We start from the raw sequence: 72,089 nt of genomic DNA, 5'->3' as shown, positions 1-72,089 counted from the left end.
GGTGAGATTAATGTGGTCCGTTGGATCAATGAAGATTGACGGCCTGGATTAATTCCCTTAATGGGAACGGCGTTGTTTGGTGGTAACGGGGTCGGGGCGGGTATAGGAACAGGTAAGGGAAATGTTTTTGGACCGTTGATCAATTTAAATCAACAGCCCTGATCAGGGCTTCCCCAAAACGATGTCGTTTGGGGTGTCTTTGAGATGGACTGGACCGGGGTCATTTGGGCCTGTTTGAACGGGCAAAACGGGGTGGGTCTAGGCCCAATCCGACTTTTTTTTTCTTTTTCTTGTTTTATTTGTTTCTTTTTCTTCTTAAACTAATTTTCTAAATTAAAAACCAAAATCCTACATTGATTTATAAATCAAATTAACTTATAAAAATGCTAATTAATTATCACACATAATTGACTAACAAATGGGAAAACAAAATAGCACAATCGGACATCAAATGCTAAAAATGCACAGTACATCATTTTTGTGATTTTCGTTCTCGCAAAGCCAAAATTGCTTTAATTAATTCCTAATTGTAACATTAAATCCTAAATGCACAGGCAACACATATTTTTGTATTTTTCATTAATTAAAATAGAATAAACATTGACACACAAAAATGCGAATAATTATCAAAAAATGTCACGCAAATCCTCAAAATTGCACACAGAGGAAAATTATTTTATCTTGAATTTTTGGGAGTAATTCTCATAGGGCAAAAATCGCGTGCTCACACAAACGACATCGTTCCTCTTTAGTGAAGTGATCAAGGTCGTTGATCGTGAATGATCCAACGGCCAAGATCAAATCCCCACCCCACTATATATTCCTAAAAACCTCACCCCACACCCCCTAAGCCATACCCCCCGGTCCCCTTCACCTTCGTCTTCAACCTAGAGACAGGCCCAACACCCTCCGCCTTCAACCACCGCCCTCCGCCCACTGGAAATCGCCTCACGACGGTTTTGGTGGTCCAAACAGGCCCAAAATTACACCACAACCTCCCCACGACTCCTCTTTCCAAATCCCGAATCAGTTTTCTTCGAATCAGTACCAGACGTTTCGAATCTTAGATCGAAGAATCGAACCAAACCCTAATCCGTTCAATAGCCACCAAGTTCACACCCCAGCTTCCCCTCGACCTCCCCAACCTAACCCCTCTAACCATCACCCTCGAATCGTGGCCGATTGCTTCGAATATCAGATCGAAGGCAAGACTTCAAACCTCAAACCTACCCAATCAGTCCCAAAGTTACACCATTGAACCACATAGCTACCCTCATCCCAAATCCTACCCCGGTTTTGTCCAAATCTTGTTAGAGCCTTTCAAATTTCAAATCGAAGGCAAACCCTAGAGGAACCAACTTCAGACTGTGTACGAAGTTAAAGGTTTGAGGTCTTAACCGACTTTAGTCGAGTGTTCTCAGGCGAGTACACTCGATTAAGGTCCGTTTTGGCTTCAAAATTTCAAGACGAAGTGTCAATGAGAACGGAGTTCATTTGGGTTTCTGATTTTTGAGGTATTTCTCCTCTTTTCCTTTTTATTTTTTGATTGTTGTTTGTTGTTTGCCTAATTAGGTTTCATCGCTATGTTTGTCAATTAATCCTCCTCCTCTTTCAGACCTTTTTTTGGTCCAGTTTTCTCATCTTGGTCGATTGGCATATGTTGAATCAATTAAATGGTCTCGTCGATTGACTCGTTCATGTACATAGTTCAGTTGTTCTCCTCAAGTTATTGGTTGTTGTTTTATCTTCCGACCTTGGTATTTTCAGCCTCATGGCTCATAGCCAGTATACTTGTTGTTCCAGCATTTTGTTCGAGGTTAATTTAGAGTTGTATTTGTTCCCAATATAGATAGCTTACTCTCATGCATCTGTATGAATCAATTTCTTGACCTTAATAGTCCAGTCTGACTATTGTCCTGAATCATTAGATCCCCATCTTGGTTGAAATGTTGTTGTTTTTTATTTAAGTTCAATTGTAAGTTTAATGATTCGAATCTACTTGTTTGTTCTATTAAGCTTGTTCTGATATGAATCTAACCTTGTTGAAATTGTCCTAATGTTGTTGATTGGGAGTTAGTTTCATGTATCTAATTAGTCAATTAATAGGCTTAAATTGGCTATAGCTAAGGTTTCATACAGGTTTGAAGTGATCGGGGTAGGACAGTAATCACAGAGGTTTAAGGGGATAATTTGGGACTTAAAAGTTTAAAAGTGGTTGGTTTAAGTGTTCTGTCCAGTAAATGCTAAGGTAACATTAAATTAATGCATTTGTTTAGTGCTAATGGGGAACAAAACATAATGGTACGGGGAGGCTTAAAAGGGATTGATAAAAATATGTTGCCCATACTTGTTTGAACTTTAAATAAAGAAAAGGGTTAATGGGGAATAAAACATACTTTAGTGGAGTGCTAAAGGTATCATGGGCAGAATTAGTTTCTTAAATCTGCCTAGTGCTCTTACGGGCTGGCAGGGTGAGTGTTTGGGTATAAAGGGAGGAGTCCGGGATCAGTCTAAGGGGGGAAGAAAAACAAAAAAAAGCAACCTGAAGGGAGGGAGGAGAGAGAGTTTTACTGTTTGATTACCTTAATTAACTTGTCAAAATCTCAGCCAATAATCCAGCTCCCTGAGAATCATAAACAGTTTTAAAATTCTCTGCTTCAAGTTTCAGAGATCACTTTTGAGAGTCTTTAATCAGTTAGAGAGGGTCCTGAAAATCAGTTTCTAAGGCTTAAAGATTGGAGAGCTTGTTTCCAGTTTCAAGCCTGTTTACTGGAGTGTTTGAGATTCACTGATTGGTTTTCTTGTTGAGTTTGAGGTCCAATTAGTTGCCCGGAGTTATTTGTTGTTGCTGTTTGGTTTTGTAACTGGTTAGGAGCTGTGGTCAAGTGTTTTTCTGATTTGAAACTGGGTTTGGAGCTGTTTCTGAATTCCAATTTGTGGTCTGCTAGTGTTATTTGCTGCTGTTGTTGTTTGCTGTGTTATCTGCTGCTGCTAATTATTCCTTCTCCTCTTCTTATATTGTCATTTCCAGGTACACAGCTTGATCCTGGTTAATTGTAAACTGAAAATGTGAAGAATGACATAGAAACTGAAGCACGAGATCATGCGATTTAGTCATTTGATTTATGTGTCAGAATGTTTGATTTCTTAATATATTAAGACCTTTGCTTGAAGTTGTACTAGTAAGACTAAAATTAGTTATGTAACAATAAACTGAAAAACTGTTGGTATTAGCACGGACTGTTAATCGTTTTGCCCCGAAATGTATGTAAGTTTTCTGCTTTAGTTTGAGTGTTAGTTGTAATTAGGTTCAATATAAGTTGGTATAATAAGTTAGGTTAGCTTCAGCCAGTTTCCTATCATGTGCTTCCTTTGTAAATATGTTTGAAAAGCCAAACCAACAATAAGATAAACTTTCAGTAGTTATCTTTCCTTTCATTTGTAATTAAAAGGAATTTAGGGTGTCTCATTTCACATCTACTCTAATAACTGGAAGCCGGAAAAAGAAAGTATAACTTACAAAGCGAAATGAGTCCATTGCTTAATTATGTCTGATTAAATGACGAACACATCGGTGAGCCATTTCGTGGCTTGCCCAGCTACAAGGGTTCGACTCCTTAACCTCGCCTGGGCGGTTCCGCCCCATCCAACTTGGGTCCCGTCCCAAGCCCGATATCATGCCTATTAATGAGACTAAGTTCAAACATCTTCTTAAACGAGACCTTAACCTTTGAGCGTTTTAATTAATTAGGTTTTTTTTCTTTTAGAGACAAAAGTAGAAAATCATAGTCACTTTAGGATCAACCTTTGAATAAAAATGAGACGAGCCTCGCCAATTAAAAATGCAACTTTGCGGGGCCCTCAATAAATGGTTTAAATAAAATATTTAGAATTCGGGACGGGCCGTTTAGTGAATTTTACGGCCTTCTCCAAAATAATAATGTGTTAGTCTCTTTAGGCGCGTATTTTAATAACATTATCTCCCTAAACTCGGGTGCACATTTATGTGACCCAAATCCAAATCTCAACGGAGTCGAGATGTGTCAATAACCACGGGTACATTGATGTGACGTGGTTCGAGACGCGTTTTTACGACATTGTAATTCTCTTTTTAAATAATAATAATAAAGCGGTAAAATGTTAGAATTTGCACATAGGTTCAACATGTATTAAAATAAGATAAATAAGCCGAATATGACAGTTGAGCGACCGTGCTAGAACCACGGAACTCGGGAATGCCTAACACCTTCTCCCGGGTTAACATAATTCCTTATCCGTATTTCTGGTTCGCAGACTGTAATATAGGGTTAATTTTTTCCTCGATTCGGGATTCAACCGGTGACTTGGGACACCATAAACCTCCCAAGTGGCGACTCTGAATTAAATAATAAATCCCGTTTCGATTGTCCTTTAATTGGAAAAACTCCCTTACGCCCTTTGCGGGCGCAGGTGAAAAAGGAGGTGTGATAGCTCCTACGCGTTGGGTCGGTACAGCCTCTTAATATAGGCTGGCAACAATGTATTTTATGCGTTGGGTCGGTACGACCTCTTAATATAGGCTGGCGACAGTGGCTCTTATGTGTTGGGTAGGTACAACCTCTAATATAGGCTTTATTTTTCCCTTGCTAAAGACTTTTTAAAGTTTTTGTGTTCGCCGAATCTTCGACGGCGTGATAAGAGCCTCGATTGTGAGTCATTATGTAGCGATAAATGAGCATCTCAGGAGGTTTCACTCGATGGCTGACTTGTTTCAAAGCCTATTGTTTGGAGCTGATATAATCGAAGCTCTTTTGCTTATGCCGAGGATAGCCTGATTAACCGATTCTTTTCGAAGTTTTTTCGAAGTAATTGAAGGCCTGTGATTTTATAGCGACGGTCGGGCATCCCCGAGTCGCGTGAGATTGGCCGGATCCTTGTGACCGGGGCATTTGGCTGGAGCCTTTCAGTCCCCGAGTGAAGTAGTTTCGGCATTTACATCGAGGGTATGCCTTTTTAGGGGTCTTACAAGTTCGAATAAATAGCCTTAACTTTAAGATCGAGATTTATGGCTTTTGTAAGGTCTTATAATTTTTAACATGCCTTACTTGAGGTCTTACAGATTTGGTTACTTAGTACAAGTATAATTCACTCCTTGTTTGAGGTCTTACAGATTTGGTTACTTGGTACAACTATAATTCAAGCCTTGTTTGAGGTCTTTCAGATTTGGTATTGCCTTATGAAGTCCTTACGAGCTCGAGGTTGCCCACATGGGGTCTTATATTATTGATAATGCCTCATGGAGGTCTTACATTTTCTAGTATTGCCACATGGAGGGCTTTCAGGCTCGAGGTTGCCCACTTGAGGTCTTACGGCCTTGAGTTTCTGATAGCTCGATGGGGTGATAATCGACGACAGTCCCTAAAACGTCGAAAGTTTTTTGGCTTCTGGAGTCGTTCGTTGTAAACTTGGTGTTGCCTCATTGAGGGCTTATGAGTTCAAAGTTTCCGACCTGGAGGTCATGTGGTCTCGAGTTTTTGGCGTCAGTCCCCGAGTGTTTGGGAATTTTCTGGCTCTGGAGCTGTTTCTTGTAAAAAGTGGCATACTTATTTGAAGCGCAAAGCGTTTTGACGGAGGGGAAATATTCTTTGATTACTTGGTACAAGTATACATGTTTTTGCCTTCAAGGGCTCAATTATTCTATGCGGACACGGTTCATTCGACCGATTGACGCGATACATCATTTTCCTATTGAGACTCTTTTTGGCCCATCTTGACTTCTTTGGGAAGGTGATCTTCTGGGGGGATGCCCCCAGTGTTCGAGGTTGATTCAATAGAAGCCTTGAACACTTGTGAAATTCTCCTTAGGTAGCATATAGATGTTGCCTCGTTAAAAACCTTGTCGATAAAACCCCGATCGAAGGAAAAGAGTGCAACATGTGCTTTGAAACCTTAAGGTCTTCGAGCTGGACAGCGCTTCGACTGTTCTGATCGGACATCTGCACAAAGGTTAGTGTAAGATGTAAATAAAAAGGGAGATGGTTTTACCTTAGTGGTGATGGCACTTTGAGCCTCGATATGCTTCAAACATTTGCTTCAGGGACACGACACGGTCCTTTGCTTATTTTATTTGGGTATAGCCGAGAATGTGTCTCGTGATTGCTACTTCACTGTTTGCTTATCCTTTGACTCCTTCGATTTTGGAGGTGTTGATGTTGGTGCCATATTGTGCATTGCGAACATTTCCCTTGCTGCATATTGTCCCCCATACATATTTTTATTCTGTCCTTCATTGGGAACTTCATCATTTGATGAAAGGTTTATGGTACTTCTCTCATGCAGTGTATCCATGGCCTTCCGAGCAAGGCGTTGTACCTCATGTCTCCTTAGATGACATGGAATTTGACATTTTAGATCGTGCTGGCCACGTTGACTGGGAGGGTGATTTCCCCTTTCATTGTTTCGCTTGCCATGTTGAATCAATTGAGGGCTCGAGAGGCGGGCACGATCTGGTCGAGCAGTCTGAGCTGCTCCACCACCCTCGACCTAATAATGTTGGCCGAGCTACCTGGATCCACAAGCACACGTTTAATTTGAAATGTATTCACAAGAAAAGAAATTACCAAGGCATTGTTTTGAGGTTGAGACAGGGTCTCGATGTCCTCGTCGCTGAATGTGAGAGCATCTTCGGGTATGTAACCCCGAGTTCGCTTCCCCCTGGTGATGGATGTTTTTGTTCTTTTGACAATGGGTTACTGCGGGATGTCGATTCCTCCAACGATCATATAGATGACATGTTGCGGCTCATCTATTTCATTATTCCTGTTCGCCTCTCTTTCCCGGAACTGGTGTTGGATCGGTCGCTAAGGAACTCTCGGAGGTGCCCTTTGCTGAGTAGCCGGGCTACTTCTTCTCGGAGCTATCTGCAATCTTCGATCCTATGACCGTGTGCGCCATGGAATTCACACACTAAGTTGGGGTTCTTCTGCGATGGGTCTGATAGTACAGGTCTTGGCCACTTGGTGTCTCTGATTTTACTAATGGCAGATACGATGTCTGAAACGTCAACGTTGAAGTTGTATTCTGACAGGTAGGGTGCCTTTGTCGGTCCTCTATGTCTGTCGAATTCGGCTCTGCTCACGAGTCCCCGAGGATTCTGACCTCGATCTGTCCTTCGATTATTTCGGGGTATGTTACGCCTCAGGGCATTTCTCCTTTCTTCGGTTTATGGTTGGTACCTTTCCTTGTTTGGCTTTGGCTCCTTTTCCAGGAGTCTTCTTGGATATACCGAGCTCGAGAGGGCTCCCAATTGGTCATCCTCGACCCTAATCTTCGACTGATATCGGTTGTGGACATCCGACCAAGTCACGGCGGGGTATTCAACGAAATTATGCTTCAGCTGCTTCGAAGCCACCGAGCTTCGTTCGTTCAAGCCTTGGGTGAAGGCCTGTACTGCCCAGTCATCGAAGACCGGTGGTAATTCCATTTGCTCTATTTGAAAGCGGGATACGAACTCCTGCGGCATCTCATTTTCTCTCTGTTTGATTTTGAAGACGTTGGATTTCCTTGTAACCACCTTGATGGCACCGGCATGCGCCTTTATGAAAGAGTCTGCCAGTATGGCAAATGATTCTATCAAATTTGGAGCTAGGTTGTGATACCATATCATGGCCCCTTTCAAAAGTGTTTCTCCGAACTTTTTTAGCGGGACCTATTCGATCTCGTCGTCCCTCAGGTCGTTGCCCTTCACCGCACGAGTGTAAGCAGTGATGTGCTCGTTGGGATCCGAGGTTCTGTTAAACTTCAGAAGGTCGGGCATTCTGAATTTCTTAGTGATGGGATTTGGAGCGGCATTTGACGGGAATGGCTTTTGTATTTTCTTTGAATCAACACCATTCAGGATCGGGGGTGCGCCCGGGATCTGGCCAACCCTTGAATTATAGGTCTCCACCTTTTTGTCATTATCTTTTATCATTTTTTCGCCCGATTCAATCCTCTTTGTGAGGTCCTCGAGCATCATCATAATAGAGGGGTCGGCTGCTGACCTGCTATTACTCGATCTTTCCAGTACCTGTTCGACTCGAGGAGTCATTTCCGGTGTCATTGTGCTTGGAGTTTTTTGGTGGCTTTGCATTTGAGAAATCGCCAGCTATTGTGCCTGTAACATCTCAAAAATAACGTGAAGGCTAACCTCTTGTTCGCCTCACGCTGGGATTTCCTGAGCTTCTTGTTGGTTTTCTTGGCGTATACTTTTGCCGGTATGGGAGTTGATGTCGATGTGTTGAGCATTGAGCGAGACCACGTCTACGGGAATTGGTTCTGGTGCATCCTCAAAGTTTCGCAGTGGTACACCAACACCTGAAATAGCTACATCATTCTCTCCATGGTCCTCAAGACTGTTGTTTTCATGTACGTTTACTGAGTTAGACATTTTGACCTGAAATCAAAGATTCTTGGACAAGAAAAAGCATGAAAGATAGCTTGTGTTATGTAGTAAACTAGCAAGAAAAAAACCACTATTATTTTTAGCCCCACGGTGGGCGCCAATCTGTTTACCTTGAAAATGGTAATTATAATTAGATTTGATTTTGTGGTTCTAAAAATATGTGATTTATTTTTATGCTAGTTGTTAAGCAGTAGATGCTAAGTGTGAGACTAGAAAATAAGATAAAAACTTGAAAGCAGTATGTTTAAGCAAATCGAGCGGTTGAGAATCGGGGCCTCGAGCCAGATTTAATAGGGCCTCGAGGTCGAGCTAGATACTAAGTTGCGGACAGCCGATGAAGGACTAACAGTTTTGAGAGCTTTGATGAAGGCTCTTCAAGATCAATAGTGAGTAATAAATGAAGAACAATTAAAGAAATACAATAAATGTAAGCAATAAATGTAAGTAATAGAATCAAGGGGGAATGTGTTTAAGTTAGAGAGCAGAGAATGTACTTGTTCTTGTATTAAATGTTGTATATATTTACAAAATGACAAGGGCTCCCTTTATATATGAGGGGGAATCCCAACCTAGTACTAATTAATTTATTACAAAGATATATGGCTGGTACAACCATTTAATGCAACGGTACGGGCTCATACTAGCCTAATAGACTTGGTCAGCCTAAATCACGTGCCTTGGGAACTTCCCATTTTTCCATCATAACTACCGATCTGCACTGCCCTGAGGTCAAACGTCAATAACCCCTCGGGGTTGAACCTCGACCATTATCTCGAGCCTTTGGAGACGTGCCTACAAAGCGTCATAATGACTATAAAATTAGACCCTCTGATTTTTACCGCATACATATACAATGTCATTTTCCCAATAAAATATGACAATCCTATTCTTAGGAACATTGAGCTTGTCTTAGGGCTTGATAGGGCGTCAACGCCAAGACTAGTGAAGAAGCCTTTCGTTATCCGATTAGAGAAAAATGTAGGAAATTTTACCTCTATAGCAAAGATATACACCATAATTATTATAAAACAATATGGCCTCCCGGCCACCTAAACTTGCATCGGATTTTAAAGTCGATATATGAACTTTTGATTCTCCCATTTTAGCACCTTAACTCAACTAATTGCTTATAAGTAAGCACATTTGACATTTGACATGCTTATGTGGAAATGGTACAGCTGGCGTAGTCAAAGTGCGTGCTAATCACGCAAAAAAAAGGGCGTGGTTCGAATTACCCTATGTAAAAAAAAATTAATCTGAATAAAAAAAGTTAAAGTAAATAAAAGATAAAAAAATAATAATAAATAAAAATCCTAAATCCCTCTGGTAAGCCCTGATCTTCTTCTTTACCTATCCCCCTCTCCTCCCTCTCCCTGTTAGATCACAGAGATTCAAGGTAGAGGTTGAAATTTGGAGGGAAACCCATAAGACTGAACAAAGAGGGAAATGAGCAAAGAGAGAAAAAGATATTTTCTATTTCTTGTAAAATGAATTGTCCTGTACAAAAATGTAATTAGTTGTTCTTTTATTTTCTACCATACAATGAATAATGAAATGTTCTTAAAACTAATTAGACTGGGTCAACACTTATTGTTGGGCTTGAATATTCTTTTGAGTCACATTCATGTTTACACCCCCTCTCCCAGCTTGGACAGAATATCCCGATGAACAACACCACACAAAGACTTAGTGAAGAGATCAACTAGCTGCCTGTCAGAAAGAACAAAGGTCAAAGAAATGAAGCCAGACTGAAGACAATCACGAACAAAATGGCGGTCAATATCGAAGTATTTTGCCCTCTCGTGAAAAACATGATTCTTTGCAATGTGGAGAGAAGCTTGACTGTCATAGTGAACAGAAACCGGAGATGAAATGAAGAAGCCAAGATCACCAAGTAGTCTACAAAGCCAAGACAGTTCAGCCACGACCATCTTCAAAGCCCTGTATTCTGTTTCAGCAGAGGAAAGAGAGATGATAGGTTGTTTCTTACTCTTCCAAGAAATAGGACTACCCCCAAGAGTGATGAAGAAACCGGTGACTAACTTTCTCGAGTTAGCACAGGCAACCCAATCAGAAACAAAATATGCCTTGAGAGAAAAATTTGCAGACTTGGAGAGAAGAATACCCTTATCAGGGTTAGACAATAATTACCTTAGGACATGAATCCCAGCCATCATATGAGGAACTTGAGGCTGTTGCACTTAAAATGAAATATCAAGCCTAGTATTCTGGAGGAAATTCAGCTTACCAACAAGCCACTTATAGGTGCTGACATCATCCAAAGGCTCACCCATGTCAACCAAAAACTTGGTAGAAGGGTCAAGAGGAGTGACAACGGGAGTAAAATGGTCACAATGGAATTCAGAAAACAAATCAGCAGTGTATTTTTGTTGGCTCATGAGTTACTCATCAGGATGTTGAGTAATCTCTAGCCCTAGAAAATAGTGAATAGTCCCCAAATCCTTTATTTTAAACTGGGCATCCAGAAACTCTTTTAAACCATTCATCGCAGAAAGATCATTACCAGCAAGTAGGATATCATTAACATACATATCCAAAACCACCAAAGAGCCATTAGAAGGCTTACTAAACAGGGTGTAATCATTTTTGTTGGATATGTAACCCCTAGCAAGTGCTTCAAAAAGTTTGGAGAACCACTGTCTAGAGGCCTGCCTAAAGCCATAAAAAGATTTTCTGAGTTTGCTAAGAGCAGGAAGAAATAACAAGGCCAGGAGGAACTTTTATGTAAACCTTTTCACGAAGATCCCCATGAAGGAATGCATTACTAACGTCAAGTTGAAAAAATGTCCAGTTTCCTTAACAGTCAAGGGAAAGTAAACATTTGATAGTGGCTAGTTTAACTACAGGGGAAAAAGTCTCGGTGTAGTCAATCCCTTCCTTTTGTGTGTCCCCTCTAATAACCGATTTAGCCTTGTATCTTTCAATAGTACCATCAGATCTTTGTTTGATCTGTAAACCCACTTACAAGGGATGGCCTTCTTGTGGAAAGGGATGAGAACCATATCCCAAGTATGATTTGCATCAAGATCTTCAAATTCTTTTAGCATGGCAGCCTTCCAAGCAGGTTGAGAAGCTGCCTACTGATAAAACTGAGGTTCAAGCATGTGTATTTCAACAGTAGATACCTTGGCACTGGGAAAAACAGGGGTAGACTGAATAGAAGAACAGACATAGTCAGAGATGTAAGAAGGAGTGGTAGTAGGCCTAAATGACTTCCTAAGAATGAGAGGAGCAGGCTATTGAGGAGGTGAAGGTGAAGGAACAGGTGGAGAGGAAAAGGAAGGAGGTTGAGGTGCGGGAAAAATAATCTGTGAGGGTGTAGATTGAGAAGGAGAAAGAGAAGATAGAAAGGAAGAAGAAGCATGTGTAAGGGTAGGAATAAGAGGTATATCAAGAGGAGGAGAAGGGGAAGAAGAATGGGCAGAAATAGGTTGGGATGTAGCAGAAGGAGGTGAAATGTCAACAAAGGGAGATGAAGATGGATTAGAGGCAGGAGGTTGATAAGGGAAGACATGGTCATGGAATATGACATCCCTAGAGTAAAATATTGAATGATTTTGTAAGTTCAAAAGTTTGTACCCATTTTTACCACAAGGGTAACCAATAAAAACTGCAAATATGAACCTAGATTGGAATTTATCTCTACTATGTATTGGGGAAGAAGCATGGCATAAGCACTCAAAACATCTCAAGTGACTAAGAGAAGGGGAATGGCCATGAAATTTCTCAAAGGGTGAGGAATTGTGCAGAATAGTAGAAGGAAGTCGATTAATAAGATAAGTTGTAGTCAATACACAATCCCCCCAATACTTTAGGAGAAGGTTAGACTGAAACAACAAAGCTCTGAAAACTTCAAGGAGAAACTTATGCTTCCTCTCAACCACCCCATTTTGTTGAGGGGTATGGGGTATAGAAGTCTGGTGTAAAATACCATTGGCAGAAAAAAACTGTTGGCATTCAGAACTCCCCCCTAATTCAAAAGCATTATCAGATCTAAAAGCTTTAACGTGTGATTGAAAATGAACCTTGACCATAGAGACAAAGTCTTGTAGTACAGAAAGAGCATTGCTTTTGCAAGATAATAAGTGAGTCCAAGTAACTCTAGAGTAGTCATCAACCAGAGTAAGAAAATACCTAAAATCATTATAGGTTTTGATGTGATAAGGACCCCTTATATCAATATGAACAAGTTGAAAGGGAACACTGGTATGGATAGAACTTTCAGAAAAGATAATCTCTGTTTCCTAGCCATGAGGCAAACAAACAAAGGAAAGCCTATTTAGAGGGAAGCTTATCAGACAAACAGGAGTACCTTTCATCTTGTGAAAAGGCATGTGTCCCAATCTTTGATGCCAAAACACATCAATTTTATTATCAACAGAAAGTGGATTACAAGGTACATAATGAGTCACAGAAGGAACTACAGATAAGCATGTCATTGCATCTCTCCCAAGCGAAGAAATAAGAAGAATCGGGACTTGGTTGGGGATTCCTTCCAATTACAATCCCTAGCTTGTTTTTCGCAAATAGAGCAACAAACATGTTTCGCCTCCAAGCAACAAAACCTCGACCATCGAAAGGAGGTGAAACTAAAGGATTATTTGGGTTATCGGACGGATGAATGTAGAAAGGGTGTGAAGGATTAACAGAAAACGGAGTAAAGCCCTCAGACCCATAAGATGACGAAGACTGTGTAGTATCCGAAGTAGTAGCAGAAATAGTACTCATTGTGCAGTAAATCGACAAAAACCACTAGTAACAATCAAAAATACCACTGAACTATCACAATAAACCACAAAGTATGTAATAAAAACAGAAATTGTATTGTACTTCCTCTACAACCCGAAGAATCAAATGTCTTGTGAGAAAATTAGAGAAATATGAAGAAAACCCTAATTTTCGTGAATCAGAATTGATGTCGCCGGAAAGTACCACCAGAACACCAGCGAGGGTAGGATCGATCGAATACGGAAGATGAGCACTGCCGAATTCACCGCTCTGATACCATGTTAGATCATAGAAATTCGAGGTAGAGGATGAAATTTGGGAAAAACACATAAAACTGAACAAAAGAGGAAAATGAGCGAAAAGAGAGAAAGATATTTTCTATTTCTTGTAAAATGAATTGTCCTGTACAAAAATGTAATCATTTGTTCTTTTATTTTCTACCATACAATGAATAATGAAATGTTCTTAAAGCTAACTGGACTGAGTCAACACTTATTGTTGCGCTTGAATATTTTTTTGGGCCACATTCATGGTTACACTCCCCCACTTCCTTTCTTTCTCCCCACGTGTTCTCGTTCCTCCACCTCTACCTTCTTTCTCTTCATTGGACGACCCCTTGGCTAGTATTCGTTTCGACACAAAGTAATCATTTTGACGTTGGTCTATCTCATTTTTTCAATGGTTGGCAGAGCTATGGTGGTACAGTAATTTTGGTGATCTTCTTTTCTGGGAAGGCGAAATTGTTTGACACTTTTAGAGTGGAAATCAATAGGTATAAAAAGGTCTGTTAGTTTGATTTGATGATTGTCGCCGAGGTGCTATCTTTTTCAAGGGAAACCTTGTTGGAACGATTCTGAATTTTTATGAGAATGGAATGAATTTGAGTTGTTAGAAGGTGAAATTGATGTCTGTTTGCATCTTTTGCACACCTTCTCTATGCTTTGATTCCCTTTTGCTTCTACTATTTCCTCTTTCTTTTCTTGCTTTTTTTGCCATGCCCAAATTTGTACAATCAATTGGATTTTTACCATTGAAAATGGTGGTTGGTCGGGGCAAGGTTATGGTAGAGATATAGCGAAGAATAAAGGAAAGAGGTGAAACATTAAACAATTGGTAAATTGGTCTTAAAAAAAGATGGGACCCACAAATTACAAATGGCCGACAATAAATGGTCTTAGCATCTGACGTGGTATTTATGTCAGGCAATTGAGATACACGCTCTGAGGGAGGAGTTTATAATAAGTATTTTTATTGAGTTGAAGTGCTAAAATAAAAAAATCAAAAGTTCATATACCGGCTTTAAAATCTGGTGCAAGTTTAGGTAGTCTGAGGCCATTTTGCCTTATTATAAATCAAAATTATTTTAAAATATTATTTTATGTAGCTAGCTTTTATATTTTATAGCAAAATGAGTATTTATGGTATATACTACCATTGAGGCATGAACAAGGCCGACTCCATAATAATGAGGGGTAAGGCTTGTGCCTTAGGCCCCAAAATATTTTTTAAAAATAATAAGTTTATAAGTATTTAAAAAATAATATTTAGTACTTTTAATACAGAAAAATAGAGTTTTTAATATAAAAGGAAAGAAAGCTTTTTAGATATATAAATGAGGTAATAATTTGACTTACTTAAAAATGGGTAGATGAATAGTTTTTCCAATGTTTCAGTTTTTCACTTTTTACTCCTTCATTAAAAATTTTGCTCTATCTTCCTTAATTTGTCCAAGTCAATCTTTCTTTTTTCTAATCTCTTCATATCTCAGAAAATCCTATATATTCTTACTCACTTTCTTTCTCCAAGATTTCATTACTCACTTTTTTTCTCAAAGATTTCATTAGTTCAAGTGTTCAACAATACTTTTAAGTTTTCAATAGTTTTATACTTCTATTGCTTTGTAAATTTTATCTAAGATCAACAATATCTCAAGAAAGATTAAATGAGTTGGTTATCTGATCAATTGAACATGAACTATTAGAGAAAATCGATTATAAAAAAATTATTAACAACTTTGTATCTCAAAAAGTTAGAAGAATAGACTTCAAATAAAAAATATCTTATAACTTTTGAAAAAAAATTTAGGCCTCATATTAAACCATGGCTTTAGGCCCCGTATATGTTGAGCCGCCTCTAGGCATAAAATATGCTATTTATGTTTTTTTCTCTCTTAGACAGTTGTTTAAGGTGATTGTTGTTATTGTATTCATGAATACATGGCGTGAATACATGTGAATACATGCGCGTACAGCTGGACTACCCTGATTTTAGGTGCTTTTACAGCTGTATTCATGAATACAGCAGCGCGAATACATGTGAATACATGCGCATACAACTGGACTGTCCTGATTTTAGGTGCTTTTTACGGCTGTATTCATGAATACAACAGCGCGAATACATATGAATACATGCGCATACAGCTAGACTGCCCTGATTTTAGGCGCTTTTTGAATACAGCAGCGCGAATACATGTGAATACATGTGCGTACAGCTGGACTGCCTTGATTTTAGGCGCTTTATACATTCATGAATACATGACGCGAATACATGTGAATACATGCGCGTGCAACGGGACTACTCTAATTTTTAGGCACTTTTTGTTGTTGTATTTGAATACAGCGAATACATTACCATAACAACTGAATAGTAGCTATAAGAAGTAATTATGTATATGGTAACTATAGGAAGTTAACAGCCACTAAACAATAGTGGTTTCTGAAAATTCCTCAAAAATGTAACCAAGGGGAGAAACTGACCAGTTACATAGGCCTGAGTCCATGTTCGTGGCTAGTATTACATAGATTATACAATAATTATACGATTGGATGATCGGCTATTTAGGATAATTCTTCATGTTATACTTTCTACCAAAAAAGGGGGCATTTGCATCTATACCCGCTTTTTGTGTCACGTTTTAACTTATGCCTGCTTTGCAAAAAAAATTGCAAACGTACCCGCTTTTTCGCATAACTTCAGCATACGGGGCTGAAGTAGCAAAGACAATCACGCAAAACTTCAGCATTCTAGTAGTCGGGCCTGAAGTTCAGCTCTAGAGCTGAAGTTTTTATTTTGTAACTGTCGAACTTCAGCTCTAGAGCTGAAGTTTTTGTTTGTAAGCTTCAGCTCTAGAGCTGAAGTTTTTGTGTTGTAACTGGGAAACTTGAGCTCTAGAGCTGAAGTTTGAGGCAATCACTACTGTTTTCGGTGTTTCGCGGTTGATCAACTAGAAAGAAAAGAGAACTAAATAACTTCAGCTCTAGAGCTGAAGTTTTTGTTTTGTAACTGTCGAACTTCAACTCTAGAGCTGAAGTTATTTAGTTCTCTTTTCTTTCTAGTGCTTGTATGTTCCAGTTCTTTTCTTTCTTTTTCAGCTTCTGCTTTTTTGTCTTTCGCTTTGTAATTTTAAACTCCAGTTATTTCTTGCTTACTGAATTATTAATACTCTTAAATTCAAATTTTATTTTAAACAAGTTCTCTTCTAAACCTACCTGATAAAGATAAAGAACTATCAATATACAAGCGTATTCAGCATAAATTCTTATTATGAGTAGAACAACAACTTTAAAGGTATTATATTACAGAATACAGATGTACATTTAAAGCAAACATAAATTATTTCAATATGTGCTGAGCACCAAAAATAAATACATACTACATAAAAGGTAAAAGTTAGAAGGAGGAGAAGAAAGGGGAATGAGGAGGAGAAAGGGGCTGAAGTTATTTAAAAAATAGGTACAAGTTAAAAGTTTTTAAAAAAATAGGTATAGGTTAAATGGGGCGATCAAATAGGGCGTCCCGTGCAATTTTTACCCAAAAAAGGGTAAAAATAGCGTGTAGTAGCCACTAATTAAGGGTGTCTTTAATTTTTATCCACTAATTATAATGCTCAGCAAAAATAGCCACTACTAATAGAAAAAAGACAATTTTACCCTTTCTTCCTCTCTTTCGCGTTGCATTTTCATCTGGAATACCCAAGGTGATTTCATGGTCAGCATCCTCCATGCTTGGTCAACAGCATCAATCCCTCAATCCCTTATCTGTGCACATCAATCCCTCAATCCCTTGTCTCTCTCTCTCTCCAAAAGAAAATGTCGGAACCCCTCTTCATTTCACACACTGTTGTTGTTTCTCTCAAGCACAAACTTCAACTTCCAAAACCCAGAAACTTTATAATAAACCCATGGATGAATTGCAGTTCAGTTCGACTCACAACTACTGCCGCTGCCACTAAGTGTAGTGGAAAAGTGAATAGATGGTCCCTTTATGGCATGAATGCTCTTGTAACTGGTGGCACTCGAGGCATTGGGTACTTTTTCATTTGCTAGTTCATGATTTATGTTCTGTTTCAAGATATTTATAGTCTTCAGTTCATCTACCATTAAAAGCAACTATTATGCATATTGTTTCCATCCTACAAGTCAAGAGAATAGGAAACAAAGGACATACGTTATAAAGCAATCCTTGTAGAATTAAGAACAAGTGTACTGTAAGTGCATGACCAAGATAAGGACTGTCTGTCCTTAACATTTAAACATAGAATTAAAAGTTAAGGACTTCCAGTCCTTAACTTTTGAACAAGAAATTAAAACTTAAGGATTGCATGTCCTTAACTTTTGAACCAGAAATTAAAACTTAAGGACTGCATGTCCTTAACTTTTGAACCAGAAATTAAAAGCTAAGGACTGTCTGTCCTTTAACATTTAAACATATAATTAAAGTTAAGGACTATCAGTCCTTAACATTTAAATATGGAATTAAAAGTTAAGGACTGTCAGTCCTTAACTTCTGAACCAGAAATTAAAAGCTAAGGATTGTCTGTCCTTTAACATTTAAACATGTAATTAAAGTTAAGGACTGCCAGTCCTTAACATTTAAATATGGAATTAAAAGTTAAGGACTGTCAGTCCTTAACTTTTGAACAAGAAATTAAAAGCTAAGGACTGTCTGTCCTTTAACATTTAAACATGGAATTAATAGTTAAGGACTGCTAGTCCTTAACATTTAAACATGTATTTAAAAATTAAGGACTGTCAGTCCTTAACATTTGAACCAGAAATTAAAACATACAATTTGAAACTCAAGCTACAGGACTTTGTATACAGAGAACAACAACAAAGTGAAGGACATTTTGTCCTTAAGTTTTTTTATTCAATTTGCAAAATGAGGCCAGTAGAATCAAAGTTAAGGATATAGTGTTCTTATTTTTTTGAATTCAATTTCTAAAATGAAGACATTAACTGATGTTGCTGCTCGCTTCTTCTCTTTGTGTAACTGCTGCTTGTGTTGATAGCGTAGGTATAAGTTATACCAGAAGGGTATTTTCGTCCAGTCAGGTATAAATTTTTTAAAGGAGTGGCTAAAGTCTAAATACATTGAAAACAGTTGCTTTAAAATAAAAGCCACTGCTTTTAGTGGCTATTTGTGCCGTTCGCCCCAAAAAAGGGACACAAGGCTAATTTCAGGCAATGGATCCAATTCATGCAAGCCCAATTTCACGTTATGGGTAGAGTCCATTGAGGCCTAACCATATAAGCTTCTGGTTTATGAATAACTGGTCTTCAAAAGTATCAACATACAACCACAAGAGTTTTATAACTGCCAACTCTAAAATAACTATAAACCAAGCCAAAAAGAATAGAAGAAATTTGTGGATTAAGAAAACTTTAGTATGCCAAGAAATTGCCAAGGTACATCTGCAGCACCAACTAGAGTAAAGCTTCTGCCAACTTTCAGCGTAATGAAGCATGCTCTCACTCTCTAAAGCAGGAAGTCGGTAGGCCAAGAAACCATCTTCATTCAGCGATGATCTGATTAACTACTCCCAAGTGCCACATTCGTGAATATCGGCCTCCTCACTTTTATCCCTTGTTAGGAGTAAACCCTTGAGGGGAATCAAAGTTCCAAAAGAAAACATGATGTCTTCTCTCAGAAGAAGTAATAATATAACCATATATTCTCCAGTCAGTATCCTCGCTCCAGTTCTGTAGTGCTCATCAGTAGAAGCCAATCCATTCTGAGATAAATCAAGAACTCAAGCAGTCCCAACTTTTTTGCATGTGGGAGGGCAAAGGAGCAACCAGCTTGATACTTTCAACATGTACGAGATCAGCACCTGAAACTACTCGAGCTTGTTGCAAAGCCAGAGAAAAATTGGGCAAAACCATCTCCTTACAGTGAAGATGAAGATGAGGCTGCTTGTCTGAAATACTTCCATTCCCTAAACGAAGGCTGAATGGATCTGCTTCTTGCTCGAGAATACGTGCACCTAGGTTCACAATTGAAGTGGACGAAGACAGATGTTTCAACTTTCTATGAGCTTGCCAACCATACTTGTAATCCCCTACAATTGGCGTCCCTAATACCTCAGCACAATGAACGCGTAACTTCAATACAAAGATAGTGAAATAATCAGTTTCACATTTACTAGCTAGCAAAAGTTGAAGCTAGCATCATAGAAAAGCTGTTCTGCGTACCTGGTGCTTTCTGCCGGTAAGTGGAGATAACTCTAGCCATGTGTAACCTGCAGTTTCAGCAACAGAAAATATATCCATAAACAAAGATGTTTGAGAAGATATGAGAATATATTTATTAAAACTGAAGGAAGAACTTTCTGTCCACCAATACAAGCAACCAGTTCTCTAGAATTGATCCTGTAAATAATGCAAACCAGTAACTATCTTTTAGCATTGGCACAATAACTCTTGTTTAAGCAACAGAAAAATGAAGAATGACCAGGACAATATGTGCCTACGTACATTGTGCAATAAGAAATCTATCCCCCAACAAGTATCTTATGGAGACCCTTTACCATTTCCCAATACAGAATATTCATGCAGTGTGAACAAGCAATGCAAAAATCACATAGGGCCCTACAAGTTTCAACTATCCAACCTATATGTGTTGCCTCCATACTGAATTACTCAAAATTGAATGTCAGTGCTTTTTCCTTGAAATGATTTACAAAGAGAAGTTTCTCTCCTACAGATTACAGGTCTAGGTCACGGGACTTGCACATTTCACATGAATCATTTTAGATCTTCAATAATTGACGACAAAAAAATTAAGTTGAATTCCATCTAAAACCCTTGTGCTTTAAGTAACTGTGCCAAATGTTGTACTGGAATAAAAGTAAGATATCGCAGCCCCCACCCCCCAACCCCACCCCAAACCCTTAGCAAAAGAGGAATTACAACAAGAGCTCTTGCAGAAACTTCTCCGAGTAGCCCAAAGAAAATGGTTAGCATTCAGAAGCAACCTTTTTCAGAGGATCCAATGATCCTATACTCTGTTACGGCAAACTGTGCTGATGGCTCTCTGACATCAGACATAATTGTGATGCGCTCAGATTTTCCATTGTCCAACACCACCTGAAAGATGGAAACAATATGAAATCAAGTTTACAGAAAACTTATTCTGTAGCAAAAATGTTTAACAATGCATTAAACAATTGATGAAGGAGAAAGAAGATAGCAGGTTTGAATTTCAGTTATGAAACACCCCCTCCCTGGTCCAAATAAACCTTGACCCCTTGAGCATTTAAATATCGTTGAAGAGAAAATGTAACAAAGCTAAAATTACGGAAAATATAAACTGATGGACGAATTGTGGCATCACAAGATGTAGTTGATAAAGTCAATCTTGACCAGAGTTCTATAAAGTGTTGGATGCCCTGCATACCAGCATGCCATTTACACAGCAAAAAGGAATCGTGATCAGAGCTCTTTAATGTGTCGTTCTTGTTAAGAAAGTTCTTGTGCATTATGACCTCTCAACTTTCTCTTTCTGCCAGTTTTTCTGCTTGAAAGGGAGAATTTTGACTTAAGCTGAGTTATTGAGGTCCAATGAAATCAGTTGCTCCTGACTCTCATAAAATGGTCTGACATGATAACCTTTTTTCCTACATCTGCCCATGAAACAATATTCCCACTTGCGTTACCACTCAGCCTTGCACCATTCCGTGAAAATTGGGATAATTGATACTATCTAATAAATCCAGGATAATGTAAAAGCTTCCATAGAGACCGTCAAGATTTGTGAAACGTGATGCTACCTCCAATACCCAAGACTCCACCGACACTTTCAAAATGTTAAGGGGCTTCCCCCTTCTTTCCCTATTTGTTATAGAGGGAGCTCCCCTAATTTGTCATAAAAGATGAACTATTTGGTATTGGAATGAAACATATTCAAGGAGACCACCTCTTTTTTGTAAGTAAATAATGCTCAAACAGACTGGACTAATAGAGAATTTTCCAACTATTTCAGGATTGGTGCAGAGTTGATTGATAAGATTGCTTTTTGATAAGATTAATAGATAGATCGTTATACAGGGAGGTGGACAAATACGCTAACAAGATTAGATTGCCGAACCTTTCCCAGTGGTACTGATATTAACCCTTTGGAGCGTCTGGGACATCCTATGACAAGTGCCCAGTACCTCTTCTGCAACACTCTTTTCTTGCTTTCAAGATCCTTTAGAAGTGAAAGGTAATAAATCAGGTTTGGAAAAGCAAATAGACTTCAACCGTGCGGTCATTAGTAAGTTCTCCATAAAGATTGCAAAGAACAACAGTATACCTCAGTTTGTGTGCCAAATGTTTTCTCACGGAAGACAGAATGCAGAACTGAAGCACTTAACTGTGTTCTTCCCATCACCAATATTCCGCTACAATCTCTATCAAGTCGGTGTACCTAATAAACAATAAGCTTGTCCACAGCAGGGCAGACAGACAGATAAGATTCGCTAAAAGGGTATTCAGCACATAAAGATAAACAAGAGGACATTAAGAGTGTCTCCAACATAAGTAGCTGAAGAGAGGGAGGAGCAATTAAACTTGACAAATGGAAGAGCAATTTCCTTATCTTACGCTATAACATCCATGAAACTCATAAAAAATATGAAAGTTTCAAACAACATATATGACATCATGTGCATATTTTCTAGATTTCAGTGACAGATTGAGAAGTTCTTCCTCTAACATCCAACAACAAAGACATGTCTCCAAAGCTGATCATTGCAAGATGCACATACCTGCAACATAGCTTAAATACTAGTAGACTTTCCTAATTTACATCCATTCTACATACATATTTCTTTTCACAGCAATGATTAGAAAATGCTGTGGTGGAATAAAATATAGACAGCTACCACTTGTTAAATATAAATTTTTCATACTACAGCCTAGACACAAGCAAGAGATATTGGTTTGAGCTTTTACTAAAGAAAGAATAACAGGCAATTGAATGAAAAATGTAAATGCTAAACCATGAAACTTACCAGGCGAGGGGCCTCCGAGTACTCATATTTCATATACTTAGCAGCTAGTTCATCTAAACTTCTTTTTATGCCAATTCCACCCTGTCCAAAGTTCCAGTTGCTGTAGCAGGAATATTAAGTTTCACAATCCCACAAAGAGAACTTGGATGTTCACAACTAACCTGAACTGGTAGTCCTGGAGGTTTATTGAGAACAATAATTTCTGGATCCTGAAAATTTTCAGCAAACAGAAGCTGAAGTCAGACTTAAAAAGCACATAGGTTGAGTTTGTCCCCCTCCATATGCTATTGGCCTAGATTGGGGAATGTAGCAGGAAGGGGAAGAGTTGGGAAGTTCAAAAATCAGCTACTAAATTTCAGACCTTATACAATTCAAGGCTATGAAGAAACTTCATTTCTTCTTCACTAGAAGGGTAATCCTCTACTTTGTCGGAGGGAAACTTCTGAACAGTTATTGGAAGAAATATTCGATCCCCAATGTTCATCGACTCCTTGGCAGCAACCTTCAAGAAACATGAGATATCAGATTAAGACTTTGTAAATCCATAAACTGGTCATATAGCAGCAGAAGTCATCTTATGTCAAGAGATGAGTCACATGATATCTTAATTGAGAATCAACAAATAAATCCCGAAAGAGAAATAAATTGTACCCTCTTAGGCCGTTGTTCTTCAACATCAGAAGATTCTCTGCGAACCTGAAACGAGGATATTGCTAAATCAACCATGTGATGTAGAAGACTTGTATAAGGTTTTTTTTTTTTATAAGACAAGTAATACATAAATTCTAGTCAATCTCTTTTCGTGAAAGCTCATCCCAGACATTAGCTTTATACATGTCAAAAGAACAAGAGTTCTCTAACTTGATACTAGTAAGTGTTGAACAACAAATTCCATGTACATATATCCTTATTATCTTACAGCAATTAGCTTTGTCTTAATTTTGGTTTAAAGAAACAACTGCAGAAAAGGAGTTACTAATATCTTAAATAGCTGCACATTAGTGGAACTTATTATGCCTACTAATGGTGACTGACTGTGTGAGGAAATAATCTGCAGAATCAGAAATCTAGAATGAGATCATATACTTGCTTATTATTTGGTCAAATCCGCACGACAACATCTAGCACTTCAATGTTAAAAGACAACGATTCTCTTTTACCTATTAGTTCAATTATAATTCTTAATGACATAAATTATAAAATAAAACAAAATTCCTACAGTATAATTTTTGACAAAATAATCCTAATTAAAGATTATTACTTTGTTGTTCAATTAATAAAAAAATCTTAGAATCTGCATAATGATGATGCAAAAGCAACTTATGGGAGAATGAATGAAATTTTAAGCAAAAAAAGATTGTACCTTCAATATCTTTTCTGATTTAATCCCTAGTAGGAGAATATGTAAATAAACAAACATTAAGAAAATGTAATGATTGTAACATGTTTGGGACCTGTCTTAAGCGAAAAAGCTTCTGTACTAATGACTGCGGCAACTCAGGGCAGCAACGCTGAACCCATTTGAGTGCTGTCATAGTGTTAGTGGATTTGTCCATTTTAACTCCGGCGAGTTCCTTCCCTAAAGCAGCGCCGTTAACGGTAGCAGTAAAAGGTGGTAGAGTGAACCACTTGCCTTTCTTGCTTTCATTCCCATTATTATTATTATTAAAGCCTTGAGCATCCGCTGCTATGCTGGCGTAATTGTATCGACACTGATAAAGGGCTGAATACTGCGTCTTGGCTTCGTCGGAGAACCGCGGAGCGCGGTGGAGGAGTCGCCGCAGTAGGCAAGACTCTGCCATAGCGGTGGTTCTGGGTCGGGTTTTCGGTTTTAGATTCGTAATTGGAGAGGGTTTTGTATGACGAGGGTAAAATTTGCTGAAATAAGCCCTCATCTTTGCGATGTTACAGTTTCATCCATGAACTAATTTTCACTTTTATTGTTTCCTCCGGTCATTAACTGAGGCTTCCTCAAATCAAAAACAGTACAGTAGTACTTTCTGTTTCTCTTTTGAGTTGTTACTTAGTGAGATAGTGTTTACCCTCAAAATCGGATAACAATTTAATTTATACGTGGTTTTAAGGATACGTGATATATTTTGATACAAATTGAGAAAAAAGATTAATATTGAAATCAATGACAGAAAAATAAACGCAAACCACACAAGGTGAACAGTGTTAGCCTTGAAGGTTGGCCACCCTCGAGCCAGAATTTGCCTCAATCGATGTCAGAACAGTGTAGCAAAGTAACAAGAACTAGAAAATAATAATGTATTGCCTTTTGATGCGTGTTACAATTGTATTACAAATAATCAGACATCCTTTATATAGTAGGAGAGTCCTACTTTAGATACAATTCTACAAAAGATAAGAAATCTCATGATTTGCTAATTAGTGGGTCTCTCGTTGATACGTGTCGAGATTCCCTCCATGATACCCGACCAGTTACGGATATTACAGCCTTCAGTTTTTTGGTCTGATAATATTTCCTTGAGCTCGATCAGAGTCGAGGTCGGTTCCGGAGTCACGGGCTCGATTATCTAATCGTACATTGGTTCGCTATAATCTGAGGTCGAGCTTCAACCCATCATGTTTCAATCTCGACCTATCATGCAGTGGACGAGCCCGATTTTGATCGTATGCAGATAGTCCCCTCGTTTTTCGGAGAGTAAACGACGAGAAACGATATGAGCCCTCGATCGTCATCTCGATTCTTCGCGCCAGAAACAACAAAACTAACGAAACGTCTCGTCAGTAACATCTTAAATGGCATTAAATGCTCTTCAGTTACTGGTCGGCCATTTCGGATTTTGAACTGTCGTTTGCAAACTATAAATACCTCCACATTATATCATTCAAATTTTACTTTCAAAACCTCTGCCTTCGTACACTAGAAATTTCTATTTCCCCAAATAACAATTTTCTGATTATTTTGAAATCTCCCTATAAGAACTTCTATTCTTCATCTCAAAATTATTTAGCACATCATTTTAACTTCCTCTCTTTCCTTTAACTTTTCATAAAAAATGGCGAAGACCTCTAAGTCTATTCCCCAAAAAGAAGCTCCTTCTACTTCGCGACCGGCTGAAGAGAAAAAAAGTTCCATCTATTGCTACCGAAGAGAAGACACTAGAGCCTGCTTTGATTATGTTTGTTCCTTTGAGTTGCCCAACCGATGCTGGCTTTAAAGTCGAGAAAACCTCTTCTGTACCGGGTCGATGCGAGCCGGTCTCGAGATACATACGTTCGATCAATGACAATCTCCTCTCCAAGGTCAAGGAAGACCGCAATTAGGCCGGTAAGCACATGGTGGTGCCTGCGCCCGAGGAATCGATTACTATCCACGTGGAGATTTTTTTAAGTGTTTACACTTATCCCTTCCCGTTGGACCCTTTGGATCCGGTCATCGTCGCCTTCTGTAAGAAGATGAGGTGACCCTTGGACAAATTCACCCCTCCTTCTTGAGGATAGTAATTCTTATCCGCTTCTTCGTAAGTAAGATCAACAAGTCTACTTTCATTACCGACCACCTTATGCATCTGTATAGTCTCCGACTCTATCAAAGGGGATTAATAAAGTTTGCCCGTCGGGCCTCTAAGACCCATACTCGAGCATAGACGAGGATCAAGACCGAGGCTGGTTGAGTCGATTCGTTTGAGTGAGGACCTCAGATTTAATCCCGGCTGAAGATATGCCATTTCCCGAGAAATGGAACATGAAACGTAAGTATAATTTTGTGTTTAAAATTTCATTTACTGCCTTTCCCTTTTCCTTCCTTCTTATCGATGTTTCATGGTGCAGCTGTTGCTCAGATGCCAGATGCAATTCCCTGACTCAAGGAGTGGGTCGAGGGCATTGTATCATAGAAGTGCTACTCTGAGCGCTCGTGGCGTAAACTTTTAAAGGGCCATAGGCGGCCCATTCTCATGATGAGATTCTTTCCAAGAACAGACATCGCTTGGGCTTCTTTTCGAGCTTACTCATCTTTTTTCCTTTGTAGGACTTGGGAAGGATGTTGCAATGAGGTCCCCATCCGGTGATGAAGATGTCTTTCCCAAATCACCTGCTCCGAAGCAGGATAAAGAGGAGAAGAGAAAATGGGCTCCGAGTTCCCCGAATTCGGAGAAGCAGAAACCAAAAAAAGAGGCAGGCGGGCAAATAAGGAAGAAGAAAATTCCGAGCTGGTGGCTCGGGTGCGATTCTACGCATTATCGCCTTAAGCCAGGGAGGCTGCTGATGGGCGATGATCGGGGTCCTTGAACCGAAGAGGGGTGAGGACGCCTTGCCCCAAACTGAGAAAGAGGCCACGGCCGGCACTATTTGGGTAGAGGAAAGTGCCCGAAAAGATGCGTTTGGGGTGATTGATATCACCGGGTCCCCTTTATTCTTTGATTGCATGATTAACGAGGCAGACATGCTAAAACAGCGTCCACACGAGAAGCCTCAGGGGGTGGCAGATATCAATCATTTCTTTGAATGTTTAGATTCTACCGCTTCGGAGGATGTCACCAAGTTTGGGGACTTACCGATGCCAAAGAAAGCACTATCTTCTGATGCCAGTGGATCTTCTTCGAGTTCAAAGTTAGTGAATCGGTTCCCGACTCCGAGTGATGATCCTGACCGAAAGCGGTTAATAATTATCTCTATCTCAGAGGACGCCCGGTTCTCTCTGCCCCCCTAGGGTTGCTAGCTATCTTTGGTGCTTGGTGAACGAAGAGGACCAAGCCAAGATGGACGTAGTGGAAGCATCCTACATGTTCAATGAAGCTCAACAGGCATTGAATCGGGTAGCTTCGAGTGCCTCTTTACTATGTACTTTAGATTTTAAGTTGCAAATGATCGTAACACTTTTCTTTATGCTTGTTGGCCTCAGTACTTCATAATGAAACTTTCCTCCTATATATGGAGGAGTTAACCCAACACAAGGTCGAGGTTTGGGAGCTTACTGAGAAGAGGGATACCTACAAGCTTCTCAGTGAGAAACTCCAGGCCGAGCTAGACGTGGCTCAGAAGGAGCATGCCAAATAGGTCAGCAAGTAAGACGAGTACTTGAAGATAGTGATGATGATTTGGACACAGTGGATAATGGTCTGAACCTGCAGGTCAAAAAGAGGCTTGAACAGATTGGGTAGCTCCATGCGGTGGTGGACTCAGTAAAAGCTGAGGTCTGAAAGAAAAACATATACCTCCTAGCCTCAGAAAAAGAGACTGTCCAAGCTCAACTGGCGTCGACGGAGGCCGAGTTACGGGCTGCAGAGAAGAAGGCCTCGACCCGGGCTAAAACAATCGAGGAGATCAGGTCTCAACTGAGCTCGGGGTCTCGAGCCAAAAAAATTTGGCCAATGAACTTGAGGTGGCCAGGTTAGAGATGATGAGGTCAAGGCCGAAGCTGATGAGAAGGTGGCCAGCATAAGGTCGATGCCGAGGCAGCTTAGGATCAAGCGAAATATTTGGTGGAGCACATGAAGTGGCAATCCCGAAGGGAGGCCCTCGAAGAAGTTCAAGCTCAGGGTTTCGACCTGATGGCTGAGATCGAGAATGCTAAGATATCTGAGGCCAAGGCCAGGAAGTTGGCTTATCCCGAGGAGAAGGATTCTGAGGGGTCTGAAAACTCGGATGAGCTCGAAGGTGGTGAATACCCCGAGGGTGAAGATGCTGCCCCCGATGAGGACCAGGACCCTTAGGCCTTTAGATGTTTTTGTTTCTTGTTTGTTGCAATTTTGTTGAGGGCGTTCGGCCCTTGTCAAAATTTTATTGGGTTGTTTGGCCCTTGTAAAAAGAATTGTGTCATGAATATATAAGGCTTTATTTCCCTTTCTCGGCTTTTGAGTTTTTCTCTTTAATTTCTCATTTATATTCACAAAGATCAAAAAGCCTTAGCACGAAATAATCAGTTTATGTTCAAAGGTTCAAACAAACTTTACCTTTACATTAATCTGTTTCTAGGCATTTTGGGGGTTCGGTGTTATCGGAAACTTCCTCCCAAAGTAAGTAGCTGAGATTGTAGTTTGCCGAGGGTAACCTTTAGAACCGGTTATGAAAATTTTTCTTTTTTGAAGGCCTAGTTTTTGAACGGGTCTCGGACGTCTCTGAGCCGTGTTAATATGATTGTAGCCTTTTAGTTCGGGAGTCGCCCAGTGGACCTGCTTTCCCGAGTTATCTAGGCTTGCCTAAGATAACACTCCCCGAGTGGAGATGGTTGTGGCCTTTAAAATTTGAGGGTTGCCTAATAGGTCTTATGCCCTCGATGTCTAATAGCTTGAACTGTCCGAGTTTGTTTTCGGACGGCAGTCCTCGAGTGAGAGAGTGATTGTTCGATCTCAAGTTAAAGTGACCCTTGGGTTCATTACCTTTAGGGGTCGGAAGCAGGAGAAAATCCTTAAGAAATGTAAATAAGAAAAATAATTGCAAGGAAGATACTTCTCTTTATATTTGTGTAAAATAGTCATACATGCGTGCATGCTTTACTCTAGTGTTCAAGCAATCTATGCGGGTACGGTCCGTTTAACCGTTTGTCCCTTACAATAAATCCTACATATCGAGGCCCTTCCATCACGAAGTAATTTCTTTGCTAAAGTCGATATTCGAGGGTAATGCCCCCTAGTATTTGAGGTTGATTATAGAAAGAAGCCTCGAATACTGTTGATGCGATCCTTAACACCGATTCATGATCGGTATTTCATTCTAAGTTAGCACGATCCACTGTTGCCTCGTTAAAAACCTTGCCGGAAAATCCATTTTGGACAAAACCGGTTCAAGGGAAAAGGAGTGCAACGCGTGCTTTCATACCTAAGACTTTGTACGGGTCCTTATCGGTCACCTACAAGTGTTAGTTCAAAATATAAATAAAAGAAAAATGAATAGGGTAGTACCTTAGCGGTAGTATCGTTTTAGGTGAGTTACATTCCAATTGCTCGGTAGTTGTTCTCCGTTCATCGTTCCGAGCTTATAGGATCCTTTCCCGGTGACCTCGAGAATTTGGTACGATCCTTCCTAGTTCGGACCCAACTCCCCTTCTTTCGGATTTTGGGTGTCTAGTGTGACCTTCCTTAGTACTAAGTACCCGACGTTAAAGTGTCAAAGTTTGGCCCTTCTATTGTAATATCTCTCTATCGTTGCTTTTGGGCAGCTAACCGAACAAGGGTGGCTTCGCGTCTTTCATCCAATAGTCCCAAGCTCATCTTCATGGCCTCGTCATTTAATTACTTTGGTGCATATTGCAATCCGATACTTAGCTCTTCAACTTTGATCTATATTAGAGTTTTGGCGCCGTAAACCAACGAGAACGGAGTGGCCCCGGTACTGGACTTCGAGGTAGTACGATATTCCCATAGGACTTCGGGTAGGATTTCCTTCCATTTTCCTTTGGCATCGGTCAACCTTTTCTTAAGGTTTTGGAGTATGGTTTTGTTGGCCGATTCGGCTTGTCCGTTCCCACTAGGGTGATAAGGTATCGATAGGATTCTTTTAATCTTATGATATTCGAGAAACTTGGTCACTTTGATACCAATAAATTATTTTCCGTTATCACACACGATTTCGAATGGCATTCCGAACCAACATATGATATGGTCCCAAATGAAGTTGATGACTTCCTTCTCCCTGACCTTTTGGTACGCCTGTGCTTCGACCCACTTAGAAAAATAATCAGTCATAAATAAGATAAATTGAGCCTTACCCGGTGCCTATGGATGAGGGCAGACGGTGTCCATTCCCCACTTCATGAATGTCCATGGCGATCGTACCGAGTGCAGCAATTTCCCGGGTTGGTGAATCATCGGAGCATGTCTTTGGCATTCGTCAAATTTTCGTATGAATTCCTTCGCATCTTTTTCCATGTCGATCCAGTAATAGCCGTCTCTGATTATCTTTTGAACCAATGATTCGGCGCCTGAATGATTTCCGCAGGTGCCCTAGTGGACTTCCCTCAAAACATACTCGGTATCTCCTAGTCCTAGATATATTTCTATTGGGCTATCGAACATCCTTTTGAACAAGGTTTCGTCCTCGAACAAGTTGAATCGAGTTGCCTTTGTGCGCATGACCATCAATTCTTTTGGATCTGAGGGAAGTTTCCTGGTCTTCAAATACTATGCGTATTTATTTCTCCAATCCCAAGGTAAGCTTGTGGAGTTTATTTCGGCGTGACGTTCTTCCACTACCGTTCTCATGAGTTGTATGACTGGCCCCGAGTTGAGCTCGTCATCTTCAATAGACAACCCTAAGTTTGCAAGTTCATCGGCCTCACTATTTTGATCTTGGGGTAAGTGCTAGGGCAGTGCATGAATCGGATCGGATTTAGCACATTTCGGATTCGAATTTCGGATTTCGGATTCTAGAAAATGCAATCTGATTCCGATCTGAATTATATCGGATCGGATTTCGGATCGTATTATTATGCCTCAAAGTTAAACTAATATGTATATTTTCTTTATAAAAGAGGCAACACATTAAGAAAAATTCATGTTTATGCAATTATGAGAGTACTATGGTGCTAATATAGCTAAATCTAGCAATTGTAAAGGTAATAACTTGAAGGTTGATGTAAAGGAAGTATTGACTATCCAAAATTAAAGTGTAGTATTTATACATGCCGTAATAATTTTGAATTTCGGATCGGATTAAAATATACCAATCCGAATTCGATCCGAAATCCAAAATTTTAATAAACACAATCCGAAATCCAATCCAATCCAAAATTCGAAATTCGAAATTGGATGGATCAGTTTGGATTTTGGATATCCGATCCGAATGAACAGCCTTAGTAAGTGCTGCAAAGTCCACTCTTTGAGTCGATGTAACGTTACATGCAACTTATCTAGGTACCTTTGCATTTGTTTTTCTCTGACTTCGAACATTCCATTAACTTGGTTCTTCAAAATGAGGGAGTCACACTTAGCTTCGATCACCTTTGCCCCCAAGCTTTTGGCCAGTTCGAGACCTGCAATCATGGCCTCATATTCGACCCCGTTGTTATTCAATTTCACAGTTCTAATGGATTGTCTAACTATATTTCCTGCGGGTGGCTTCAGTACGATGCCAAGTCAGGATCCCTTTGCGTTCGATGCACCATCCGTAAAGAGAGTCCAGATTCCTGAAGATGTCCCCGAGTTTACCAACAACTCTCTTTTGACTTCGGATATTAGGGCCCTCGTAAAGTCGGATACAAAAGCTGCCAAACTCTGAGACTTAATGGTTGTACGAGGTTGATATTCAATATCGTATCCGCTGATTTCTATGGCCCATTTGGCCAATCGTCCAGAGGTTTATGCATTATATTTCGTAATGGGTAAGTTGTCACAACACATATAGGATGGCACTGAAAATATGGTTTCAGTTTCCTAGAGGCACTTAGCAAAGCAAGCGCCAATTTTTCTAGGTAAGGATATCTAGTTTTGGCCTCACCTAAGGTCCTGCTAACATAATAAATTGGAAATTGTGTACCTTGTTCTTCCAGAACTAGGACTCCACTTACTACTATTTTCGATACTTCCAAATACAAGTATAGTTATTCGTCTGCCCTCGACGTGTGAAGAAGTGGCGGGCTCAATAGATATCGCTTAAGTTCTTCCAAGGTATTGGCATTCTGTAGTCCATGTGAAGTTGTTTTTCTTCTTCGGTAACGAGAAAAATCAGTGGCTATTATCGGAGGACCTCGAGATGAATCTCCCCAAGGCAGCAATACGCCTGGTTAGCCTTTGCACGACTTTTACGTTGTACACTACCGTGATATCCTCGATAGCTTTGATCTTGTCAAGGTTGATCTCGATTCCTCGGTTAGATACCATGAACCCAAGAAATTCACCTGATCTGACTCTAAACGCATATTTTTCCGGATTCAGCTTCATATTGTACTTCTTCAATATACTGAAGGTTTTTTGCAAATGCTTTAAATGGTCCTTTGCTCGCAGGGACATAACTAACATAGCGTCAATGTAAACTTTCATGGATTTCCCTATTTGTTCTTCAAACATCCAGTTTACTAGGCGCTGGTAAGTGGCACCGGCATTATTTAATCTAAAGGGTATTACGTTATAGCAGTATGTACTATACTTAGTGATGAGGGGGGTCTTTTCCTGATCATCCGGGTTCATTCATATTTAGTTGTACCTGGAGTAGGCATCGATAAAACTGAGGATCTTGTGACCGGTTGTGGCATCAATCATGCGATCGATGTTAGGCAAAAGGAAAGAATCCTTGGGACATGCCTTATTTAAATCTTTATAATCCACACACATTCTCAGTTTGTTCCCTTTTTAGGGACTACTACTATGTTTGCTAACCATTCTGGTATTTGACTTCCTAAATAGACCCTATTTTAAGGAGTTTAGTTACCTCGTCCTTGATGAAAGCATGTTTGATCTGGGACTGGAGTCTCCTTTTCTGCTTAACCGGATGGAATTTCAGATCCAAGCTTAGCTTGTGAGTAGTGATCTCCGGTGGGATCCCTGTCATGTCGATATGGGACCAAGCAAAACAATCTAGGTTAGCTATGAGAAATTGAATGAGTTCCTGAGCTCGGAGGTTAACCTCGTGCTCGGATATACCTTCCGATCGAGTAGATGCTCGATCAAAATGACTTGTTTCAACTCTTCGACCGTTGATTTTGTAGCATCGAAATCATCAGGTATAATAAAAGATCTGGGAACCCCGTAATCATCATCTTCGTCGGTCCCATGTTTATCCAATTGGGTCGTGGATGGTGTCGATAATTGAAATTTAGTTTCCCGCTTTGTGTTCGAACCCGGTTCATTTGACGTTGTCAGTGTTGATATTGGAATCACTTCTTCCACTGCAAACATTTTCTTTGTGGCCATTTGTTCCCCGTAGATTATTTTAATCTCTCCCGGTGTCGAGAATTTTAGCACCTGGTGAAGGGTGTCGAGGGTACTGCCCTCATATTGTGAATCCATGGTCTCCCGAACAGGGCGTTATAGCTCATGTCCCCTTTGATCATATAAAACTTGGTTTCATGGATGGTCCGACAGCATTCACTGGTAACGTTATTTCTCCCTTATTAGTTTCCCAAGCCATATTGAACCCGTTTAGCACCCGAGCTGCAGGCACGATTTGGTCCTGTAGGCCGAGTTGTTCTACGACCCTCAATCGAATGATGTTGGCCAAGCTACCTGGATCTATTAACACATGTTTAACTCGAGATTTATTCATGAGTACAGATATTACTAGTGCATCATTGTGGGACTACATGATTCCTTCTACATCTTCATCGCTAAAAGACAAAGTTCTTCTAGTATGTAATCTCGAGTTTGCTTCTCCCTCGTGATGGATACTTTGGTGCTCTTTAACATCGAACCCTCATATGATCATGTGGATGACGTGTTGAGGTTCTTCTTGCTCGGTTTGTTTATTGGAGTCCCTATTTCTGAAATGATTCTTGGATCGGTCACTCAAGAATTCTCGAAGATGCCCGTTGTTGAATAATTGGGCTAACCCCTCCCTCAATCATCTGTAGTCTGTTGTTCTATGGCCGTGAGTGCCATGGTATTTGAACATTTGGTTCGGGTCCCTTTGGGCTGGGTCAGATTGTAGAGGTCGAGGCTATTTGGTATCTTTGATGTGTCCGATAGTCGATACTATAGCAGTACCATCTACGTTAAAGTTATATTCTATCAACCTCGGTGCTTCTTTGGTTCTGATAGGCCTGTCGAAACCATTCTTTCTCATGAGTCCTGATTGTTTTGGCCTCGATCGTTTCTCCTCTCATTTCGTATTAGAACTCCGTCCGGACCCATTGCTTATTCGATCCTCATTGTATGATTGGTACCAATCCCTGTTCGACCTTAGTTCACGATCAATATCTCTCTTGACTCTGTCGATGGCTCTAATAGGATAAACGGACCCAGAAGGAGCTCCTAGTTGATCATCTTCGATATATATCGGTTATGCACATCAGCCCAAGTGACAGTCGGATATTCTATCAGATTTTGCTCAATTGTTGTGAAGCCACTAAACTTCGAACATTGAGTCCTTGGGTAAATGCTTGGATGGCCTAATCATCAGCGACCGATGGCAGGTCCATCCGTTCCATTTGAAATCGAGATACGAACTCTCTAAGAATCTCGTTATCCTTTTGACTTACCTTGAAAAGGTCTGATTTCCTAGTTTCGACCTTGATAGCCCCAGATTGTCCTTTCATAAAAGGGTCTGCAAGTATAGATTGCACATATCATGGCTCCCTTCGACAGGGTTTTTCTGAATTTCTTCAACAAGACAGACTCGATCTCGTCATCCTCCAAGTTGTTTCCTTTGATGGCACATGTGTATGAAATGACATGCTTGTTTGGGTATGTCGTTCCATAGGAATCTCGGGCATGCAAAACTTTTTGGGGATCGGCTTTGGAGCCGCACTCGGAGAAAAGGTTTTTGTACAAACTTCTTGGAATCCAAGCCTTTCAATATCGGAGGTCTCTCGGGATCTGGCCGACCCTAGAATTGTAGGTCTCCACCTTTTTGCCATTTACTTCGATTTGCTTTTCCATTGACTCTATTCGTTTTGTCAGCTCTTCGAGCATCTTAATGATTTCGGGGTTGTTTCCCGACTTGCTCCCATTCGACCTTTCCACGACCGGCTCCTCCCTACGTGTGATTTCACGAGATGGATCGGGCTCAATCATGCTCGGTACGCGACTCTAGTTTTGTAGCTGGGATATTGCCGCATGTTAAGCCTATAACATTTCGAATATCATCCGTAGATTGAACCCGTCTCCTTCATTGTTTTGAGTATTCTGTCCCGTTCATCGAGCTCCACCACGAATGCTATTCTCGGGGTCAGTAGGGAGGCTAGTGTTGATAGCCACATGCAAATTAGCATCCAATGGGTCCGCAATTGGAATTCTAACGGGATCAACGGGTGGTATCTCGTTATCGGGCGCTATGTTATTGTTTTCACCGCGGTGACCAAACTCACCGTTAGTAGGTAGAGGTGCTAATTATGAGTTTGACATTTTTAGCTTAATCGTGGAATGAAAGACACTTCAAAGAACAAGTGAAAAATAGTGTGTGTTATGAAAATTCGTATCAAATAACCACTATTATCCTTAGTCCCACCATGGACGCCAAACTGTTTACTCTCAAAATCAGATAACAATTGAATTTATACGCACTTTTAAGGATACATGATATATTTGGCACAAGTTGAGAAAACAGATTAATATTGAAATCAATGACAGAAAAATGAACGCAAACCATGTAAGTTGAACAATGTTAGCCTTAAAGGTTGGCCACTCTCGAGCCAGAAATTTCCTCAATCTATGTTAGAATAGTGTAGCAAAGTAATAAGAACTAGAAAATAATAGTGTATTACCTTTTGATGCGTGTTACAATGTATATTACAAATAATCAGACCCCTTTTATATAGTAGGGGAGTCCTACTTCAGATACAATTCTACAAAAGGTAAGAAATCTCATAAATTTGCTAATTAGTCGATCTCTCGTTGATACGTGCCGAGATTTTTTCCGTGATATCCGATCCGTTACGAATATTTCGACTTTTTGTTATTTGGTCCGATAATATTTCCTTGAGCTCGATCCGAGTCGAGGTCGGTTCCGGAGTCGCAGGCTCGATGATCTAACTTTGTACCTTGGTTCGATATAATCTGAGGTCGAGCTTCAACCCATCATATTTCATTCCCGATCTATCATGTAGTAGACGGGCCCGATTTTGACCGTATACAGATAGCTTGCAATTCCCATCTCATATTTGTTTTTTGAGGTAAAGCTGAGTATAATTTGAGAATATTTTTCCAAAACTGTGAGGGGTCGTTTGGTAGGATGTATAAGAATAGTGTGGAATAAGGTGTATTAGTAATACATGGATTAGTAATGCATAGATTAGTAATGCATGTGTTAGTAATGCAAGCATTAGTTATGCAAATATTATTTCTTATCTATTGTTTGGTATGGTGTATTAAAATTATAATGCATTGCATAATTTTTAAGAAAAATAGTTGCTTACAAAAATGCTCTCCATATTCTCTAGCTTTAAGGGACTTTAAGGATAATTTTGTCTTTAACCATGGTAATGCATGCACTAAAGCCTTGGTATTACTATTGCCATAGTTTTCTATGCATTACTTATGCATAAGATAATGCCAAATATGATGTATAACTAATATACAAGTTGAAAAAATATACCAAACAAGGTATTAGTAATGCATAGAGCTAATACTTGCATTATTTTTTCTAATATCTCCTGCCAAACGACCCCTGAGAGTTCAAACTGTATGTAAAACCCATACAAGAATGAGACTTGAGCAGATTTCTACTATATTAGAAGTGCGAGTAAGTAGTGAAACTGACAGCACTTCATCGACTTCCCTGCTTGCCGACAAAAAATATTTTTGAATTTTCCGGTTTAAAATATCAATTATGCCCTTCTAATATTGGATTTTTGCACCTACGAAAAGGATTTTATGGTAATTTGTATGTAAGCTGAAATTGTCGCCGCTTCAAGTTTGCATTTATCCTTTCCTTTGCGTTTTTTCTTCCGCAGTTTTCTCTGGTTTTCCTATATAGATAGCTTCTTCCTACTGATTTTCACACTCTCACCAAAAAAATTAAATTCAACTTGGATTTGTTAACCTCAAGTTGCATAATCGAGGTTTGCAGTGATTATTTACTTTCAGTCGTTGATTTCTCTGAAGAACAAAGTTCTAATACTCAGATAGTTACAGAATCTTTTGGGCGTTTTCTTCTCGAAAAATATTCAGCTACTTATATATCGTTATCCATTTCATTGTAAGTTCTTCAACTTCTTCGTGATTATGTTTTCTAATCAAAGTTTGATTGTTCAACTCCGTGAGAAGTTGTTTTTTTATTTAAACATTGTGAAAAGTTTCTTTGTTGGTATTGAAACACAATGCTTTTTAATCCTTTTGTTTTAGTTGGGGTTGATGATAACACCAACTGATCTACAAGCCTTTCTTGGTTTATACTTGCTACCTGTTTTAAATGTTCGTAGTTTGACTTTGAGATATAATTGATTTGCTCCATTGTTTTGTCTCTTCAATCTTAGAATTTGCTTAGCTTTGGTGTTTCGTCGCATATAAAGTTGGTGTAGTATAATATAATGGAGAGTAGAGGTAGCAAATGCTTCGATTTATAGAAACATAATTTTCAGTTCTAGACAACCAAATACAAAGTATTTCAAAGAAAAATTATTTTATATCATCCTAAATAGGGCTAAGTGTTTTATGTTTTATAATCAGATTTGTTCTTGTATCACTGTGCATTTCACTATAGTAGTCTATTTGTCATATGGAATGTTATTTGTATTAAAAATGTCCATAAAAAATGGATTGAAGGATCCATGTTTTAGCTTTTGATGGCTAAAATTACTTTGGGATTAATTCCAGTTGCAAAAATAGCAGCAAAAGATTACTTCGTTAGTATTGTGTAATTCATCAGTTCAATTTTCCCAGTTTGATTGATTAAGATATTTAAGAAGAGTCAAATGAGCTAACCCATTAGGCAAAACTCGACAACGTCCATTAACATATAAAATTGCTTCCTTTGACTTATCTTTTATCCTTTCCATTTTACTCTCATCTATCAATGAACCCATTTTTAAAGATTTAATTTTTTATGAAAAATTATTTTGTCTTTGATGATTGAAAGAGACAAAAGAAAGAAAAGTATAGTTTATATTACTGAAAAAAAAATTAAAAAGAGTCATATGTTATATGTAAGTTACATAGGATTTTATTTGAATCATAGTCAGTTGGTCTAGTAGATAGAAATGAGCTATCCAATTATGCTATATGATACTACAATTAATTAACACGGAGGATCATGATGGGAGGATTATGAATTTTTACTCTCAAGTCTTAATTAAATATTACGAGTTCGAGTCATAAATATGGTTTCTTCACTCTTAGTCAAATATCCCGGGTTCAAGCTATGAGGCAAAAATAAATTTGCTCAGCTATGCTTCTATTTAAGATATCCATGTTTTAACTTTTGATGCCTACTACATTACTTTATTTTACCACGTTTTATCCAAAGTTTTTATCTATTTTAGTATGTTCTGTTTAATATCACCATAACGAGTGATGATATTCTTTGGTTTGTAGTGCATATATTTTACTTCTAAGTTTTCATTTGGTATATGTGAAACTTATGCAGACCAAAGATGCCAAATTTTAAAAAACTTGTGGATTCAACATGCTGGAAACAAAAAGGGAAACTTCAATGCTCTGAAGAAGAGGCATCCAAATTAAACAAAGAGGTCGCGAAATGTATAAGGCGAGGTCGGCTGATAAAGAGAACTAAATTTACTGGAGCGCGAATGACATACCTTCATTCTAGAATGCAGAATCCAACTACTGATTCCACTTAAGTATCAGCTTGCTACCAATTTAATAGAGAGTTAGCGAGGCAGAGAGCTGCTCTAATATGAGCCTCATCTTCTACCTTGAGAACATGTTTGTGCGTTAAGATTTTGTTACCCTTAAATAAACTGTGTGATACAGATATTTTTTATGCTTATAACTTGCTCTTATGTTTTAGTAAATGTGTTCACAGTTAATGATTTCACTGTTTCTGATAATGGAAAAGATCTACATGGTCGCTCTTCCGTTTTTGAAGTTGGTAAGTGCGAAAGTATAATGTTGAAAGTTGTACAATCTTTCAAGACCCAGATTTATATGATAATTCGTTTTATCTTAGGGTCTACATCAGGAACGTGTAGTGAACAATATAATATTACCATGCGTAACGCTACAAGAAAAGGTTCGTTTCCATTTAGCTTTAATGTCATTTCAGTCATTTCTTTTTCAGGACTGGCCTTTTTTCATTCTGGCAAATCTAAAATATATAGGCCTTACATCTAAAAAAATGTGTCTCTAGAATACTAATGACTTGCCCAGTAGCCCTTTTAGACTCAAAATTATATCAAATTGTATATTTTGTAGAGCCAAAAAATTTCAGTATGAATCACCGGAATTTTGCTATGACAGTGGATTCGTGAAATTGATTCACTATGGACTGCCTTGTGAATTGCTAAATCTTTATTTAGGAAACTCTGAGGAGTCCAAATATTTTCGCACTTATGTTAGATTATATAACAATATGTTTGCATTTACTTCTCTTGGAGTGAATTATGACAGAGATTTAGCGAGAAGAAATTGTGGTATTTATACGTTTAGAGTTCAAGGAAAAATGTATCATTTCATAATAATCTCCTACCTTCGAGCCAACCAGCAAAAATCTGCAGTTATATTTCTATGATACTGATAATGAACTAGCAAATCGGATGGCATTCTCTGACAAGCTTAATGAATCGGTTATCAAGACTTTGATGGACACATTAAAAGTTAATACACACTCTATCTTTTTGAAATCTTTAACAGATATCCCAGAATTATTAAACTTTTACGTTGCACCTAAGTCTGACTCTGGTTTAGATCAAAGAAAATATAACTTACCTACATCATCTGAAGTAGCAGCAATATGGATAGAAGATGAAAGTATTTCTCTACCACATATTCAAATTTACACATATAGTAGCAAGAACCAATTGGTAAATTAGTACTATAGCTATTATGATCCATTACAATATCCATTACTATTTCCTTATGGACAGAACGGATGACATTATGGTATTAAAAAGATTATTCTGACGAATAATACTATTAGCAGTGGAACTTATTGTGAAAATGAACAACTACCGAGTGTAGAAAACATGTGTTCAGTCGACATGCTACTTGACATGGAAGCAGAACTTTTGGAAAAAAAGAAATGAAAAAGAAATACTGTGTCATGCCATGAGTATTACTATTACAAGCTCCAAATGAGGGTCAATGAAGTAAATGGAGTTTTGCATGCTGGAAGAGTGTTCCAACAATACCCAGTTGACGAATTCATCAAGCTTAAGACTCAAAGGTTAGATTTCTGTTCATTTAATCAAGATTTATTTAGAATTGATGCGTTAGCAGGGATTCTTGATGTTCTAAGACACGGAGAGAGAGAGAGAGACATGCAACATTGGAAGACAAAGTTTTCTTCCTGCAAGTTTTATAGGAGGTCCTAGGGATATGCGCCGACGATATATGGACGCTATTGCGTTAGTGCAAAATTTTGGGAAACCTGATATATTTTTGACAATGACATGTAATCCATCTTGGCCAGAAATAGAAGAACATTTATTGGTAACAGATAAGGTTCAAAATAGGTCCGATTTAGTTAGTCGTGTGTTTAGAGCAAAGGTAGAGGAGATGAAAACAGATATTCTAAAGAGAAATATATTTAAAAAAGTTGTTGCTTTTATGTACACTATTGAATTTCAAAAGTGTGGTCTTCCACATCCTTATTTTCTTATCATACTCAAAGACGAATATAAATTGTTAACTCCGGAAGCTTATGATAGAGTTGTTTGTGCTGAAATACCTGATTTTGATGAGAATGATTACTTGTATTCAGTTGTTACTAAACATATGATGCACAAACCTTGTGGTAGTTTAAATCCTAAATGTCCTTGTATGAAGAACCGAGAATACTGTAAGTTCAAATATCCAAAAGATTTTGCTGATCATACATCAAAGGGAAAAAAATGGATACCCAATGGCAAAATAACGGTAAACGTGTAAATATTAGAGGACAATTTCTTGACAATTCGTGGTTAGTTCCTTAAAATCCATATCTATTGAGCAAATTTACTGTCATATTAATGTTGAAGTTTGTTCTAATATTAAAGTTGTCAAATACCTTTATAAATATATCTGCAGGGGACATGATAAAATTACCTTTTTCGTACATGTTGATGATCCAAATATTGAAATAGAAGAGATCAAAGAATATCAATCTGCTAGATGGGTATCTCCACCAGAGGCAACTTGGCGTTTATTTGATTTTCCCATTAGCGAAATGACTCCATCTGTTTATCATCTTCAGCTACATCTTGAAAGACAATAATTCATCTCTTTTAAAACCACACAGGCCGTAAATGCAATTATAAATAATCCCATGATTAGGAAAACAATGTTGACAGAATTCTATTTGATGAGCAGAGAAAATCAAGATGCCAAGAAACTAAATTTACTCTATAAAGAATTTTCAGAATATTTTGTATGGTCCAAACAATATAAAATATGGACACATCAACAACAGGACACTGTTATTGGACGTATTGTGACATGTCATCCAATAGAGGGGGGAAAGATATTATCTTAGATTATTATTAATGAATATTAGAGGACCAAAACCATACCAATATTTGCTAACTGTAAATGGAATATGTTGTAGTACATTTAGAGAAGCCGCCGAAAAACACGAATTATTACAATGTGATAATAACTTGGTTGACTGTATGTCAGAGGCTGTAAGATATCAGATGCCTTATAGTTAAGACGTTTATTTTCTACAATTTTGGTATATTATAATCCTGCTAACCCAAGAGAACTTTGGTACCGATTTGAAGATTCTATGTCTAAAGACTTCAAGATTTGCCACATTTGAACGAAAAACAAATTCGTCGTATGGCTTTAGATCATATTAACAACATTTTGCATTCAATGGATCGTGATATAAATGAATTTGCACTTGTACCAGAAAGAGTTTTAGCTTCATCTGCTGCTAGGGAGGCTCAAAATTCTCATTTTGAAAGAAATATAATTGCTAGAGAAGAAGTTTTATTACTAGAAACAAAATTGAACAATGAGCAGCGAAAGCATATGATGTAATCCTTGATAGAATATTTAGGAATAAATCTGGAGCTTTTTTTATCGATGGTCCTGGAGGAACATGCAAAACCTTTTTGTATCGTGCATTATTGGCTGTTGTACGATCAAAAGGATTCGTAGCTTTAGCAACAACAACCTTTGGTGTTGCAGCTTCAATTCTTTCCGGAGGACGGATTGCTCACTCCCGTTTTAATTTTTCTATTGATATTGATGAACAATTCTTCTGTAATATTAGTAAGTAGAGTTCGCTTGCATCACTGATACGAGATGTCAAACTAATTATGTGAGATGAAGTATCAATGGCCAAAAAATAATTGATAGAAGCTTTTGATTCATTACTGAAAGATCTAATGGATACAAACACTCTTTGGTGGAAAAGTTGTCGTTTTTGGCGGTGATTTCAGACAAACTCTTCCAGTTGTTCGGAGGGGAAAAAAGAGGATTTCATAGGAAAAATTTATTGTGTTCTGAAATATGGAACCAACTTGAAAAATTGCGATTATCAGTAAATATGCGAGCAAGAACAGATCCTGCTTTTTGAGAATATTTGATGCGAATAGGGTGTGGAAAAGAAAAAATAAATTGCCAAGATAAGATTGAAATTCTTGATTGTTTCATTGTTCCTTTTATAAGCGAAAAAGAATCGTTGAATCTTTTATTTAGAATATTTATCCAGATTTATATACATCTGCTTGTAATATGTCTTCTACAACTTCTCTTGTCATTTTGACAACAAAAAATAATTTCGTTGACGAAATAAATGATATGTTGATAACTCAATTTTTGGGTGAATCTAGGACATATGCAGCGTTTGAAGAAACTATTGAAACTACCGATCAAAGTCAATATAAAAATTTCTTGCATACTTTACACCAGCTGGCTTGCCTCCATATAAATTAACTGTGAAAAAGAATTGTCCCGTTATTTTACTGCGTAATTTGAATCCGTGTGAAGGTTTATATAATGGTACACGACTTGTATGCTGTAATTTCGAAAGACATGTGATAAGTGCTAAAATTGCAAGTGGTGACTTGAAAAACACACATGTATTTATTCCCATAATACCTTTGTTGTCTTCACAAGATGAAAAACTGCCTATTCCTTTCAAAAGACCACAATTTTCTATTAGATTATGTTTTGTTATAACGATAAATAAAGCTCAAGGTCAGATGTTATTTGTTGGAATTTATTTACGAGAGCCTGTTTTTTCCCACGGTCAGTTTTATGTTGCTTTATCACGAGCAAAAAACTTAGTTTATGTGAAATTATTGATCTGACCGCCAACAGCTGATAGCAACGATGATCATACAACACACAATGTAGTATATGATGAAATCATTCAAGCGTCCCTCTTGTGAATTAACAGTAACACTATGAGCAGTCACTTATTTGAGATTTGATGTACATCTAACTGATATCCTGCAAAAAATTGATCCTCAGAACCTACAAATTGGATTAATATCAGATAGATGTTGACAGAGATGTCTCTGCATCTTGAATCCTTGCTTCATTAAAGATCCTAAAGGTGGAATACTACTTGAATATTGCACTAACTATCCGATGTAAATTTTTTCTTGAATATACATTTAATACTTGAAACCTTGCTTTGATTAATAATTTTGCGTATCATCTATATGTTTACATGTTTGCTTAAAGTGGACATATATGCATGAATGCATGCCGATCAATAATATTCATGTTAAGAAGTTTTCTGTTATTTCATATTATTTTGCTCCTTTAGATAAATAAAAATACCTTATGTATTCTGTAGCTTACTTAAGTTTACTTGCTCCAGTTTGAGTCCTAGAATTTTTTTTTATTACAGATATTATGAATTCAATTTAACGGTTCTGAAAAGCTTAAAGTCTGAATCCTCATTTTTGCTAGGTCCACGCGGATTATCTTTTCCCTTCAGTTCACCCCCTTTTCATTCAGTTGCCCTCTTTCAAATTCTTTTGGAAAAGATTCGTTACCTGATTGTGATTTGCTTTTCTCAACAAGCTACTAATTTGAATGGACGCTTCCTCTGAACTTCAGTTCTCCTCCTTGGTTTGCCTGTGCATGTCTTTGAAAACTTTGGTTAAATTAGTACTTAGAAATAACTTTATAGAATATTCCTCATAAACTATTTTGGTTTAGATGTAGTTTCTATTCATTCTATGTCCGTGATTTACAGGTATTAACAAACTACAAGGATGATCATATGTTATGGCTGGCTAGCAGTTCCAATACTAAGTACTCTACCAGTCCATTCATTCTCTCTTTAAATTTATTTAAGAACTTAAGTTTTGTTACCTTTACAAATTATCTTTCATCGGATCTAATTGGAACAATTAGATTATAATTCCTTGAGCCTTCGCTCCAATAAATAGTGTGTTATGAAAATTAATGTTTTTGAGATTTTAGACTTAATAAAAAAAAAATTATTTGCATGTTTGCTTGTGTGACGACCCGACCCGTCGTCTCATGAATTACTACTCCGTTTTCCCCATTTTCAGCTTCCTTATGCTTCATTATCCATATCTTGTGTAATCGAGTTGATTTGAAGTGGTTTTAATAAGAAATGAGACACTTAGTCTCTTTTAAGAAGCCTTAAGTTGGAAAAGTCAACCGGACGCTGACTTATGAGTTAGAGTGCTCGGAGGTGAATTCCGATGGTTCGGTTAGCTCCGAGAGATGATTTGTGATTTAGGAGCGTGATCGGAAGTGATTTTGGAGGTTCGGTGTAGAAGTTAGCCTATTTTGGCGAAGTTAGGATTTTGGCGAAATCCAGTTGGTATGCGAGATTTTGATCCGAGGGTCGGAATGGAATTTCGAGAGTTTCTGTAGCTTCGTTATGTTATTTTGGACTTGTCTGCAAAATTTGAGGTCATTCAGACTAGTTTTCATGTGTTTCGGCATCGGTTGTGAAATTTTAAAATTAAATAAGTTCTTAGGCTTGAATCCATGCATAATTGGTGATTTTGATGATATGTGATGTGATTTGAGGCCTCGACTAAGTCCGTGATGTATTTTCAGACTTGTTGGTGCTTTTGGTTGAGGTCCCGGGGGCCTCGGGTGAGTTTTGAGCGAGTACGGACACCCCGGAACTTAGAAAAAGGGAGAGGGCATCAGTGGCGGCGCGAACCGCGCTCCTTCTCGCGCTGGGCGCGCGGCCGCGCAGGGGAAGAATCTGCAGGTTGCTGGTTCTACTTAGGAAGCTCATATCTTTTGATCCATAAGGAATTTTGAGGTTATTAAAAAACGAAAGTTGTAGCCCTTCGTGTCTAGTTTCCAGAAAGGTAAAGATATCGCAATTTGGACACATGTAGCGAAAGTTATGGCCAAAATACTGAATCCTGTCACTGCAGTCAAAAAGCTGCGCGGCCGCAGTCATTTTTGCGCGGACCCCGCTGATTTTGCGCAGGCCGCGGTCATTTGTATGCGGTCAGCGGTGTCGGAATCCGAAGGGTACTATATAAATACGAGGTTTTGAGTTTTATTTAATGTTTTGACCTAGAGAGCTCGGATTTTGGTGATTTTTCGAAGGTTTTTCAAGGAACTCATCGGAGTAAGTGATTTTAACTCAGATTTGGCTAGAATACAAGAATCTATCACTGAATTCATCATTTAATTCGTGATTTGAGATGGAATTTGGGAAGAAAATTGTGAAACCTTTCAAAAGTGTAAAATGATGATTGAAGGACCAAATGGTATCGGAATTGGATAATTTTGGTATGGTTAGACTCGTGAGCGCATGAGGATTCTAAAAATGTAAATTTTACCCGATTATAAGACATGGGCCCGGGGCTCGGGTTTTGCTAATTTCGAGATTCTTGATATTTTTTGATTGTTTTCGATTGGGTATTGTCCCCTTAGCATATTGTGATGTATTCGCTCTGATTTTGGTTAGATTCGACATGCGTGGAGGCCGATTGGAGGGGCAAAGGCGTCGCGAGCTAGAGATTTCACCAGTTCGAGGTGAATAATACTTGTAAATGATATCTTGAGGGTTTGAAACCCCGAATTTGCACATCATAGTGCTGTATTCAGGTGACTTGCACGCCGAATATGAGCGTGGGGTAGAGCACCGTTGGGGATTGTGACTTGGTCCGTCCCGGTTGTTGATTTTACTGCGTATTTGACTGAAATTACTTGTTATCATCATAATTTGGGTTGATTGCCATGTTTGGGGTCTTGTGCCGACTTGTAAAATCCTTCGATGATTGATATTACTACTTAGCATGATTTGCATATCATCTAACTTCAGTCCAAGATTTTAAATGTTGTTTTGCAAACCCAGTCGTATTTCTAAGTTTTGAAAACTTAAATGATATTTTAAATACATTTCGGGTTGGAAACTTCGATTTTGTAAATGCCCAAAGGGCTTATTATATTATTTTCTGGACTGATTATAAAGTGACTTGAAACAGTGGCAACAATGACACTGTGTGATATACTTGAAACAGTGGTAACAATGACACTGTGTGATATACTTGAAACAGTGGTAACAATGACACTGTGTGATATACTTGAAACAGTGGTAACAATGACACTGGATGATATACTTGAACAGTGGTAACAATGGTACTGTATGATATAAATTGGTCAGGTAACAATGGCTGACCGGTCAGGTAACAATGACTGACCAAGATATTGCGCTTGGGCTGTAGGAGCCCCTCCGGAGTCTGTACACACCCCCAGTGAGCGCCGTCGACGATAAATAAATATGGATGGCTCGGGCTGCACGCCGCAGTGGGTACTGGAATGTACCATCATATGCATTGCATTGCATTCATGTATTTGTATTTATACTGGTGTTTAGCTGCTCAGTTCCATATGTTGCTGGTGCTGTCTGATCCTTAAGTGTTGGGGCCCGAGTGGCTGACCAGGAACGAAGATATTGCCCGAGGGGCGGGTTTCTGTGCATAGTGACACTGATGGCTGAAATTATTTTGTAACTGTTAAAAAGATTATTTTCAAAAGAGGTTTAAAACTGAGTCAGATATTTTATAAAGGATTTTCATGGAATTACTGTTTTCAAAAAGGGTTGTACCGTCTTAGATAGCATGATGAAGTGTTCTTACGTGATTTCTTATCGCTCAGTTATTATTTACTCTTATTACCACTGAGTTGGAAGTACTCACTTTACTCCCTGCACCTCGCGTGCAGTTGCAGGTACTGTTCACCCGGTAGCGGGTTATTAGCGGACTGAAGGTATACTATTGTAGCTGAGCAAGGTGACCGTCAGCGTTCACGGCACCGTATTTCTTCATTGATTCTAAATTCCATTCTGTATATTGCTGGTCTTGTATTAGTATTTAGATCTTTAGATGCTCGTGGCTTGTGACACCCCGATTTCGGGCTGAGTCGGGATGGTTTCCATTATTCTATCATGTTTACTTCGCACTTGTGATTATATTATCTGCGAATTAGACTTATTCCTGCTAAGTAATTATAAAGAGATGTATTATTTTGTTGTTGGCTGGCCTTGTCCCCACGAGAGGCGCCATCACGACCGGGTTGAGATTTTGGGTCGTGACAGCTTGTTTCCGGACAGATTCCAATAATATACCAAATAAAATTCTTCTTCTTCTTTAGCTGTTGGAAATATGATATCTCCTTATCTTCTCCAGAATGAATGAAAGAGCTTGGTTTAGTTTCTGCAATGGAGATCTAAAATGAATTCGTTCAATATCCGCTTACTTCATATAATACTCCACAAAATTACTTGATGATTTCAAGGTAAGTTTCTCTTTCTTAGTTTTAACATGTTATTTGACGAAATTTTCTATATTGTTTGAGTTCTTTAAAAAAGTATGATATCTTAATATTTTTATTTTATCTTTTCAGTTTTCTTTAACTGTATAGTTTTTTTGCTGAATACTTTTGTAGGTCCTGAAGACACATTTGAAAAAAGAACTACTATTCTCACAACTTCTTGCCATTATTGGTTGCAATAGTTCTGCTAGCTTTAGGTTTGGGCATCATTCAGTGTAGACATAAAAGAACAAAGAGTTCAATGCTAACAAAGATAAAACAAAATATACTACTTCGGTACTTGGCAACCACAACCAGATAATCAAATAGTATTCTTCTCTAATTGTTTAGTTTTCTTGTCAACTTTATGGTCTAAATTCCCTACTTGTATAAACATATTGCAGGAAAATTGGCCCACAACCATAACAAAGATCATAGCAGTTCATTGCTTGGTCTGTTTTCTACTTTGTCACAACAATTTATAATTCTTGATCTGGGTGCAGAGCCTCAAGAAATCAGACGTTTAGCATGCCAAATAGTAAGTATTTCTGTGATAAATTCAAGGTTTTTTACTAGACTTAACGTATGTGCATGCATAAATTAAATTTAAGATATTGTATCTTATTATTTTTTCAGTTTCTACCCAATTGAAACCCTTTATGTATGAAAGATTATTTTTCCTAAAAAAATATGGCTAACAATGTGGAATACGATTGATATATGAGAGAACTGAATACTTCTGACAAATGGATTTGACAGCTCACAAATTTTCGTAAATGTATCTCTGAATAATTTAAGCAGGATTGATGTTAATCTGAAGTTGTCAACCTAGCAACTTTAACTTTTTCATCCTATGAGAAACAGAATATGTGAATTAGTTATTCCAATTGCTAAATATTCTAATCGACATTTTTACACATCCTAATCGTGCTGGACAATTTACCTATTGTATTCATGAGTATGGAGTTTATCAACTTTTGCTTAACTGCCTCATCATTAGGTAAGACACAACACACTCAGTTACTTCATGCAATCATTGACCAAACTATCTATACATTCTTCTTTTGTTGGTTTTGTGAAGATGGATTTGTTCCATATATTGATACACTACCTCTGGTAGAAAAGATCCTGACGTGGGGCTTCCCTTTTTGTAGAGATCAGTTTGCTTCACTTGCTTCTTCGAGAGTCGATTTGTTTATGCTTATGCCTGCTTACCCCTATATATATACAAAAAATTTAATTTTACCGTATTTGTACACTATAATTTCAACAAAAGGTTTCATGTTGAACAATTTCACTTAAGCACAACATATATATTTGAGATTAAGGTATAGTAAATGATGATCAATATTCTTTTGAATGCAGATTTTTTGTGAATAGGGTTTCAATAAGGATATACAAGAATGCGAATCACACGAACAATTTTGTTCCAACTGAGACGCCAATGTACGTATTTTCTAGCACATGGAAGAATGTAGATAACAAGGGTATAAAGTAGATAAGCGCACCATTTTGTAACAAATTATAAGGATTTTAGTTTAGATGCACTGCTAGAATTCGGCCAAAAAGCGACCAAATATTGGCGACCAAATTTGGTCTGTTAAGAAAAGCGACCAAAGTTGGTCGCCAAACTACCGAAAATAATAAAAAAAATATTTGAAATAATTTAGCGACCATAGTTGGTCGCTATTTGGACGCAAATTTAGTCAAACTGTTGACTGGACTGGTCAGACTTGCTTGGTCAAAGATACACTGAGTTTAGCGACCAATGTTGGTCGCAAAAGTGGGACCCACACAAATTTTTTTAATAATTTTATTATTATTTTATAAAACTTATAAAATATAAATATATATAATTTAAAACTTGCGACCAAAGTTGGTCGCTAACTGAAGGATAAGAAGATAGCGACTAAAGTGGGACCTAGTTATAATATTTTAATAAATATATATTTTTGTAAAAATTTTATAAAATATAAATAAATATAATTCAAAATTTAGCGACCAAAGTTGGTCGCCAATGTGGGACCCAGTTCTAACGTTTAATAATTTTTATTATTAATTTAAATATTATATAAAATATAAATAAATCTGATTAAATTTTAGTGACCAAATTTGGTCTCTAATTTAAATTCATGTACATTTAGTGACCAACTTTGGTCGCTAAGTTAAATTCATTTAAAGTTAGCGACCAAAGTTGGTCTCTATATGGTCAAATTTAAAAATCACTTTTGTGTTTACTATGTAAATAATATAAATGTAAGTCATTAATAATTTTGTAATACAAGGGATGAATAGTACTACGAAGCGGGCGTGTGTATCTATATATACAATATATGTACTTACGCTATATTATGCACTAAGTATAAGTGTATGAGGTAATACCGTATCGAATATAGCTTATATATATAAATATATATATATATATATATATAATATGTACTTACGCTATACTATACACTAAGTATAAGTGTATGAGGTAATACCGTATCGAATACAGCTTATATATATAATATATATACTTACGCTATACTATGCACTAACTATAAGTGTATTAGGTAATACCGTATCGAATACAACTTATATATATATAATATATATACTTACGCTATACTATGCACTAAGTATAAGTGTATGAGGTAATACCGTATCGAATACAGCTTATATATATATATAATATATGTACTTACGCTATACTATGCACTAACTATAAGTGTATTAAGTAATACCGTATCGAATACAGCTTATATATATATATATATATATAATATGTATTTACGCTATAATATGCATGCACTAAGTATAAGTGTATGAGGTAATACCGTATCGAATACAGCTTATATATATAATATATGTACTTACGCTATACTATGCACTAAGTATAAGTGTATGAGGTAATACCGTATCGAATATAGCTTATATATATATATAATATATGTACTTACGCTATACTATGCACTAAGTATAAGTGTATGAGGTAATACCGTATCGAATATAGCTTATATATATATATATATATATATATATATATATATATATATAAAATATATACATACGCTATACTATGCACTAACTATAAGTGTATGAGGTAATACCGTATCGAATATAGCTTATATATATACAATATATATATATTTACGCTATATTATACACTAAGTATAAGTGTACTAGGTAATACCGTATCGAATACAGCTTATATATATATATAATATATGTACTTACGCTATACTATGCACTAAGTATAAGTGTATGAGGTAATACCGTATCGAATACAGCTTATATATATACAATATATATACTTACGCTATATTATGCACTAAGTATAAGTGTACTAGGTAATACCGTATCGAATACAGCTTATATATATATATATATATATAATATATGTACTTACGCTATACTATGCACTAAGTATAAGTGTATGAGGTAATACCGTATCGAATATAGCTTATATATATATATATATATATATATATATATAATATGTACTTACGCTATACTATGCACTAAGTATAAGTGTATGAGGTAATACCGTATTGAATATAGCTTATATATATATATATATATATATATATATATATATATTTTGAAATAGCGACCAACTTTGGTCGCTATTTTGGTCAAACGGTCAGAATATAGCGACCAAAGTTGGTCGCTATGTCTAAAAATTCAAAACTGTTTTACCCACCAAAATAGCGACCAACGTTGGTTGCTATTTTAATTACATAACTCTCAAAACCGGGATCCCCTCCCATTCTTTCTAAAAAATTCCCAAAATCCCTCTTTTCTCTCTCACCCTCAAACCCCACCCCCCTTCCAACTCCCACCACCAGGCCCCACCCACGCCACCAACGACCACCGCTTAGCTGTCGCCGTCGCCTCTGCCGTTGTTGCGTCTCTCCTTTTCCACCTCCTAAAAATTCAAGGTTAGAATTACAAACCTAGGGTTTCAATTAGTGTTTCAATTGTTTATTGTTTCAACCTAGAATTAGTGTTTCAATTGATTATTTAACATTGTATTTTATAGAAACCTAGGGTTTAGATTGTATTTATCATTATTTAACATTTTATAGAAATCTAGGGTTTAGGGTATGGGTTGAATATTTAGGCTAGGCTTTATTGAGTATTTCTCCTTCAATATTTTAGTAAGCAATAGATACTAATTTAACGTCAAAGACTTGATTCATAGGTAGATATATATTAGGGTATAAATTGAACTTTTAGTTTAATCTTGATTAGTTTATAGGTAGATATTTAATATAGACACATGATAGTATATTTGGATTTTCTCTTAAAGTTCAAGACAATGTTAATGTTTAAGGCCTTAAGCGAATCGTTGCGTGGCTCTTGTTTGAGTACAACGAGTCGCCCACTTTTAGGATATAAATTGAACTTTTAGTTGAAGTTTAAACTCGTAGGATACGAATATAACTTTTAGGATATAAATTGAAGCTTTTGTGTATGAGTTGAACCCTTAGGATATGACTTGAACTTTTGTGGATATAAATTGAACCTTTTAGGATATGAGTTGAATTTTTAGGATATGAATTGAATCTTTTAGGTATGAGTTGAAGCTTTTAGGATATACATTGAACTTTTAGTTTAATTTTGATTAGTTTATAGGTAGATATTTAATATAGACATATGATAGTATATTTGGATTTTCTCTTTTAGGATATGAGTTGAATTTTTAGGATATGAATTGAACCTTTTAGGTATGAGTTGAAGCTTTTAGGATATAAATTGAACTTTTAGTTTAAGTTTAAACTCGTAGGATATGAATATAACTTTTAGGATATAAATTGAAGCTTTTATGTATGAGTTGAACCGTTAGGATATGACTTGAACTTTTGTGGATATAAATTGAACCTTTTAGGATATGAGTTGAATTTTTAGGATATGAATTGAACCTTTTAGGTATGAGTTGAAGCTTTTAGGATATAAATTGAACTTTTAGTTTAAGTTTAAACTCGTAGGATATGAATATAACTTTTAGGATATAAATTGAAGCTTTTATGTATGAGTTGAACCTTTAGGATATGACTTGAACTTTTGTGGATATGAATTGAAGCTTTTATGTATGAGTTGAACCTTTAGGATATAAATTGAACTTAAACTCGTAGGATATGAATATAACTTTTAGGATATAAATTGAAGCTTTTATGTATGAGTTGAACCATTAGGATATGACTTGAACTTTTGTGGATATAAATTGAACCTTTTAGGATATGAGTTGAATTTTTAGGATATGAATTGAACCTTTTAGGTATGAGTTGAAGCTTTTAGGATATAAATTGAACTTTTAGTTTAAGTTTAAACTCGTAGGATATGAATATAACTTTTAGGATATAAATTGAAGCTTTTATGTATGAGTTGAACCTTTAGGATATGACTTGAACTTTTGTGGATATGAATTGAAGCTTTTATGTATGAGTTGAACCTTTAGGATATAAATTGAACTTAAACTCGTAGGATATGAATATAACTTTTAGGATATAAATTGAAGCTTTTATGTATGAGTTGAACCGTTAGGATATGACTTGAACTTTTGTGGATATAAATTGAACCTTTTAGGATATGAGTTGAATTTTTAGGATATGAATTGAACCTTTTAGGTATGAGTTGAAGCTTTTAGGATATAAATTGAACTTTTAGTTTAAGTTTAAACTCGTAGGATATGAATATAACTTTTAGGATATAAATTGAAGCTTTTATGTATGAGTTGAACCTTTAGGATATGACTTGAACTTTTATGGATATGAATTGAAGCTTTTATGTATGAGTTGAACCTTTAGGATATAAATTGAACCTTTTAGGTATGAGTTGAACCTTTAGGATATGATTGAAATTTTGGTTTATGTTTTGGAATTTTAGATTGCGGGAGGATTTTGTAGAAGAGGTTGATGACGTTATTAGACATGCAATGGAACTTCCTTCTCGATCAAGAAAAATGTTTTAGGATATGAGTTGAATTTTTAGGATATGAATTGAAACTTTTAGGATATGAGTTGAATTTTTAGGATATAAATAGAAATTTTAGGATATGACTTGAACTTTTGTGGATATGAATTGAACCTTTAGGATATAAATTGAACTTTTAGTTTATGTTTAAACTCGTAGGATAAGAATTGATGAACTTTTAGTTTTTAGGTTTTGTTCTTGTGAATTGAACTTGTACGATATAAATTAAAGCTTTTATGTATGACTTGAACTTTTTAGAATATGAATTGAAACTTTTAGGATATGAGTTGAACTTTTGGGAAATAAATTGAACCTTTAGGATATGTATTGAACCTTTAGGATATGACTTGAAGTTTTAGTTTATGTTTAAACTCGTAAGATATGAATATAACTTTTAGTTTTTAGGTTTTGTTCTTGTGAATTGAACTTGTAGGATATAAATTGAAGCTTTTATGTATGACTTGAACTTTTTAGGATATGAATTGAAACTTTTAGGATATGAGTTGAACTTTTAGGAAATAAATTGAACCTTTAGCATATGTATTGAACCTTTAGGATATGACTTGAACTTTTAGTTTATGTTTAAACTCGTAGGATATGAATATAACTTTTAGTTTTTAGGTTTTGTTCTTGTGAATTGAATTTTTAGGATATGAATTGAAACTTTTAGGATATGAGTTGAACCTTTAGGATATAAATGGAAATTTTAGGATATGACTTGAACTTTTGTGGATATGAATTGAACCTTTAGGATATAAATTGAACTTTTAGTTTATGTTTAAACTCGTAGGATAAGAATTGATGAACTTTTAATTTTTAGGTTTTGTTCTTGTGAATTGAACTTGTACGATATAAATTGAAGCTTTTATGTATGACTTGAACTTTTTACGATATGAGTTGAAACTTTTAGGATATGAGTTGAACTTTTAGGAAATAAATTGAACCTTTGGGATATGTATTGAACCTTTAGGATATGACTTGAAGTTTTAGTTTATGTTTAAACTCGTAAGATATGAATATAACTTTTAGTTTTTAGGTTTTGTTCTTGTGAATTGAACTTGTAGGATATAAATTGAAGCTTTTATGTATGACTTGAACTTTTTAGGATATGAATTAAAACTTTTAGGATATGAGTTGAACTTTTAGGAAATAAATTGAACCTTTAGCATATGTATTGAACCTTTAGGATATGACTTGAACTTTTAGTTTATGTTTAAACTCGTAGGATATAAATTGAACTTTTAGTTTATGTTTAAACTCGTAGGATAAGAATTGATGAACTTTTAGTTTTTAGGTTTTGTTCTTGTGAATTGAACTTGTACGATATAAATTGAAATTTTACGATATGACTTGAACTTTTTACGATATGAGTTGAACCTTTAGGATATGACTTGAACTTTTGTGGATATGAATTGAAGGTTTAGGATATGAATTGAACTTTTAGTTTATATTTTGGAATTTTAGATTGCCAGAGGATTATTAAAAGAGGTTGATGACGTTATTAGACAAGCAATAGAACTTCCACCAAGAATAACTAAGACACAGTACCTGGCAAAGTGTGCCTTTAATTATTCTTCTCATTAGCGACAATGATGATGAGAAGGCAATGACATGTGTTTCAAATAGTGATGGTGTAGGTAGGAATTAAGTATTTTCTAAGTAGATAAAAGAAGAGCTTATAGAGTAATTCTGTACTTCATTTTCCATGAGGAAAAGAAGTTTAATTGAGAGTGATAAGGTTGATCAAGACGGAATGTGTTCCGTTGGTCATGACAGTTCCCATAGAATGGGGATCATAAGACTCTATGATGACAGAGATTATAGGAAGTTTTGTTCTAAACTTTCTTCCAAGTCTGATCCGTACTAGCTTAATGTGATATTAGTGATATTTCTTCTGATTCAGACAATGATTTGACCGACAAAAGTATGGAAATGCTCTTAAAAAGAATTAAAGGTAAAATGTTTTTCTTGGTAGAGAAGGATTCTGAAAAGATTTTACCTTTAATTCTTTTTAAGAGCATTTCCATACTTTTGTCGGTCAAATCATTGTCTGAATCAGAAGAAATATCACCAATATCATATTAAGCTTGTACGGATCAGACTTGAAAGAAAGTTTAGAACAAAACTTCCTATAATCTTTGTCATCATAGAGTCTTATGATCCCCGCTTTATGGGAACTGTCATGACCAACGGAAAACATTCCGTCTTCATCAACGTTGTCACTATCAATCAAACTTCTTTTCCTCTTGGAAAGTGAAGAATTCCTCTATAACCTCTTTTATCTACTTAGGAAATGTTAAATCCTACCTATACCATCACTATTTTGAAACACATGTCGTTGCCTTCTCATTATCATTGTAGCTATAGAGATCAACAATTGATCAAAGACACACCCTGTCAGGTACTGTATCCAAGTTATTCTCTGTATCCAAGTTCATCCCGAGTAATAGTACCACGAGGATAATCACCAAAGCCACCAGACAGCTTTATGATGCCAATGAAGCAAGATGAGCTATTCAATGAAACTCGTATTGTAAAGAAGAAGAAAGAGACTGATTCAGAAAGGAGGGTCGAACCTCGACTATATACATGTAAGTTTTTTACTTTTCATTAAGTATTTTGATTTACTTTTATATAAATTTTGAAATACTAATTCAATATATATAATTTTTCATATAGGTTCGCTTCACATGCAGCTGACGTGGGAGAATTCATACGCAGTCAACCACCTAATGAATCGGGCGAGGCAATCCAACTTTCGGACGAGGATGCTGAAAGAACACTCCTTGAGTACTTTATATACTTTGAACTAGACAAAAAAATTTAGTTCTATTGTGTTAGTTCTTTTTAGTTCGAATGGGCTTGTAATAAGCGTTAACTTAGTTTTGTTAGCTTAATGTGTTAGTTCTATTGATTGTTGCTTTTAATTGTTGTTGTTGTTGTTGTTGCTGGCATAAAATGCCTGTTTAGGATGTTTGGTAAGCTGACAGGTGGTGTAGCTGCCAAAACAGGCAGTTTCTGCCAAAAATATACCAAGAAAAGCGACCAACTTTGGTCTCTATTTGGTCGCATTTCACTATAAAAAAAATAATTTTCTAGGCAATAGCGACCAACCTTGGTCGCTACCTGCCCAGATTTCTATTAAAAAAAATACAATTTCTGGAAATATAGCGACCAATGTTGGTCGCTTATCTTTAAAAAAAATTAAATTCTTGAATTTAGCGACCAACTTTGGTCTTTATTGTCCAGATTTTAAAATATAATATTTGGATTAGAGACCAAAGTTGGTCGCTTTCTAATGATTAATGATAAATTAAAAACAACGTATTTCATATGTAGAGACCAACTTTGGTCGCCAAATTTATATTATTAAATTAATATAGCGACCAAAGTTGGTCACTAAAGTCAAAATCTGTCCTTTTACTTTAGAGACCAAAGTTGGTCGCTAATTAGCGACCAACTTTGGTCCCTAAAGTAAAGGGACCAGCAATATTGCGATCAGGCATGTTTGATCGCTTTTTGGTCGCTTTTAGGCCTATAAGCAACCAACTTTGGTCGCTTTTTGTGGTCGCTTTTTACCGGATTTCTAATAGTGATGCTTGTCAATCGATAGATCCTATTCCTACTTCTGTTTCCATCACTACTGACCATTGTTGGGATCACAACTTCTTGCTTTCTGTCAGAGTACTACTGAAGGGTTAAACCACATTTGGATTTACAATTATACTTGTGCAAAAATCAGGTAGCAAGCATAATTGCTCAAGAAATTGATACTTTAGCTCTAAACTGCCCCGTGCAATCTCTTTTGAATCTGCTGCTTCAAATAATCATAGAGGACGTACAAAAACTTTACAACAGCTTTAACTATGTATATTGGGTTATATGTACTTAGTTAAAACTTTGCTGACCGCGTCTAGTTTTATCGGTCATGTTCGCTAGCTGCGATTTCGGATTTGCTGCCCGGGATTTGCAGGATTTTTATGCAAACTACATGCATTTCCTAAATGGGCTGAACAAGCACGTGCTTCGGACAAACTCAAGCCTATCTGTAATGGCCTGCACTCCACTCACATAACCATAAAAAGCCCGGCCCAATATTGTTCGCACTATAAAAAAATATGGGCAAAATTTAATAATAGCCAGATTTACAATTGATAATTAAAAAATAGCCACAGTTTCAAAAGTAATCGAAATTTAGTCATTTTTAGTGTAAAGATAAATCTGAACGAAAACATTATTCATAATCCGAAAAATATTCCGGCATAATATACTAGAGTTCTAGTATAATATACTGGACTTCCAGCATAATATACTGGTCCAACATAATATGCCGAAAGTTCATATACAAGTACTCCAATCTCCAGTATATTATGTTGGAACTTTTTGTGTGTTGGAGTTCCAGCATAATATGCTGGAAGTTAATACGCAGGTGCACCAGTGGCAGATCCAGGATTTATAGGTCGTGAGTGTTTCACTGATTTTAATTTAAATTCCAGATGGCCAAGCATAGTCATAGTGGGTGCTCATGTTCAATTAGTGAAGTTTGTAGGTATTATTTATGAATATATTATATAATTTAGCCAAAGCCAATGGGTGCTTCAGCACCCATATGTCCAAAGGTGTATCCGCTACTGAGGTGCACCAGTCTCCAGTATATTACGCTGAAACTTTTCGTATTGCAATAAAATAATGGCTATTTTTCAATTACTTTGCAAACGCTGGCTATTTTTCAATTACCAATCCGAAAAATGGCTAGCCCGTTTCTATTTTCACAAGAAACACCATTAAGGTTTTGCAAGGCAAGCTAACACCATCCCTAACCTGATTGAAATTCTTCGTCATTTTCCTCTTTAATAATTATCGTCTCTAACTATATTTTTCAAAAAAAAAAAAACGGTTTTTTATTATTTGAAGGAATTTAAAACCTTCATTTTCTCATATTTGAAGGATTGAAACAAAATCTTTCATTTTCTTATTTTCTTTTTAGCAAGGCTTTTGCTATTGTACATATTAGTTTTCAATCGAGTGAAGAACATTGCTCACTCTCTCACGACCTCTTTGCTTTCCCGTGTCAATTTGAAATAGCGGCTAAATATATATACTTCCTCCGTTTCAATTTACGTGAATCTATTTCCTTTTTGGTCCGTGCAAAAAAGAGTGATCCCTTTCCTTATTTGGAAACAATTTACTTTTATGCAATGATTTATAGCCACATAAAATATATGTGCCTCATTTTACACCACAAGTTCAAAAGTCTTCTCTCTTTTCTTAAATTCCGTGCCCAGTCAAATGAGTTCACATAAATTGAGACGGAGGGAGTAGTAGGCTAATCGAAAAGTGTCATTGTCTTTTAAAAATTAGAGAAGTAACTTAACTGTATATATAGTTGAAAATTTGGTGGGATCAGTATACATTTTCAACGATTGATAGCAAATATATGGCAACTGGTGGTATACAACAACAACAACTTCGGTCTTCCTAAGATCAATTGACGAGCTAGTTTTATTGATAACCTGCGTACTTTTTGCATTATAACTATATCATATTTCCTTACGTTTGAGAAGAACCGGAACCAGTAATAACTTTCTTTAGAACATTTGGGTAACGTAATTTTTGAGGAAGTTTATTACTTGTGCCCCACGCCAGGACTCGGACCCGAATGCAGATCATCAACTTCAGCATCTTCAGTATTAATACGTTTCTCAAAATCTTCATATTCATTATGGCCAATGCCAGGACTAGGCCCAGAATTATTCACCACCACTAAAGGTTTTCTACGACTTTGCACCATTATTGGCCTAGCTTCTGTGGCACGAAGCAAAAGAATGGAGCTCAAAAGGAGATGAAAAAAGAAGAATATTGCAAAATATTGAATGACCCTAGCCATACCTAAGTTCTTTCGAACAATGAATAGAAAGGATATCCTTTTATGCTTTTTTCTCTTAAGAATGGTGATACTACCAGAATTTCATGCATGGGTATTTATACAGAAAGGAATAAGTTTGCATGTATACTATCAATAGCGACATAAGTTTTGACTTATAAAAGGATGATTTATGGTCGTCCTTGAATATTGACAAGTAGCCAACTCTTGAGTAAAGAAAATTGATACATTACCCAAAGAGTCATGTATTTAAGAATGTCAAGTAAAAGATTCAGTTTGGAAGATGACTACTACAATTTGTCCGTGGAATATTTTCATTAAACTGCATTTGTCAACGTTTTGTTAAGTTCCAAGGTCACGTGGCATCTAAGTTGCTATGTTGAGCATGAAATATATGTCATTTTCTGAGGGAATAAGCGAGGATATTGATCAATTTAGCTAGAGATCACTGTATTGGGGGAGTTTCTTTTATGGTTGGTTAAAGAAATGCAACAGAAGAAAAAAAAAATATAATTAAATAGTAGTAGTAGTTTTGAAGTGAAGGCTTTCCATATGTTTTTTCATAAACTTAAAATCAACAAGATAAAGAATGTGTGAGCCCTCGCAAGATTCATGATTTAAATTTTATGGGTTCAATTTTATAGTTTTTGGCATTGAACCAATTATATTTTTAAAGTTATGCGTTCATATATCTAGTAGTACTATTTTTTATAATTTCAATTGAATTTTACACATTAAATTTATACTACGCATCGAAAGTACACAATCCGATAACATCACACATAATCTACCCCTACTCATGATAGGAGAAATTTTTGGTAAAGAACCCTTCCCCATTAAAAAAGTGTTACACAATACAAGTCTGAGTTAGTGAGGTTACACTACTAGAAATTCGGCAAAAACCGACCAAGATCGACCGACCAACTTTGGTCGTTTTTCAAAATATTTTAATTTTTAATTATTTTTTTTTTTACGAAACCGACCAACTTTGGTCAGTTTTCTTTGGAGCAAAAATACGGAAAACTATTTTTGAGTCCCGCGAAATTTATTTTTCAAGAAACTGACCAACTTTGGTCGGTTTTTCATTTAAAATAAATTAAAATTAATAGTGAAAAAACGACCGAAATCGGTCGGTTAATTCGGCCGGTCATTTTAAAAAATCGACCAACTTTGGTCGGTTATTTTCGTGCGAAAATACAATTAAAGAGTATAAATGAAATAAAAGACAGTCTTAAAACAAAATGCACCAATGGTCTAGTGGTAGAATAGTATCTTGCCACAGTACAGACCCCGGTTTGATTCTCAGATGGTGCATTTTTAATTACATAATTACTGTTGGATTTTCGGTATTTTTTTTAAATTTAATTGACCGATCAAAGTTGGTCGGTAATTTCCGACCAACTTTGGTCGGTATGCCCTTCCGACCTTCAAAATACCGTCCATACGTAAATGGTCGCGTTTTGGACGGTTATTGGCCATCACCGATAAATTTTGGTCGGTTTTTTTGGACGATTTTGCCCGAATTTCTAGTAGTATTAGTGGATTTAATAGATAAACAAAAACTAATATCTTTTTATACTTATGTATCTTGTTTTCATTGCTTCGTACCTGTTTCCTTTCATGGCGATCCTTTGACGTAGAATACAGCATGCTGAACATTGAAAACTATTGCGATCAAATCCGATACACACAAATTGAAAAAATTAACCATCAAATTACTTGAAAATTAGAATGGGTTTTAAGGATCTTTAATGGTTAAATATCCTAATATTGGCTAATCAGTATTTCTTTTCATTTTTCTCTAAAAACTCGCGCTATACATAGCAAAAATTGCCCAGCATGCATCTGTCCACGTATATCCTAGTAGTATTTTGTAGAATTAGCATTGTCTTTTTTTTTCCTCCTTTTCGTCAGCACATTTATGCTTAAAACAATTATGATAACCAAATCGTGTTTTTTAAAAACATTTTTTTAACTATTTGTAAACAGTAATTTAAACCTTAGAGACTAGTAAAAGTAAGTACGGAGTATTTATTTTTTACTCTCTAAGACTAGTGAATGGTTGACCGAAAAAACTTAGCCACATCTGATATATACACCAAATCTAATTAGGTTAATCATAGAAAATAAACTACAATAAAAGATAAGGTGACGAATGTCATTTAATTACTGGCTATACCTGGTGCAGGTAGTTTTTTCCGATGGTTGACTAACAAAGAGGAAGTGGTTTTAAGAACGCAATGTACCCGGTCATTTTATTGAAACTTGTAAGTCGTTAAAAGAAAAAATGACTATATATGGATAAATGGCAGACCAACTAATTATCACTGTGTTAAAATGAAAATTCGAATTTTTGGGACTGTTGAGATCTCGCGATTAAACAATCTTGGAAGCTAAACTATAGGAAAAGGACCTAACTTATTTAATTCCCCTCCCAAAGAAGGGGATGGGTAGTGAAGAAAATTGGTGTGATACTAAAGTAAAGGCTTCACAAAAGAGTTTAAGTTATGTATATTTATATAAGCGTATAGAGTTTTTTGTGCCATCAAATTAAATTAACTTACAACAACATATAATTTTTCATAACAGGTCTAATAAGATAATTTGGAATATAAAAAGAATATATTATATATATACTGATAGTGTAAAATTTTCTTGCAACATCTGTACACGTAGAATAACCTAAATCCTTCACTAACAATAGCTATTGGGATTGTTTGACTTGATGTAGAAGATACATAAAATGTATTCAAATTTTCTATAGAATTGAATAGACTATTATCAATTATTTCTTTTTATATAAAAATGAAAAAAGTTTTTTTTTTCATCTTCTTGAGCAGGTGGTCTATTGGAAACAATCTCTTTACTCCTCCGGAATAGGGGTAAGATATACGTACATACTACTCTCCCCAAACCTTATTTGTGATATTCTACTGAGTTGTTGTTGTTGTATATAAAAATAAAAAGATTTATACCTAGCATTTCATATTAAGGTCAAGGGGGGCTGTCTATTTCATTGAAAAGGTGAAGAGTATCATATTATAATCCAAAAGGCTAAAAAATTTAGGTGGAAAGGATTATATTCGACACATGAAATTGAATTATTTTGGTAAAGGTCCAAATTTTCCGTTGAACTATGCAAAATGGTCCAACATAGTCCTCCGTTAATAACTGGGTTCAAATGAGCCCATTGGCAAAAGCACAAAGTACATGATTTTGGTAATAGGGAAGCAACAACAACAACAATCCCCTGTGGATTCTCACAAAGTGAAGTCTAGAGAGGATATGTTGTACGCAGTCTTACTCCTATTTTGGGAAGGCAGAGAGTCTGTATCGGTTAGATCCTCAGCTATAAAAAGATAAAAGAAATACTAACAACAAGTAATCACAATACAAGATATTAAAAAAACTGAAGGTAAAATAGCAAAATAGCTATATTTAATTTGGTTACAAGGAAGATCTTAGATTCTTTTTCCTTGGGCATCCCCCTCTTATTCCCATATAGGATTTTGGATATGATTCCAAAATAACCTAATTATTTCGTTGTCAGTATCAATCGGGATTGTTAAGGCATAAAAACTCTATTTTCCAGGCTTTAGTTGGATTAGTCGGCCGGATCCACATTGTAAAGGAAACAACAACAATAACGGTAGACGTGTGATTTTTGACCCTCCCCGAAATTTTTTATATTTTTGGCGTAAAATATTTAATTTAGCCTTAATAGAGCTATTTGAGCTAATTTTGACTCTTTAACTTTATTTCGTTACAAAATGAAAAATTAAAAAAAAAAAAGTATATAAATTTTAGTTTATGTATTTCTCATAAGCTTGGAAAATACAAAAAAAAAAATAGTACCTTATTTTTATCTTTATATAATTTTAAAAATTACAAAAAAATAGTTTCATTATTGTTTTGTAGTCATTTTAAAGTTAAAAAAAAATACAAAAAATAGTATTTTATATTTTTATCCTTATATAAAAACGAAAATTGCAAAAAATAGTTTTATTAATATTTTGTAGTTATTTTAAATCTTGAAAAAATACCAAAAATAGTTTTGTTCTAATTTTCAGTCTTATTTTGATAGTTATTTTGCTTATGTAGGATTGATTAAATAAAATCATGTTCTTATTCTAGGTTCTGGGCAAATAATAACATTTGGGTTTAAACGACCCATTTTTAGGCCTAAAATTCATACATAGCCCATAACAATCCTAACTCAGCACACCTTACACGTAACACAAGATAATGGGGGACATAACTCTTGGACACCCGTGAGACACGGTCAGATTTTTAGGAAAAAAAACAAAAAGACTCTCAATTCACGGACACTGGGGACATCTTTTCATGAAAAATGGGAGGAATACACGGGAACACTGACTTTTCTGCTTTTTCTTCATTTTAAAAACACAATACACGAATGAAATGTGGGGGGACTAAAGATATTCTTGGTGGAAGATTTTTGAAAAAACTTAGACATATACACACACCTAACTACTGTTCGGTCATAGTTCTCCATTTGGAGAACAAAGAAGACGTGCTCTTCGTCTTCTTCGTAAAGGTTGACGACGGAAAAGAACCAAAAGAAACCCTACTCTTCGTCTTCTTCGTAAAGGTTAACGACGAAAAAAAAAACCTCGGCTCCCTCCATCGCGTCCAGCCCCGTCGACCAAACAGTCCACCAGCCTCATCGTCCCACATCGTCACCCACCAGCGAACACCACCGGAAAACCACGACCACTGCTGCTTCACCATCTCCAGTCCAGCGATGCCTCCAGCCAGCGACACACCCAGCCATACCCACGTCGCCATAACCAACCAAACGACCACCCTGTGTCGTCTCCTCTTCGGTCGAGCAACAGCCACAACCGGCGTCACACTGCCTTATCGTCCACCAAACCTCCAGCTCAACCTCACGTCAGTCATCGCCCAAACAACTAACAGACCGTCAAGGTCGTCGAGAGAGAGAAGGTGAGCGTCGAGGTCGTTGACAATCTTGGTTCGAGTTTTCCGTTTCCGTTGAGGTCATCGTTGTTCGTCGAGGTCCGGTACGTTGAGGTCGAAGAAAGGTCTGTTTCTGTCCCTCTCTTTTATTGATCCATAGATATATTACACGATTCCGTGAGTTTTGGAACCTACTGTGATTCTAATGTTGGTCATTGACTGTATTTTGTTTAAGTTGGGTTTTAATGGTTGAACTATGTGTTGAAGGTTTTATTCAGCATATTTCAAAAAAAAAATGAAAACATCACAAGTGTAAGGTCCAGTTTTATTCTCTCTTTGTTCTGTTCTTGCATGATTACATTTTTAGTTGGAGTGATACTTGAATCTCGAATGAATACATGATATTGCTTTAGTTGTAAAATTTCCATCTTTTGATTCTCTGTTTCGGGCTTTTCTTTTAGCATGCTTCTAAACTTCTGTGATTGAGTGATGAAGCGTGAATTTAGGTTGTGAATGAATTATGAAACTGTTAATTCTCATGAACGAATGAGCCTTGATCGTTATTTTTATTAATTATTTTTCGGTCATTATAAACATTCGTAGCTTAGTTTAGGCATGTAATTAAATCATCATCGTGATTAGGGGTACGGTTCCCGTGACATGGTTACGATGTTTAAAATTCGGGTTACATTTTATGTAACCCGATTATAATGATTTTAGATAATCTTAGTGAATAAATTAGGATTTTTTTTAGAGACAGATAAAGTAGATAATCATAGTTGTTTTTAGGCTTGCCTTTAATAAAAATGAGATGAGCCTCATCAAATAAAATGCACAAACTGCGGGGCCCTCATAATTGTATATATTAAAATACTTAGGTTTCGGGACGGGCCGTTTAGCGAATTTCACGGCTTTTCTCAGAATAATAATGCGTTAGTATCTTTAGGTGCGTATTTTAATAACGTTACCTTCCTAAACTCGGGTGCACATTTATGTGACCCAAATCCAAATCTCAATGGAGTCGAAATGTGTCAACAACTACGGGTGCATTGATGTGACGTGGTTTGAGATGTGTTTTCACGATGTTGCAATTCTCTTTTAAAAATAATAATAACAAAAGCGGCGGAAAGTTAAAATTTGCACATAAGTTCATAAATGTATTAAAATCAGATAAATAAGCTAAATACGACAGTTGAGCGACCGTGCTAGAACCACGGAACTCGGGAATGCCTAACACCTTCTCCCGGGTTAACGGAATTCCTTATCCAGATTTCTGGTTCGCGGACTGTAATACGGAGTCATTCTTTTCCTCGATTCGGGATTAAAATGGTGACTTGGGATACCCTAAATCTCCCAAGTGGAGACTCTGAAATAAAGAAACAAATCCTGTTTCGATTGTCCTTTAATTGAAAAAACTCCCCCTTCACCCCTTGCGGCGCGGCCGAAAAAGGAGGTGTGATAGCTCTGGCGACTCTGCTGGGGATGGAACCCAGAATCTTTGGTTCAGGGTTCAGAATTCGAGCTTAGATAAATTGTTGTATTTGATTGTATCTGATTTTCCTACATGTTTTATGCTGAATGTGCTAAATGTTACCGCTTTGATATTATCTGAATTGTATATAAACTGTGCTGACACCCTTCTCTCTTCACCTCCGAGGATGTGCTTACTGGTTGAGACTCCCTATTATGTTAGTGTCATACCATGAAATAAGAAAGAGGCCGGACAAGTTACTAAGTTGGATGGCCCTTTGGTTACCGGAAAGTTGCCCCCTACTCGATTCGAGTTGTCCGCTCGGGTACACAGTCTAGAACACCGACTCAGGTTTTGAACATAGAATAACATGACTTCATGCCGGATTCCTAGTAGGAACGATTATTTGCATCATGTTGCATTTGACTTAGGCGACTAGCCATTCGGCGATTGTCAAATGGATTTTTCCTCAGTGGAGGAGTATTGTACAAAAGAACCCCGGATTTGGGATTGCTGAGATGTATAGACGCCAGTCAAGCCACGACAGTTATGACAGAGGTACATGCTGGAGTCTGTGGGCCCCATATGAGCGGATATGTATTAGCAAAGAAGATCCTTCGAGCAGGGTATTATTGGCTCACCATGGAGCATGATTGTATCAGTTTCGTGCGAAAATTCCATCAGTGTCAGATACACGGAGATCTGATTCATTCTCCGCCGATAGAATTACATACAATGTCAGCGCCATGGCCATTTGTGGCATGGGGCATGGATGTCATTGGACCCATTGAGCCGTCAGCTTCAAACGGTCACAGGTTCATTCTGGTAACCATTGATTATTTCACCAAATGGGTGGAGGACAAGACTTTCAAGTCAGTGACCAAAATGGCGGTGGTGGATTTTGTTCATTCCCATATCATCTGCAGATTTGGGATCCCGAAAGTGATCATCACGGACAACGGTGCTAATCTTAACAGCAATTTAATGAAAGAAGTATGTCAATAGTTCAAGATTACACATCGTAATTCCACCCCGTATCGTCCCAAGGCGAATGGTGCAGTGGAGGCAGCCTACAAAAATATAAAAAAGATTTTGAGGAAGATGGTAGAAGGGTCCAGACAGTGGCATGAAAAGCTACCGTTTGCATTGTTGGGTTATCGCACTACTGTTCGTACATCAGTAGGTGCAACTCCTTATTCGTTGGTATACGAAACTGAAGTAGTGATACCAAAAGAAGTTGAGATTCCATCCCTTCGAATTGTCGCTGAGGCCGAGATTGATGATGATGAATGGGTCAAAACCCGACTGGAGCAGTTGAGTTTAATTGATGAAAAAAGATTGGCAGCAGTATGCCATGACCAGTTATATCAGAAGAGAATGACAAGAGCATACAATAAGAAGGTGCGCCCTAGGAAATTTGAAGTAGGGCAGCAAGTATTGAAACGGATCCTCCCACATCAGATCGAGGCAAAAGGCAAGTTCGCCCCGAATTGGCAAGGGCCGTATACTGTGACTTCCTCTCGTTATACAGGTGGGCGCCTGAATGCAAAAATATGAAATGTATTCCCTCATTATACTGGTGGGCGCCTAGGACATGAAATAAAAAAAATGTATTCCCGCATTATACTGGTGGGCGCCTAGGACATGAAATGAAAATAGAAATGTATACCCGCATTATACTGGTGGGCGACCTAGGACATGAAATGAAAAACAAAAATGTATACCCGCATTATACTGGTGGGCGACCTAGGACATGAAATGAAAAACAGAAATGTATTCCCGCATTATACTGGTGGGCTCCTAGGACATGAAATGAAAACAGAAATGTATACCCGCATTATACTGGTGGGCGACCTAGGACATGAAATGAAAAACAGAAATGTATAGGCTGGCCTATTTGGGATTTGTGATCCAGGTACAAAATCAATTTGATGCTCAATGCCACATAAAGGTGGCAATCCATTAGGAATATCTTCTGGAAAGACATCTTCAAAATCCTGCAAAAGAGAAGAAATACTACTTGGCAAAGAAGAAGTTAGCAACTCAGAATTATTTCACCAAATGGGTGACGGTGTGGGACGATGAGTCAGTGGCCACTTATGGGATTATACTCGATTATCACAAAAAAAAATCGGCTCCCTCCATCGCGTCTAGCCCCGTCGACCAAACAGTCCACCAGCCTCATTGCCCACACCGTCACCCACCAGCGAACACCACCGGAAAACCACGACCACTGCTGCTTCACCATCTCCAGTCCAGCGACGCTTCCAGCCAGCGACACACCCAGCCATACCCACGTCGCCATAACCAACAAAACGACCACCCTGTGTTGTCTCCTCTTCGGTCGAGCAATAGCCACAACCGGCGTCACACTGCCTTATTGTCCACCAAACCTCCAGCTCAACCTCACGTCAGTCATCGCCCAAACAACCAACAGCTCGTCAAGGTCGTCGAGAGAGAGAAGGTGAGTGTTGAGGTCGTTGACAATCTTGGTTCGAGTTTTCCGTTTCCGTTGAGGTCGTCGTTTCGTCGAGGTCCGGTACGTTGAGGTCGAAGAAAGGTCCGTTTCTGTCCCTCTCTTTTATTGATCCATAGATATATTACACGATTCCGTGAGTTTTGGAACCTACTGTGATTCTAATGTTGGTCATTGACTGTATTTTGTTTAAGTTGGGTTTTAATGGTTGAACTATGTGTTGAAGGTTTTATTCAGCATATTTCAAAAAAAAAATGAAAACATCACAAGTGTGAGGTCCAGTTTTATTCTCTCTTTGTTCTGTTCTTGCATGATTACATTTTTAGTTGGAGTGATACTTGAATCTCGAATGAATACATGATATTGCTTTAGTTGTAAAATTTCCATCTTTTGATTCTCTGTTTCGGGCTTTTCCTTTAGCATGCTTCTAAACTTCTGTGATTGAGTGATGAAGCGTGAATTTAGGTTGTGAATGAATTATGAAACTGTTAATTCTCATGAACGAATGAGCCTTGATCGTTATTTTTATTAATTATTTTTCGGTCATTATAAACATTCGTAGCTTACTTTATGCATGTAATTAAATCATTATCGTGATTAGGGGTACGGTTCCCGTGACACCAATGTTTGTGTGGTACAACCCAGAAGAAAATGCGGGTAATTTTTCATGCACATATCTTTTACCCGCTTTTATTGTAGTAATATAAAGGTATTCAACCTTTCCTTCGTTTGATGTCTCAACATGGTAGCCATTTTGGCGAATAGCTTTGAAACTCAACAGGTTTCTTTGAGACTTACTACAATACAATGCATTATCAATAGTTAATATCGTTCCTTCGGGTAATAATAAGGCCGATCTTCCGGAGCCTTCAATCAACTTTGTACTACCGGATATTGTATTAACATAGGCCCTTTTCATAACCAAATAAGAGAAAAATTTCTTTTCTCTTAATATTGTGTGAGTTGTAGCACTATCCAAAAGACATAAATCTTCATTACTCATCTTGGATCCAATTGAAGACTAGGGAATTTTAATTTCTTCATAAAAAAAGAATAAAAGTACATCATGAGAAATACGGAAAACAAACATCTCCAACAACAACATAAGACAACTTAAATACTACTTAAAAATAAAAATAACTTTAGATGAGATAAAAACACTGAAAATAACAACATAATTGCATTCCCCAATAAAATGATCAAACTTTAGTTTTGATCTCCAAAGAAATCTTCAACTTCCAAATGAGTAAGATCATTGAGGCCTTGAAAATCATCATCTTTCAAAGCAAGATTTGCCTCGGCATTGTCATCATTTTTGTTAGAAGGCCCTGCCTCAAAATCATTTTTAAAGGTCAAGTGTGACTTCACTGGGGCATTAGCAGAAGATGCTCCAACATTATTTTCCTTTCTTTTGATGGAGTTTTGATAAAGCCTGACAAAGTGCTCAGGTGCACGACATTCAATTTTTCAATGACCTTTCATGCCACAGCGGTGGCAGTTACCACTTTTGCCTCTTGAAGGATTGTTTTGAGAACCCATATTGTTCTCTCGTTTTCCATGACCACCACGATAACGACTATCATATCGTCTCTTACCATTGCCATACCCACGTACATTCATATGGCCATGATTATTATTCTGTCTTTTTCCAGACTTATCACGTCTAGTTGCCATATTTGCTTCAGGAAGCGGAGCTGACCCTGTGGGACGAGCTTCATGATTTTTCAGTAAAAGGGTGTTATGTTGCTCAGCCACCAGAAGGCATGAGATCAATTCAGAATACTTTTTAAAACCCCTTTCACGGTATTGCTGTTGTAATACCATATTTGAGGCATGGAAAGTTGTAAGAGTTTTTTCCAGCAAATCCTCATCATTCATAACTTCCCCACATAATTTCAATTGGGAAGTTATTCGAAATACAACAGAGTTATACTCACTTACGGTTTTAAAATCTTGCAATCGTAAGTGCATCCACTCATATCGAGCCCTTGGCAATACCGTAGCCTTAAGGTAATCATACCTTTCCTTCAGGCCAGTCCATAATTCAAGTGGATCTTTCACTGTTAAATATTCAACTTTCAAACCTTTATCCAAATGATGAAGAAGGAAAATCATGGCCTTCGCCTTGTCCTGGCTTGATGCCTCATTACCCTGGGTAATGGTGTTACCAAGGCCTTTAACGGCTAAGCGAATCTCAGCATCGAGAACCCATGATAGGTAATTCTTTCCAGAAATGTCAAGTGCCACAAACTCAAGCTTTGACAAATTTGACATAGTAAAAACTGTTATACCTTTCGGATGAAGAATTGCATTTAACTTTCGATAAGGCTAGAGTCGTGCTGATAACGTGTTAAGAATTGCAGCTCAAAAATAACAATATAGAACAAGGAAAAATAAGTTAAGATATATAGAGAGAAAGAGATAAGGAAAAGATTTTCTTCTTCAATTGTGTGTCCATTTTGCCCCTCTTTTTAGACCAGTAGTATCGGGTTCTCGATCTCTGGTGGCATATGAACATCAATCTCTGCTTTGATATGATCTCCACACTGACATCCAAAATGCACTCGCCATCTCAACTTCTACTTAGATATCATTTGTCATGGCAGAATATGGCCTAACATTGCTCTGATACCACGTGTCACGGGCTCAGCTTTTCACCGACGCTAGCGGCACCAAAATGCCCGTGCGGCGCTTGTAGTCACCCCGCACTACAGGCCAGCCCTTCCTAACATCAGCTCAATGAGATGGATATGTCATTTGTGTACCCGAATTGTTTAAGTATTTCCAGTATCATTTGGTTGAATGGGTCTGTCCGTTCTTTGGGTAATGGCATTTCAATGTATAATTAACTGAAAGTTGCTTCTTGTGTTTCTTGTCCAAATGTTGTTGGAATGGACTTTGCTTTTTTTTTAATGAGAAACTAGTCATTTTCTTGATGAATCCTCACACTATGGATATTGTCATTGTATCCTACATGTGTCATGATTTTAGTTTCGTATACTGAAGTGTGGATCGTTAACAATATCTTGGATGTATAATCTTGAAAAATGGATAAATAAGCTATGGCCTTGCAATAACCTTAAATTTAGAAAAAGAAATAATTCCGAATACCGTAGTTTGCTTTAGGCACGTAATAAAATCATCATGGCTACGGGTACGGTTCCCGTGACGTAGTTGTGATGCTTAATTTCCAAAATTCGGGGGTACATTTATATGACCCGGCCACAATTTCATATTTTTAATAAAATAAGTATGTTGTGGATCGTGGGTACGATTCCCGTGACATGATTCGCAAACGTGTAACAATAATTGGTTGTATAACAATTGGATTATTAAAAGCGGTTTAAAAGGAATAAAATGCACATAGGTTTCAAAGATGTTTTAAAATCAAATAAATAGGCCAATAATAACAGTTGAACGACCGTGCTAAAACCACGGAACTCGGGAATGCCTAACACCTTCTCCCGGGTTAACAGAA

At 37.1% G+C, this 72,089-nt stretch overlaps 2 protein-coding genes across 11 annotated transcripts; one reads left to right on the top strand and one right to left on the bottom strand.

Moving 5' to 3' along the window:
- Nucleotides 1-18,646: 18,646 nt before the first annotated feature.
- LOC104250153 (RNA pseudouridine synthase 4, mitochondrial) lies at nucleotides 18,647-24,355 on the bottom strand. Of its 2 annotated transcripts, none has more exons than XM_009806725.2 (10): nucleotides 23,900-24,351; nucleotides 23,097-23,141; nucleotides 22,807-22,947; nucleotides 22,607-22,654; nucleotides 22,446-22,526; nucleotides 21,746-21,859; nucleotides 21,539-21,640; nucleotides 20,427-20,538; nucleotides 19,645-19,691; nucleotides 18,647-19,554 (listed from the first exon to the last, which is right to left on the bottom strand). In XM_009806725.2, exons 1-10 carry the CDS (start codon nucleotides 24,338-24,340, stop codon nucleotides 19,195-19,197), a joined length of 1,491 nt encoding a protein of 496 aa, XP_009805027.1. In that variant the 5' UTR covers nucleotides 24,341-24,351; the 3' UTR covers nucleotides 18,647-19,194. The 2 variants fall into 2 exon arrangements, with proteins under 2 accessions (XP_009805027.1, XP_009805029.1); XM_009806727.2 differs by having other exon boundaries at nucleotides 19,416-19,526; nucleotides 23,900-24,355.
- A 12,593-nt stretch (nucleotides 24,356-36,948) lies between these two features.
- LOC104250154 (uncharacterized) lies at nucleotides 36,949-55,417 on the top strand. Of its 9 annotated transcripts, none has more exons than XM_070171458.1 (9): nucleotides 36,949-37,202; nucleotides 38,589-39,053; nucleotides 39,132-39,194; nucleotides 44,319-44,377; nucleotides 46,035-46,102; nucleotides 47,294-47,380; nucleotides 47,758-48,419; nucleotides 49,247-49,327; nucleotides 55,304-55,417. In XM_070171458.1, the coding sequence occupies exons 2-6, from the start codon at nucleotides 38,976-38,978 to the stop codon at nucleotides 47,326-47,328; spliced, it is 303 nt and encodes a 100-aa protein (XP_070027559.1). In that variant the 5' UTR covers nucleotides 36,949-37,202; nucleotides 38,589-38,975; the 3' UTR covers nucleotides 47,329-47,380; nucleotides 47,758-48,419; nucleotides 49,247-49,327; nucleotides 55,304-55,417. The 9 variants fall into 9 exon arrangements, 5 of the variants coding, with proteins under 5 accessions (XP_070027559.1, XP_070027562.1, XP_070027555.1 ...); XM_070171461.1 differs by lacking the exon at nucleotides 55,304-55,417 and having other exon boundaries at nucleotides 47,758-47,866; nucleotides 48,286-48,419; nucleotides 49,247-49,582; XM_070171454.1 differs by lacking the exon at nucleotides 55,304-55,417 and having other exon boundaries at nucleotides 47,758-47,866; nucleotides 48,017-48,419; nucleotides 49,247-49,582.
- The last annotated feature ends 16,672 nt before the right edge of the window (nucleotides 55,418-72,089 follow it).

The sequence above is a fragment of the Nicotiana sylvestris genome, chromosome 1 (assembly GCF_000393655.2).
Source record: "Nicotiana sylvestris chromosome 1, ASM39365v2, whole genome shotgun sequence".
Classification (NCBI taxonomy): Eukaryota; Viridiplantae; Streptophyta; class Magnoliopsida; order Solanales; family Solanaceae; genus Nicotiana; species Nicotiana sylvestris.
The sequence above is the reverse complement of the archived record's forward strand: the minus strand, read 5'-3'. Positions and strand labels throughout refer to the sequence as shown.

Excerpts from the sequence above, each read along its gene's own strand:
- LOC104250153 (XM_009806725.2), bottom strand. The coding sequence starts at position 24,340 with ATGAGGGCTTATTTCAGCAAATTTTACCCTCGTCATACAAAACCCTCT. Across the intron at positions 21,641-21,745 it reads CATTTGGCACACAAACTGAG|GATCTTGAAAGCAAGAAAAG; the intron begins GTATACTGTTGT and ends TCACTTCTAAAG. Across the intron at positions 19,692-20,426 it reads CATTGGATCCTCTGAAAAAG|GTTACACATGGCTAGAGTTA; the intron begins GTTGCTTCTGAA and ends CTGAAACTGCAG.
- LOC104250154 (XM_070171458.1), top strand. The coding sequence starts at position 38,976 with ATGTGTTCACAGTTAATGATTTCACTGTTTCTGATAATGGAAAAGATC. Across the intron at positions 44,378-46,034 it reads GCTAGCAGTTCCAATACTAA|ATTCGACATGCGTGGAGGCC; the intron begins GTACTCTACCAG and ends GATTTTGGTTAG. Across the intron at positions 46,103-47,293 it reads AGAGATTTCACCAGTTCGAG|TTGCAGGTACTGTTCACCCG; the intron begins GTGAATAATACT and ends CCTCGCGTGCAG.